Source organism: Lactuca sativa, chromosome 3 (assembly GCF_002870075.4).
Source record: "Lactuca sativa cultivar Salinas chromosome 3, Lsat_Salinas_v11, whole genome shotgun sequence".
Taxonomy (NCBI): Eukaryota; Viridiplantae; Streptophyta; class Magnoliopsida; order Asterales; family Asteraceae; genus Lactuca; species Lactuca sativa.
The window spans coordinates 70509567-70581655 of record NC_056625.2 but is presented as its reverse complement, the minus strand read 5'-3'; the positions used below and the strand labels follow the sequence as shown (position 1 = coordinate 70581655).

At 36.3% G+C, this 72089-nt stretch overlaps 1 long non-coding RNA gene and 1 pseudogene across 1 annotated transcript; one reads left to right on the top strand and one right to left on the bottom strand.

Moving 5' to 3' along the window:
- The first annotated feature begins 9437 nt into the window (after positions 1-9437).
- On the top strand, positions 9438-10030 carry LOC128133025 (uncharacterized). The gene is made up of 3 exons (XR_008231222.1): positions 9438-9535; positions 9628-9706; positions 9789-10030. It is a non-coding gene; the product is annotated as an uncharacterized LOC128133025 (long non-coding RNA).
- A 4706-nt stretch (positions 10031-14736) lies between these two features.
- Positions 14737-37655, bottom strand: LOC111891125 (ACT domain-containing protein ACR10-like; annotated as a pseudogene).
- Between the last annotated feature and the right edge of the window lie 34434 nt (positions 37656-72089).

The following is a 72089-nucleotide window of genomic DNA, read 5'->3' as shown; positions in this document are numbered from 1 at the left end:
CATTTTGTGTGGTGTGTCCAGCTATTATATACCCTGGATGCTTGTATTTATCCAAGTCATCCAACCCATGAATTTGCTCTCAAAATGCCTTAAAAAATCAACATGGTTAACCGAGTCTATTCTCCTTCATCTATTAAAGGAAAAAAAAAATGAAATTAAACTGTTTTTTATATATTCATCATTCTTACAGTCCATCAAATGTATAAAGATTTTGCTTAGTGCCCATATATTAAAGGTAAAAAGGTTGATGAGTTATCACTGCCATATGATACCAATCCACTGGCATAAGCTTTAGGGTGCCTTTTCCCCTTCATGATGGCCTTATTTTGCTTAGTGCCCATAAACTAATTTATCAACCATGATTCATCATCAGAGGAAGGTCTCAAGTCTCCCCTAGATTCAGCTTGAACCTATCAAGAAGTGTTGCATTAGTCTCATATATCAACAAGAACAATAATATGAAAGAGAAATCAAGAGAACCTCAATGTTAAACATAGTCAACTGTTGTCCTGCACCAATACTTGCAGGATCCCTAAAGCCTGATTGACTCAAAGGAGTCAGGTTTTTCCCTTCTGGACCTGATATCTATTTTGTTGTGATTGTGAAGTATTTGTAACACCCAAGATTTTGAAAGCCAAGAAAGTAAAGGAAACCCTAAATTTAGGAGGGACTCGGCGAGTCCAAGGAAGGACTCGGCGAGTCGGAGCGGGATCCGGGTCGAGGAGTAAGTGACCAACTTGGTGAGTCGGCCAAGTGGACTCGGAGAGTCTGGTCTGTGCGAGGAAAACCCTAAATCCGGGGCTTGGAGCCTATTTAAACGTCTCAATCTTCTTCCTAGGGCTCCTTTACTGCCCCTCACACCCAGAACGCCGCACCCTAAGCCTCCATTGTGATGATTCATGCTTTTGGCCATTTTTTTGAGTGATTTAGAAGAAGAAGAAGAAGTGGGAATCTTTGAAGCATCAAGGAGTGGCTTTGGATCTGAAGTTTGGGGAACATTTTAGAGCATTTGAAGGTATCAATTCGTTTCCCTCCTTTAGATCTTCTTTGGTTATGAGTTTTGGGGCTTTTAAGCCATGCCTAAGATCAATCTTGGGCTTGAGGTCCAGATCTGAGGTTGCTACCTCAGATCCATGCTTGTTTTGGTTTAGAATCCCGTAAAGTATCAACCATTGGGTGGATTTTGGAGCCTCTTGGTCTTAAACCCTAGTTATTAGTGCATTTTGCCTAGATCTCCCTCTCAACACATAAAGTTTGCAACTTTACGTGGGGAATAGGCTTGGGAAGGGTAGATCTACAGTTTGGAGTTCATGCATGACTCGGAAGTTCTCTGCATGTAAGTGGATCTTATTGGACTCGGCGAGTCCTTCGAGTGGACTCGGCGAGTAGCTTGAAGATGAGGAGGAACTCGACGAGTGGGATGAACAGCTCGTCGAGTCGGATGATGATAGGCATGAACTCGGCGAGTTGGATGAACAACTCGGCGAGTTGGATGAAGATTGCCGTGTGCTCGGCGAGTTTGTTCTTAGACTCGGCGAGTCAGGTCGCGTGGTCCCAAACCCTTCGAGTTAAGTCTCGAGTCAGAAAGTCGAGCCAGGACTCATTGAGTTGGACAGGACAGGAATCGGGAATCAGTAGACTCGGCGAGTCAGGGGCTGACTCGGCGAGTAGAGTCGCGAGTGGAAGGACTCTAGAATTATGAACTCGGCGAGTTAGTAGGGTGACTCGATGAGTAGGGTTGACCTGGAAGGTTGACTTTGACCAGGACGTTGACCTTGACTAGAGTTGATTTGGTTGTCTGTCAGGGGTCAGTTTGACTCAGTGTTGTATTGATATTGGTAGCTCGGGGAGCTAGTGGAGCATCAATTCGGAGTCAGTGGTCAGGTAGCGGTCAAAGGGATTAGTAGCAGCAGTTCAGCAGTATCAGGTGAGTTTCCCTTTGTATGAATGGGTCTACGGCCACAATGCCGGCCTATGTAGACATGAGTAGAAGACCCGGGGGTTAGCCCTAGGCATCGTATGCTAGTATGTTGTTCAGGACGAGGTCCAGTGTTAGCGGGCGGGTGCCCAAGGAATGGTTTATGTGATAGTTTATACTTGTTGTCTGTGTGATACTTGTATGTGCCTGGTAGGGAGGTGAGTGTGGGCGAGGTCCCGTATCTCACCAATAGCAGAGTGTCGATGGTGTTCCACATCTCAGTAGCAGCAGAGCAGGGGCGAGGCCCAAGTCAGGAAAGGAGTGAGTGTGGGCTGGGCCCGTATCTCACTACAAGTAGGAGCATGGACGGGGTTCCATGACTCATCAGTAGTAGGTCAGGGGCGGGGCCCAGAGATAGGCGAGGCCTTAGTGCAAGAGCTGTTAGTATATGTTTAGCTTATGTGATGTTCTGTGATATGTTTATGTGCTATTATATGTTAGTAGGGCGAGGCCTAAGTGAAATAGATCTGAATTCGAGCGGGGCTCGAAGCCAGGTGGGGCCTGGAGCGGCAGGGCCGTTGTAGCGGGCGAGGCCCGAGGTAGAGGGCGGAGCCTAGGATAGCGGGCGTGGCCCAGTATTTGCAGTATGTGTTAGTTGCAACTAGTTAGAGGGCGTGGCCCAGTATGTGCAGTGCGCAGTTATGCGCATGGTATGTGGTAGGGTGGGGAACTCACTAAGCTTCGTGCTTACGGTTTTCAGTTTTGTTTTCAGGTACTTCCGGTAGCGGAGGGAGGAGCTCGGGGTGATCGCATGGCACACACCATAAATTAGTCAGCCTGGGAATGTTTACTCTGATAATAAACATGTGTTTTGAAAACTTATACTCAGATTATGTTTTGGGATGATGTCTTTGGTTAAAGTAATGTTTTATTAAAAAGAAATTTTTGGTCTTGAATTTTGGGATGTTACAAGTTGGTATCAGAGCCTTGGTTTGAGGGATCCGGACATGCTCTCGGGTGTGTCTGAACTCAAACTAAGGAATTGGTATAAAAGTTTTCAAATGAAAAGTCAGTTTTGGTAAAAAGAATTTTGAGAATGAAAAACAGTTTTAGAAAAGCAAAAAGAATTCAGCAAGAAAAGAACTTTGAAAAGAGAAAAGAGGTGTGGTTCATGCAATCAACTGAGCTCAAGTAAGTACCCCAAATACCCATACAAGTTTATGTTATGATTATCAGTTGATAGAACAACATGCTAGAATAGGACTAAGGATCTAGGGATGATGCCTTATGTGCTTGTTATTTGTGCTTTTGAGCTGCATGATAGTGCTGATTAGACAGTAGTAGGATAGCATGTTTAGGTTATGCTTGAGTTTATGAGTTTGTGATGCATGATAGTTCAGATTCTTGCTATTTGGATATGATTGCTTGAGTATGTGGTGGTTAGATTTTCCCCATGTCCGAATGCTGCTTGCTTTGTGCATTGTGGGATTCTGAGTGATGGGAGTTAGCCATTAGGTGGATACGTCATGTCACATGTGATCAGGGCTGAATAATCTCAGAGTGCTGGATTTGGCCCTATTGCGCAGCTCTCGTCTGAGTCCAACCGTTGTAGGGACGAGTCTTTTACTTGAAGGATTATCTGAGCCTCGTCGCATGTGATGGTATCCAGGTGGTGGCTAATTGGCATCACAAGGATACCTTCAGCAGCTGAGGACTGGTTTGAGTTGAGTCAGAGGTTTCCCTAGGGTAAGCCTAGGATGAGATAGTGTTGGGAGCAGTAGTAGTAGATAAGGGACCTGGTGGAGTCAAAGCAATTCCTGAGGAAAGTACAGATAGATGTGGAAGGTAGTATGGGCCCATACTACTGAAAGCAGAGGATCCGTACTTGATTCGGGAAGGGCCAAGACAAGACCGGGAACCTAGTAAGGGGTGTGTTTGGTCTCGTATCAGTGATGAGTATTCTGATAGTGGTTGTGGTATATTTTCAACATGGTGACATTGCGAGAGAGACCAGCGGGCGGATCAGGCGCCGGAGAGGGATCAGGCTCGGGTTCAGGGACCGAGCAGCTCGAGGAGCGGATGAGAGAGTTGATATCAGCTGAGGTTACGCGCAGTATTCTAGCTCAGACTCCTGTGATCTTTGGCACGGTCAAGGAGTGTATACTGGAGATCTTGGAGGAGGGGCTGGGAGCCTTCCGTACTGAGATGATGGCATTGATGGGAGCGCGTACCTTGACGTTTCGAGAGTTCAGAGCCTACAGGGCACCAGATTATCATGGGGCTCGGGACCCCATTGCTAGCAGCAGATGGTTAGCGGATGTAGCCAACGCTTTTCGTACGAGCAGGTGTCCCGAGGGGGACAAGGTTAGACTCGCTTCCTGTCTTCTGAAGGACAGAGCGAGGGATTGGTGGGAGGAGATTGGTCATGCTTTGGGAGATGATGCCGCGTTGGACGCGATGACTTGGAGCGATTTATCGGCCAGGTTCAGGGCGGAGTTTTCGCCGATTATTGAGGTGTAGCAGCTGGCACGAGAGTTTCTGGATTTGACGCAGACTACTGAGACTGTGGCGGAGATCACCGCCAAGTTCAGGGAGAGGGCTCTTCTGGTACCGCAGTATGTCGCGGATGAGGAGATGAAGAAGGCTCGGTACCATGAGATGTTAAGAGCCGACATCAGGGAGTTCGTGAGCAGGTCCAGCTGTAAGACGCTGGAAGATATGATTTCTCGGGCTAGAGAGAGGGAAATTGATTTGGAGCAGATCCGGAAGAGGAAGCCGGATGAGGTTCAGGTAGCTATGGGTTCGGGCAAAAGGCCCAAGGGATCGGATTCGAGATCGAGGGATCATCAGGACCGCAGTCGGTGCAGAAAGTGTGGCAGGGCGCACGGGGGTGCGTGCAGGAGTGGTAACGGTGGTGAGTCTGGCTGCTTCAAGTGCGGTCAGACTGGTCATTTCAGCAGGGATTGTACTGTTACCGCCGTGCAGGGATTAGACATGATATGTTTTCATTGCAACCAGCGGGGCCACAAGAAGGCCCAGTGCCCCAGTTTGTCTTCGGCTGGACGGGTGATGGCACCCGCCCCTGCAACTTTGAGGATCGCAAATGGCCATCAGGGCCGGGTAGAGGCACCTGCAGCAGGGAGCAGGGCTTTTCAGATGACGACCTTGGAGACGCGAGCAACGCCGGACGTTGCAGGTATGCAATTTCCCATTTTTCAGTTCTTTTATTTGTGCATGATTTCATTGTTATGGTTCTGCATCATTAGCGGTAAAAGTATTTTATTTTGATTGGTTGATTGTGATCGAGTTATATGCCATCTGCATACCTTGGATATTTGTATGGTAGTTAGGGGATGTGCTCTATTGAAGAAGGTTTCGAAGGATGCAGTAACTGTAGCATGCTTGGGAGGGATTTGTATGTTTCGCTAGTTCGAAGTGGTGTAGTGATTGTGATGGATTGGCTAAATCCCTAGCTATGGCAGGCTTGGGTTCCTCAATAGATGGGTTATGGAATGGTAGCAAAGATCGGGATCTCTTTGAGTAATGAGCAGCAAGGGGTAAGTAGGATCGAAGTGGGGGAGAATCCTCCGGGTGTGCCCAGAGAGGAGCACGCAGACCCAGAATGAGTACGTGACTTCCGAGAGGGAAGAGAAGTAGTTCAGCGTTTGATAGATTGAGGATTTCTGGGTTGGGAGTTTGAGAAAATCCACACCAGCTAGTGCTTGAGATGGTAATGGTTAGTTATGGGTGAGAATTCAGGTTGTGGATCGCCCGAAGGACTCGCGGGAGTCGGAATAAGGATCTTGAGCAGCTGATGGCACGTGGGTGCCTTCGTATTAGCAGTCAGTAGTGGAAGTGTTGTAAGACTACAGGGCAGCTGTAGCATTCACTAGGGGTCAGCAATGGATGGTGATGTAAGCCTATGGATAAGCCGTAGCATTCCTTAGTAGCTCCATTAGTGGAGTTGGGGCGAGGCCCTTATCTCCTAGTGATCAGGTAGGGATCAAGATTGGGTAAGTGGATGAGAATGATAGGGAGTTGCCTGTATAACTCTAGAGAGGTGAGACCTTGGGAGAGGCCGCTCCAGGATATAGTTGGGTGAGACCCGTGGGCGAGGCCCGTATGAGATTAGCAGTGCAGGTGAGACCTGGGAGCAGGGTTGCTCAGTAGTATGGTTGGGTGAGACCCGTGGGCAAGGCCCGAGCGAGAGTGACTAGACTAGTGAGACTAGAAGGATAGAGGCGGGTGGGACCCGTGGGTGAGGCCCGTGAGTTCTAACAGCGCAGGTGGGACCTGGTAGGGACCTTAGTGTCAAGTTAGGGGATGGGGGATCCCCGGTTTGTAGTGTCGGAATGGCAGGATTGATTGAGCAGTTATAGGTGGTCGAGATTTCTTTGGAAGTCGCTGAGAGCGACCAGTGATGGTGTTGGGACTAGCTACCGGTGAGAGCCGGTAATCCAGTCATTGATAGGTTGGTAGGGACCAGGGTGGTCTCAGTTCATCAGGGAGTCAGACGAGGAATAGCAGAATTGCCAGTCGGTGGTAGTGCGAGTATGCAGCGGATGGTGGAATTCAGTTAGTTGAGTCGAGGGGTGCTCGACACCAAGTGTTGGCAGAAAGGAGTGTCAGTGAGTACTGACGGTGATGACCCGTTCTGGGAATAGCGGGGAGGTGATGGATTTAGTGAAGGATAGGACCTTCACAGTGTCAGAGGAAAAGTCGGTTATGAGGCTTTGCCTTGGGAAGGCAAGGAAATTGCGCAAGGAAAGTAGTGGAGAACCTCTGCGGGTTCAGTGCAGTACTCGGTGAGTACTAGAAGGATTATCGGTTGAGTAAGTTCTGTTTCTAAGTTGTTCAGGGTCAGGTTTGACCCGAGGTTTACCCGCGAGGTTGATGTTAGTCAAAATGACCAGGGGAAGACCAGCGCAGGTAGGCGGCTGGTGTTGGGTATTGGAGGCAGATCGCAGGCAGTGGGCCATGGTAAACTTCGAGGACGAAGTTCAGTTGAAGTGGGGGAGAGTTGTAACACCCAAGATTTTGAAAGCCAAGAAAGTAAAGGAAACCCTAAATTTAGGAGGGACTCGGCGAGTCCAAGGAAGGACTCGGCGAGTCGGAGCGGGATCCGGGTCGAGGAGTAAGTGACCAACTCGGCGAGTCGGCCAAGTGGACTCGGCTAGTCTGGTCTGTGCGAGGAAAACCCTAAATCTGGGGCTTGGAGCCTATTTAAACGTCTCAATCTTCTTCCTAGGGCTCCTTTACTGCCCCTCACACCCAGAACGCCGCACCCTAAGCCTCCATTGTGATGATTCATGCTTTTGGCCATTTTTTTGAGTGATTTAGAAGAAGAAGAAGAAGTGGGAATCATTGAAGCATCAAGGAGTGGCTTTGGATCTGAAGTTTGGGGAACATTTTAGAGCATTTGAAGGTATCAATTCGTTTCCCTCCTTTAGATCTTCTTTGGTTATGAGTTTTGGGGCTTTTAAGCCACGCCTAAGATCAATCTTGGGCTTGAGGTCCAGATCTGAGGTTGCTACCTCAGATCCATGCTTGTTTTGGTTTAGAATCCCGTAAAGTATCAGCCATTGGGTGGATTTTGGAGCCTCTTGGTCTTAAACCCTAGTTATTAGTGCATTTTGCCTAGATATCCCTCTCTACACATAAAGTTTGCAACTTTACGTGGGGAATAGGCTTGGGAAGGGTAGATCTACAGTTTGGAGTTCATGCATGACTCGGAAGTTCTCTGCATGTAAGTGGATCTTATTGGACTCGGCGAGTCCTTCGAGTGGACTCGGCGAGTAGCTTGAAGATGAGGAGGAACCCGACGAGTGGGATGAACAGCTCGTCGAGTCGGATGATGATAGGCATGAACTCGGCGAGTTGGATGAACAACTCGGCGAGTTGGATGAAGATTGCCGTGTGCTCGGCGAGTCTGTTCTTAGACTCGACGAGTCAGGTCGCGTGGTCCCAAACCCTTCGAGTTAAGTCTCGAGTCAGCAAGTCGAGCCAGGACTCAGTGAGTTGGACAGGACAGGAATCGGGAATCAGTAGACTCGGCGAGTCAGGGGCTGACTCGGCGAGTAGAGTCGCGAGTGGAAGGACTCTAGAATCATGAACTCGGCGAGTTAGTAGGGTGACTCGACGAGTAGGGTTGACTTGGAAGGTTGACTTTGACCAGGACGTTGACCTTGACCAGAGTTGATTTGGTTGTCTGTCAGGGGTCAGTTTGACTCAGTGTTGTATTGATATTGGTAGCTCGGGGAGCTAGTGGAGCAGCAGTTCGGAGTCAGTGGTCAGGTAGCGGTCAAAGGGATTAGTAGCAGCAGTTCAGCAGTATCAGGTGAGTTTCCCTTTGTATGAATGGGTCTACGACCACAATGTCGGCCCATGTAGACATGAGTAGAAGACCCCGGGGGTTAGCCCTAGGCATCGTATGCTAGTATGTTGTTCAGGATGAGGTCCAGTGTTAGCGGGCGGGTGCCCAAGGAATGGTTTATGTGATAGTTTATACTTGTTGTCTATGTGATACTTGTATGTGCCTGGTAGGGAGGTAAGTGTGGGCGAGGTCCCGTATCTCACCAATAGCAGAGTGTGGATGGTGTTCCACATCTCAGTAGCAGCAGAGCAGGGGCGAGGCCCAAGTCAAGAAAGGAGTGAGTGTGGGCTGGGCCCGTATCTCACTACAAGTAGGAGCATGGACGGGGTTCCGTGACTCATCAGTAGCAGGTCAGGGGCGGGGCCCAGAGATAGGCGAGGCCTTAGAGCAAGAGCTGTTAGTATGTGTTTAGCTTATGTGATGTTCTGTGATATGTTTATGTGCTATTATATGTTAGTAGGGCGAGGCCCTGTGACAGGCGAGGCCTAAGTGAAATAAATCTGTATCCGAGCGGGGCTCGAAGCCAGGCGGGGCCTGGAGCGGCGGGGCCGTTGTAGCGGGCGAGGCCCGAGGTAGAGGGTGGGGCCCAGGATAGCGGGCGTGGCCCAGTATTTGCAGTATGTGTTAGTTGCAGCTAGTTAGAGGGCGTGGCCCAGTATGTCCAGTGCGCAGTTATGCGCATGGTATGTGGTAGGGTGGGGAACTCACTAAGCTTCGTGCTTACGGTTTTCAGTTTTGTTTTCAGGTACTTCCGGTAGCGGAGGGAGGAGCTCGGGGTGATCGCATGGCACACACCATAGATTAGTCAGCCTAGGAATGTTTACTCTGATAATAAACATGTGTTTTGAAAACTTATACTCAGATTATGTTTTGGGATGATGTCTTTGGTTAAAGTAATGTTTTATTAAAAAGAAATTTTTGGTCTTGAATTTTGGGATGTTACAGTATTTTTCCCATGATCCAAATTGGTTTTGTTGTCATTACACATGTCAGCAGAAAACTCTTGTGAATCCATTAAAAAGACTTTATCCTTTGGTGATGAAGATTCTTCTGTTTATGCATTTGTAGTCTCACTAACAACATCTAACATGAAAGAGACAAAATAAGTACATTTAGATTGATCTACAAATCTTCATCTTCATCATCCATACAAACTTGTTCTTCATCATGATTTACTTGTTTTTGTTTATATTTTGTATGCAGTGGAAGTCGATTTACAAGCAGGAGCAAATCACAGATACAAGGTAAATGTTAATGCTAGGAAGTAGGAACACCAATTGCTATAGTATAGAGAAACGCCCTTCAGTTTGATCATTGAATGCTTTTATGTTTTCAGCTTCTTTGGGTGATTTTAATTGGGTTAATCTTTGCACTTGTGATTCAATCTCTTGCTGCAACTTTAGGAGTATGCACAGGTAAGTATAATAATTCATTCTATGAATTTATTTTCTTATTGAGATATTATATGTCAAGAAATTACTAAGATTTTTTCTTTAGGGAAGCATCTATCAGAAGTATGCAAGGCTGAATACCCAATATTTGTGAAGTATTGCCTATGGTTGCTTGCTGAGATTGCAGTCATTGCAGCGGATATTCCCGAAGGTAAAATTTAACTTATCTATGATGAGGTCAATCACATTGAAAGAAGTATAAAATAGGGGAAAGTAAAACAATGAGTTTAAAATTGTTGAAGCTTTAAAAAGATTTAATGGTTTGAAGTAGTAAAGCTACAGGAGATGTTAAAAAAGATTTAATGAAACACCTGTTCATTATGAATTCAGACAAATTACTTCAAGCATGTAAATAAATAATTTTTTTTTTATCGTTTGTCATGTGTCTTTAAGATAATATTTTAATTTTTAAGATAATATTTTAATTTTTTTGGATTAACTAATTTTCTTTTTAGGAATGTCTAGTGTTTATTTACATATGACCAATGTATAACATGCCTATTAACGTATCCTGTTAGCTCGCTTTAGGCCATTTAAGTCCTGAAAACGCATAAGTAGCATACTTAAACTCATGCAAGTCAAGAAACACATAAATAACATAGAAACTCAGTAAACATGTGGCTTTGACCTAGTGGTATTCATGGATTTTTTATTTTTATTTTTTGTGCGGTAAGTTCAAATGTCTTTAAAAGATAATTAGAGTCGGTTTTTAATAGTTTACAAAAAAAAAAAAAATACAAACGTGTTCAATTTCATCAGTGTTTTTTTATAACCTTGCATAATTATAATTATTGAAATGTTATATGATCTTAAATATTCGCTTAACAACACTATATCCATTCATTTATATTACTGTTTCATTTATATTTTATAATATCCATTGAATCATAACTATAACTATGTTCCATATTTCCATGCCAAGTAGGATTTCAAAATATGATGTTGTAATTTCTAAACAAAAGTTGGATGCTATCACAGTGACAACCAAAATCAAATATTAAAGAAGGAAAAAAAGGCATTTCTTACAAAATCTTACCCCTTTCCAGCCAAACATTTAAATAAAGGAAAAAAACTAAAATAAAAATAAATTACACCAAAAAGAAAATACAAGTCCCTTTATTTATTATTAATACATGAAAGTAGGTTGCTATTTCATACTAGAACAAGTCCCTTTATTTCTTACTGATACAAGAAAGTAGGTTGACATCTGGAGAGTTGACTGGGAGCCAACCTCAACACTGGGTCAATGAGAAGTCTTGGACCGTATTTGTAAGTTGTCTATATTCTTTTTAGATTTAAGATTTGATGTATTTAATTATTTTTTTAATTGTTTAGAGTAGTAACAATTTTTATGTTTTGGTAAATTGTAGAAAAATATGAGAAGGCAATGTGTGAGAAATCGTTGGGTGATGTTGAAATATGGGAGCATTGTGTTGGCGGGAGAAAGAAGGGGCGAGTTTACGGGGACACCTTACGAGTGTGGCTCATCATCCCATGATTATGCCTTATCTCAAAAGAAGGTATGTGTCTATATTATGATAAAAATAGTAAAGTATGTTGCTATTTCCTTCTCTTTTTTATACTAATTATATATTTGTTGGACCATATTTTAGATAAATGAATTAGAGCATGTTGGAACGAGAAGTGAAGAATCGGGAGGAAATAGAAGCCAATTTTGATAATCATGTGAAGTTATGAGAGGACATGGAAAGTCGTCTTCTTGGAAAAATGAATGATCTTTTGAAGCAATTCACCGGAAGATAAAAGGTAATATTTGAGGGCATTTATGGTATTTGGAAATATATAAATATCTCTCTAGCTAACAACTCTCAATTTGAGATAGGTGTGGAATCAACAAGCTAATCAAGAAAGAATTCTCTATTGGTTGTTGACAATATGGATTGAGATTTATGATATTTGACAATATGGATTGAAACTTATAGATTTAATGTATGTCAAATGATTGAAATTTATCGATTTACTTTTATATTTGTTGGTTTTAAAATATAAATTTAATATATGTTTAAAAAATTTGTGTAGAATATGTAATTATTTATAGTTTTTAATTTCTTCATTAATTTGTAAATTTTTTTATAATGCCAAAATCCGTTGCTAATCTGTTACAAAAAAAATTTGTAGTTATTTTGGGATTCCGTCGATAATCTGTTAGTAAGTTATTCCAAATTCCGCCGGTAATCCGTTAGTAAGTTATTTCAAATTCCGTTGGTAATCCGTTAGTAAATTTTTCCGTCGGTAATCCGTTGCAAAAAAATTCCGTCGGTAATCCGTTGCAAAGTATATTCTGTTGGTAATCCGTTACTATTTCCGACGGAAAAATCCGTTACTAAAAATTAGCCATTGCCGTCAGAAATCCGTTACAAACAATTAGCGACAAGAATATAGCGACGGATTTTGGTGTGTTACAATTCCGTCGGTAAAGAGCATTAGCGACGGATTACCGACGGTTTTGGCCGTCGGTAATGCTCTTTTTTGTAGTAGTGTGATGACATATATTACAAGTTCAAGTACAAATAACAGATTAGTGGATACTTCGAAGGTTATACTTAAGTGGTTAGATGAGCAATTAAGGTCATTGGAAGATTTGAGATTGTAACACCCTATAACACATAGTCATCGGTTAGAACTAAGTAGCTTCGTCGCCCATAAAGGTTTCAAGTTGTATTATATAATAGTAACTTAAATATAATCAATTTTTTAGTTTTGAATTGTTAGGTTCTCCGAAGGTTATGTTGTACTTATGTAGAGGTCATGCCAAAATTTGGTTGTATATTAAAAAAAAATTAGTCTGTTTTGTTGAAAATGAGGATGTTTGATGATTTTTTAAGCTTAGATTCCTAAGATGGGTATAATAGCCGCTTGATAAAAATAAAACAAAATTACATAAATGGTCCTTGTGGTTTAGCAAAAGTCGGAAACTCAGTCCTTGCTAATTTGTTTTGACGACATGGACCATGTGATTTCCAAAACTTGCGTGAATTCTCCTTTTTGCTCATATCGTTACTTTTTGTCCTTTAGTATTTGGGTAATTTGGTATTTTAGGTAAAAGAGACTAAGTTTGTGAGAAAGGTTTGTCCTTTAGTATTTGGGTAATTTGGTATTTTAGGTAAAAGAGACTAAGTTTGTGAGAAAGGGTAAACCATAGAGACCATTTATGTAATTTTGTCTATATTTAATGTTTATGAGCTTAAAATTTTTCCACCCTTTTACTTTTTAGAGGATGTCACTTTGATTTATTTATTTTGAACTTTATAAAATGTTATTTTCACCCCTCATTTTCTAAACTACCGTGCTTATATGTATAATTTGATTTTCTTTAATAACTTTCGTTCGTTAATCTAAAAATAACTAATATTTTACGTGTTTATATTTACGTATGTGTCTGTATAAGTTCAAAATGATCAATGTTTCGAAGTAAATTTAGAACTTTAATTATTTCGTTAATTTAAAAAAAAAAAAATCTTAATTGCTCTTTTATAAACGTATCGGTTTAAATTCGAGTTTGTCTACATTTCGATGTAATTTTTTTTACGTTTTTGTGGTTAACTTTTATGTATGTTTCCTATTAATGAGTTATGTCACATATAATAACTTTCTTCGTTAACTTAAAAAAACGAATTATATTCAAGTTTGTCTATGTTTCGACGTAACTAATTGTTTTTACGTTTTTATGCTTAATTTTATGTACGTTTCTTACGTATGAGTCGGGTCACATATAATAATTTTCGTTCGTTAACTTCAAAAAATGTTTTACGTGTTTATTTTTATGTATGTGTTGATATAAACTTAAGGCGGTCAAGGTTTCGACGTATTCGACGTAAATATATAACTTTTGTTCATTAAATAAAAAAAATTTACTTGTTTTTTTTTATGTATGTGTGGGTATAAATTCAAGTTTGTTTATGTTTCTATATATATATATATATATATATATATATATATATATATATATATATATATATATATATATATATATATATATATATATATATATATATATATATTTGTTTGTTTGTTTTCGAGCTTAGTTTTATGAAGGAAAATATTAAGTTTACATTGAATATGTTGAAGCGTTGACCACCATGAATTTATATCGATACATACATAAAAATAATTTTTTTTCTTTCAAGTTAATAACAAAAGTTATTATATGTGATCCGACTTATATATATATATATATATATATATATATATATATATATATATATATATATATATATAGAGAGAGAGAGAGAGAGAGAGAGAGAGGAAACGTACACATCCATATGGTTTCAATTTCTATCGTAATTGGTTCTTGGTCCATATAAAATGACTTATTTACCCTTTTTATTTTCTTTTTATTGCAACAATTAGAAAAATGAAAAATAAATACTACCCCTCCCATCTCTCTTAAAATATTTATCTTCAAGATACCACCACCGATCAATGCCGCCACCACCAGACCTCCATTGTTATCGGAGCACCATCAAAAATTACAACCACCGTTGGAAATTACAATCACCACTAATAGAAAAACTACCTTTCATGACATGCAATGTGTGTCATAAAAGGGTACAGATGACACACAAATGCATGTCATTGAAGCCCCTATCATAAAGGAAGACGACACACATTTGCGTGACATAAGCTTACGACCTGCATGTACGACATGCGTCTAAGACACACATTGCGTATCAATAAATCCCATGTTATAAAGAAAAAAGTTGAAACACATTTTTGCTTGTCATAATTTTAAGTGTTATAACAAAATATATATTTTTAATAGATTTACGAATTTTCAAATTAAATAAAACACTAAAACATTATAATATAAAATAAAATACCATACACAATAAAAGTAATTCATTGCACAAAATATAATGTTAAATACAAATGATCATTCCAGCAGTAAATAAATTTAATGAATTGCTAGTATTGCCTAAAATTTATTATAGAAAAACAAAACACAACATTAAAAGGAATATGTGAGTAAGTTCTCATTTCATAGTCTCCATGACAGCTTTAAGCCTTGCAACTTCACCACTTGAAGATGCATCCATCTCATGAAATTGCATATCCTTTTATAGTTATATGCACATCTTTTTTAGAAATAAGTTCATATTACATACATATAATATATAGATAGCTAATAACTTAAGATATATGTAAAGTGTTAACATTTACCTGCAAAAGCATGGTTAACTTGCTATCTCTGAAAGGTACATGAGAATCACCATTGAAAATAGACTCTACCACTCTCTTCAATGTTGTATTACATTGATTAGTCTTTGCTATTTGCAATGCAAGTAAGTTGAATCAAATTTTTAGTGGTTTTGTAGTTCAGACAAAATTACTTGCATTTTGGCTTCAAATCCAGTTTACACAGCTTGTTCTATATTTTTGGACCCAACCATGTCAAAATTTTTCTCAACAGCTCTTGGAGTAACTCCACCATCTTCATGAAACTCACCATTCTGTACACAAACAAGAAAACATCTAGTCCTTATGTTATGGTTTGATCATTCAAGATTTGATCTCAAAAATCAAAAGTTTTGACCTTGCATTTCCTCATTCACCTTCCATTGTGTTAATTTAACATAATGTTAATAAAATAATAATAAGCTACCTTGAATTGCACCATATACCATTTAAATGAATCATTAGAATGATAAGTGCACTATTCGGTGGCCCTGCCACTGCCACCGCATCACACATCTAAATCAAGTCATACCCATAATCTTTGTTTTTTCAACCCGACATTTGATTTTGGTAATTCTAGAATTGTAAAATATATAAGAAGTGATACAAAGATATGATTTAGAATCATACCTTTGTAATCACGACAAACAATTAGGATTAGTGTACGAGCAGGCCTTAGAGAGTTATCCATGTTTAATGAAACACATAGTGATTTTGGGGCCCACCATTTCTATATCACATCTCACCATCTTGTCCCCTACCACAACTTTTAAATGATCATATGTATCCTCTTTTCTCTTTGATGTATGCAGAACTCCCCTGATATCATAACAAAAAGGGGTAATTTATTTAATTTAACTTGCTTTAAAGTGGAAAAGATTAAAATGTTATGAACCTTGTATCATTGATGAAAAACAAGTCCATCACCATCCTATCTAGGGCGGTGGATACTGTAATTCTTTGAATGCTCAATTCATGATCACAAACAATGTGTGTTACATTTATTTCAAATATTTATTTCATATAACAACCAAAATTATCAACAAACATGTAACATCCATAAAAATCATGATAAATTTAAACTTTTTAAAACCAACCAATTTCGCAAATTGTTTACAATCAAAGTTTTCAAAACAAGTTCAACATCAGAGTCTCAAAAAATCATAAGTCAAAAAACATGAGGATGTGTACGGTCACGCCTTCGCCTTCCCAGGATCATCTGAAGTACCTGAAACATAACGCAAAATTGTAAGCCAACGCTTAGTGAGATCCCCCAAAGTACCAACACATAACATAAGCATAATAGAGACAACATGCATACAGAGCCTTCAACCTGACTGGAACGCCCCACCTGTCTACAGTTTATCTGGTACGCTCATGTCACACCCCAAAACCGGAACGACGGAAACGTTCTGGGGTGGATGACGTCATGTCAAGTATCACAACACATGCATATAGTAATCAAAGTACAACAAAACATTGCATTAATAGTAATAATTTTACATGGTTACATTACATAATATCAAAGTAATACAAGCAAAATATATAAAGTGTAGCAAGGTACTTAAGCCATCTTCATCAGCAGCTCCAGGGGATGTACCTGTCTAATTGCTGACCTGAGATTACAAGTTATTTGAAAAGCGAGTATCAGCATTTTTACAAATGCTGGTGAGTTCATAAGTATTTAGTGTCATTTAGTCAAATAACTTTAATAAGTAGTAGTTTAAATGTTTTCAGTGCATCAGTGTTCTTTCCAGAAAATCCTATATTTTCTTTAAATAAAGCAGCCTTCTACCAAGACTGTTCAGTGTAATGTGGTCCTCAAAGTTTATGTTTTTATGTGATCGCAGCATCAAAAAGAAAGTCTGAATTTTCCACGGAAGCCGGCTCGAAATATTTGATCTTAGGTGCATTTTCCTCAGGAATCTTATTGTTTGGGTACGACCGGACAACTACCGATATCTATTAATATCTTTTCTTAGAATGTTGTTGTTAAATATATATCTATCTATATCGTAAACTATTCTTTTCCTGTATTTGTTCGATGAGAAATGCGAGTCTGTTTTGTCCACTTTCTCCATCCCCCTCTATAAAAATGAAAAAAAAAGGTAATGGAATTACTTCTTATTCCCGTGTTTGATCTCTTCCATCACGGCCTCGCTCCTTGTCACCTATGTTGAAGAAAGGTTTGGAACCCTATAGAGAATGAAGAGGGGCCAAAGATCTTCCTCTCAACAGTGAAGTTTTCCCCCAATTGCTGTTATTATCAAAATATTGAATTTGATTATTAAAGAAAGCAAGAGACATCAGGGAATAACATATGCCTCAGCAGTAAGGACTGCTGACTAAGGCAAAGAATCATAGACTCTAGGAGGGTATCGAACTGACGACATGCCTGGTTCAGTCTAACAAAGGGGAGACATAGACCCCAGAAGGTACCAAATGAAAGATACAGTTGATAAGGTCTAAAACAGTGAATATAGATCGAAGACGATACCAAATGAAAAGTATCTCTCGCAAGGTCAAAACAAAGACTATAGACCCCAGACATTATCAAATGAAAGATACAGCTGGTAAGGTCGAAACAGATACTATAGACCCCAGACAGTATCAAATGAAAGATACAGCTAGCAAGGTCGAAACAGAGACTATAGACCCCAGACAGTATCAAATGAAAGATACAGCTAGCAAGGTCGAAATAGAGACTATAGACCCCAGACAGTATCAAATGAAAGATAAAACTAGCAAGGTCGAAACAGAGACTATAGACCCCAGACAATATCAAATGAAAGATACAGCTAGCAAGGTCAAAACAGTGTGACTCTGAAAAGTGACATCAGCATACAGTGTAAATTGCTGACGAAATACCGTTACCTTAAAGCCATGAATTATAAGGTAACCCAGGATACTCGTAACCATACTGACTAGAGTTCCAGACGCCCTACAAGCATCTATATAATGTGACATTTGTCACCCCTTGGCTTGGTGAGCCGTGGACTATAGCTAGCAGTCAGGGTGCGGGGGTGTCAATCTCGTATAGATCTATACACACAATGTCCGCTCTCCCTACAGGAGACTCTGGTTACCAACTAGACGACAGAGAAGGCCGTGTCCTGAAGATGCATCCCAAATAGTGGGTTTCTAATGAAAGTACCGAACTAGAGGTAGAGACTTCCCAGTAGTGGGTTTCTAATGAAAGTATAAAATAGAGGAAGAGACTCTTAACTGAATTGACCAAAATAACTCGTATGTCTAAGCTTGTATACATAGTATATAACTAATGAATCAAATGACCTTCGGATGGACATCCGATCCCACCAGACCACATCTCAACGAAGAAAAGGAAATAGGGCGGACAAACCTTCCTAAGTCCTTCAACCATTATTTATATGCATCTACACAAGCACAAACATACATCTAACTATGCTTGAGTGGGTATCAAGTAAAAGTGATTCTCGTGAAGTAGGAGTGTCTAACAAGTGAAGTAAGAGCGGTCGCAAGTGAAGTATAAGTGTCGGATAAGTATAAGCGCATCGCGAAGTGGAGATGACCACAAGTGAAGTAAGAGCGTATCAAGTATAAGTGAAGTAAAGTCGATCTCAAGTATAAGCGAAGTAGACTCATATTACTAAGTAAGAGTGTGAATAAGTATAAGCGTCATTAGGTATAAGTGACTTCAGGTATAAGCGAAAGCATTACAGAGTAGGAGTATAAAATAAGTATAAGCGAAGCAACAGTAATTAACAATTAAAAATATTCATGAAAACCTTTGAAAACTTTATTACTCAGGAAAATCGCATTTGTATTCTTTGATAAAATAGGTGTGAAAACCTTTAGAAATCTTTGGGAATCTTTTATAAATCAGTTTGAAAATGAATCTTTGATAAGCTATAAAAGTAAGAACTTGAACAATTTAAAAACCCTTTTTGAAAGCCATTTACAGTGTCCTACTCGGTAAAACAGTGTACAGTGGAAAAATCTTGTGCATGCGGGTTATCAATCACATGTGATTGATATGATAACTGGCATGTTTAACTTGTAATCCCCCCCTATAAAACATTTAAAAGCATTTAAAAGGTTCATTCAGGGGTATGAACTCACCTGGTGTAAGTAGGTCCGACGGAAGTGCCGTTTGGGCGTTCGGGGTCACGCAAGGACTTGAACACACACAAGGACCTATTTTAACATATGATAACATATGTTCACATACAATTAGCATATAATATACTAATCAAACAATTATACCCATTCAAAGGAGTGGAAAACACTTTTGGTTGAGTGTTTGGGGTCCCGGGTAGCGTTTAAGGGTGCTAAGGGTCTCTTATCAGTTGTGGAACTTTGCTAAACTCGAATATCAAGTGTGTAAATGGATTTAAAGCATTAACATGGACCAATATTGGAGTTTACGGCCCAACCTAAGGGAGTTTACGGCCGTAAACTCCCAAGGTCATAATCCTTGGTGTTTGATGCTTCTAGCTTGTTCCTTGATTTATTCTAAGCACTTTTCCCAAAAGGCATGAGTGGAATTGAGTCTCTAAGGGTACTTTATAGGAGTTTACGGCCTAGGAACTCTCTTAAGGGAGTTTACGGTCGTAAACTCTCAATCTTTGAGTTTAGTGAAGTTTTAAGCCCCTATTGCCTTCCTAGAATTTCCTTATGAAGTTTGATGCTATTTTGGGTGATTAAAACCAACATTTGAGGGGGTTTTGGGGAGTTTACGGCCTAGATAATGCTTAGGCCATAAACTCCAAGAAATCCCTCATTTTCCTTGTGTTTAAGCCCTTAAATCCTTCCTAGCATTTTATAGAAATAGCCTATGGTCATTTGGGGGGCAAAAACTAACTTTTGGGCATGATTTAGGGTGTTTACGGCCTTGACCATTGTCTGGGCCGTAAACTCCTTTCTTTAAATCATTTTGGAGAGTTCCAATGGTTTAAACTCAAGAGAATAAGTCCCTAAATTATGTGATGAGCCCTAAGATGAGTTTGGGAGTGTTTTTGGGACATTTTGACATGATTTTTGAGGAGTTTACGGCCTAAGCTTGTGCTTGGGCCGTAAACTCTTGTTTGTGTCCTAAATCCATGCATTTTAGTGTTTAAACACCCCTAGGCTATATCCCCTAATTATTTCCAAGCTTATGGACAAGTTTAGAGGCATGTTTGGCACCATTTTAGGGGTTTACGGCCCTAGAATGTTCCTGAGCCGTAAACTCCTGATACCATGCCTTCTTGGATGATTTTTGGGCTATAAACATAAATCAATACATTTAGAATACGCTAGGGTAAGTGGACTTACAATTTGGAAGCGTTTGGTTACGAATTCGGAGCGAAAACGGGTCTAGAGAGAGAGTTTAGAGAGAGAGTGTAAAAAGTCTCCAATGGACTCCACTCACCCTTATATAGGTTTCATAGTCGGGGCTCAGTGGAATTTTACCCGATACTGCCGTTAAACGGTGCTTTTGGTCGCACCCGATTTAGTGGTCGTAATAATAAAACTTGACATTTTCCCAATAAATGGAAATGTGTGTCCTGTGTTTTTATCTCCTTTCATCACGACTTAACGACATGCTAAAGGTAATCAAATGGAATGTTTATTAAATTGATGCCCTCTAATTAACGGAACTTTTATACAGTGGAATATTTCGTTAACGGTAACGGGGAAATGTAACGGAACAACTTGGGTTGTCACAACTCACATAACCTTTAGCATGACTGGTACGACTCACTGGGCCTTCAGCCTATCTGGAATGTTCTGTGGGCCTTCGACCTTCATAGTACTCCTCTCGGGCCTGCAGTCTATCCAGGACGTCCTGGGTCTCTTGGCCTTCAGTCTACACTGGTCCGCCTCAACCCAACCACACATAAACCATGTTGACATATACATAACATATAACCAGTCAACAGACAATTAGACAGATCTTATAGACAACTAAGCATAGCAACATACTATATACTAGGATACATACAGATCTAACACATCACTACATCATACCAACATGCAATAAACCAGGATAACAACCCAATAGGCCGACCTTGGCGTTTTCGACCCAAAAGTACAGTGAGGAAAACTCACCTCGCAAACTGAACAAAAGCTTGATGCTGTCTTGACTCCGAATCTCAGCTCTCTAACTGACACCTATTCCCAACAGATGACCAATTTCCATCAAAATCCCAAAATACCCAAAATACCCTCAAGGTCAAACTTGGACAAACCAATTAGGTCAACTGAGTTAGCCTAACAGAGTCAACCCAACCGATTCAACTCGATCGTGATAACTGAGGGTGTGTACGTGGGGCATACTCCAGAGGTACACTGGGCGTACATGAAGCCTCGCAGGTTGACCACCATCGGGGTGATTGACCTTGAATGCAAGGCGTACTCTGAGTATGCGGGTTGTGCCCTTGAAACTGCAAAAATTCCATTAAGAGCTTAATGGCTTAAGCTCGTATGTCTAAACTTCATATCCATGGCTAAAATACTCTTATGAGTCATAAAGTCTCAAACTTTATGACCTAGCATGTCCAATAAGTGCTTAACACAAGGTCTTATTCCATTAAGACATTCTACAAGATGCATGAAGCAAAACTTGATGGGTTTTGAGCATTCTAACACTCCTAAGTGTACATGCAACCCTAAATACCTTGGATCTATGTTTTATCTATTATACATGCAAAAAAGAACTTTCCAAGGTATTCATCCTAACTAGAATAATAACATTGATTCATATGAATATATCAGGTTAGAATTACATACCTCTTTGATGCAGAATGTCTTCATGAAGCTTGAGTGCCTAGTGCCCCAAGTGTGACACCTCAAATGGTTCACACAACACCAAATACACATGGAATGACTTGAGAGAAAATCACACTTCATGAAAATCGGTTAGCCCTTTCTATCACACATAGTGACCGATTTTGTCAACAATAAGATGCTTATATAGTTAGTGACAATTAGGGTAAACCCTAATTGTCATGGCTTTCCATTTCCTTGGATCTATGGGTTCAAATACACCATGGAGCATCCATGGAGCATCTTATGGGTTTTAGCCCAACTTGATAATCCATGGAGTCTTAGCCCACTATACAAGTATAGATGATTTACACAATCAACCCATATATTTAATTAGTCTTCTTTTGATCACTTAATTAATCCTAGATTAATTCTTGATCAATTCTAATTAAATAATCTTATTAATATATTAGAACTTATAATATATTAATAAACCTTAAGTGTTATTTCTCTCATTATAGTCTATCCAAATGCATGATGCCATGCAACCCAAATGGACCATGCCGGGTCGGGTCAAGTCTTACCAATTATAGTTTTGGACTTAGACATTAATCCAACAGTCTCCCACTTTGATAAGTCTAAAACTATTATTGCAAGTATGACTTCAAGAACCAACTGGCAATCCTAGCTCTCAAAAGTTTCTGTCGAACTCTGACCTTGCCGATGATCTCTGGCCTTTGTGAATGACTTGTCCATTAGATAAGGGATCATACATTCCTCCATTCTAGATATCATATAGACTGAGACTTGGATTATAATCATTCTCTCTGTCCATTTGTTGTTTCACGATTTCCGATTTATGACGACTGACTAATTGAACAAATCAAATCAGTCCAGGCCCGGCCGAGCACTTACAGTTGCCATAACCAAATCATCAATGGATAAACTTCGACTCATATGGCTTGTTCTACTACTTGTTGAATCATACACAAAGGCACGCTTTATAACATCGAGTTACCAATGTGTTTTCGTGCAATCAATGTATAACCAACTCATAGTAACAACTCATATCTCTAGGTTTGAAGAATATAAGATATTATCATCTCATGATCACTCGTGATAAAATCCATGAAGTGATTCCAATGAGCGCGGGTTGAATCCAATACTCATAACTTATGAGTAGTCATGAGTGTTGTAGCACCGCCTTGTTCAACATCTTAGACCTCTACAAGCCCAACCCATGACAATCTTGATTCATATCTACTTGCAACATATGACTGACTGTGGATGGTTTGAATAACTTAGTTATTCAGGAAGAACGGCCTAGTTATTCTGGAAGTCAAAACATGCAAAATGAAATACAAGAATAATTGAATCCAATATGTTCTCAGAACTTATGAATATAAATAAAACACCTTTTATTTATCACCATATGATTACACATTATTCATTGTATACTGTTTTAGCTATCAACTTTATTCTTGAATTAAAACAATAGTTATCCCATGCCCCAAGCATGTACACTATGTTTTCTAAACACTAGTCCTGCCATACACCAAGTATGCATACTATGTTTGTCTATGATCTTTACTTTGTGAACTAGATTGACTGAACATAACTTCAACGATTCTTTTTTCACACTCCCAAATCCTTATCGAAAATGTTAGAATTCCAAATCCTATCATTTACCGAAATCTGTTAGATTCTAAACTTATATATAAGACTCTCTTGTCAAATATTCAAGAGATAGTGTGGATTCTAATCAAGACAAACACTTCACACAATTGGCCTTAGTTGGTCTTTGTTTTATCCAAAACATCACAACTTACCAATTTCAAATGTACAAGAGTAGAAAACTTTTACTTTTACATTTGACAAGTGTTTTTAAACCTTCTTTAAGACATGTCAATCAAGTTACAATCTTGGAGTATGATTCTAAGAACTGTTTTGGAATGAAATATGACTCATCTTCTTGATTTAACCACTTCAACAATTCATAACTCCTCTTCTTAGCTACCAGAATGCACATAGAGGATGAATTGTGATAAGGTCTCTAAATCATTAAGATGATTATATAACATGATACTAAAGTACTCTCCCATCTTTTCAGATTTGAGAAACTTTTATCCTTCTGCCTAATTTGATTCTTCTCATTCGTTCTGCCATACACTGAAATTTTTTTCCAATGCTTCAGAATTATACTTAAGCCTGTAAGTATAACCATATTTACTAAACTTTAGTAAATCATGACATAGTCTTATCGATCTTTTGTGGTGGACTTAATCAGTGCACAAGAATGTGTACTCGATCCCTTAGTCCGTTACTAGAGTCACACATCCATATGAACAAGTAGTTAGTCTTAATTTTTCCAACGCTTGAAGGTTCTCATTCATCATGCTATACAAATTACATGATTCCAAGTTTCGGTCCAATTGAAACTTGTATGATGAGAATCTTTCCTTATTTGGTAAATTTAGACACTACCACAAATGAAAGAATCAAATTCATATTTCCACTCTTGCTCTTAATGGAATCTTATAAGCAACATAGTTTTTCACAAATGTCATTGTAAGGATATTTTAAAATAAATAAAATCAAAAGATTTACCTTTTATTTTAAAACTTTGAGGAAAAACTCATCCTTACAATCCATATGAAAACTTGGTGTTATCTATTCCTAAGCAAAATATCATAACTCCTAAGAAGTAGCTCAAGAATCCGATCTTCAAACTATGCACTAGAAATCCATCTACGCCATCAGATTCAACATATTCTTTCTTTAAGTTTCTTCACTTTTTATTTGATTCTTAAAACATCAACATTTGACCCAGTCACATCATATATCAAAAATCTCATAATAGAAACTTAGCGGAGTTAGATAGTGGACTTTACCTGAAGTAGAGTCAAACTTATTGACTTTAACATCCTTAGATAAATTTGGCAGCTTCACAACCAATGCCCCTTTCTTTGGCAATGGACCCTTGATAATGGGACTATCTCAGACTTAGCCTCTCTCTTTACCATTTGGTCAACCAAGTTGACTATGGCCGATCCCTTTCCATTGGGAATAGAGAGCTTTACTGGATATCCAATGTCAACATTGTCAATGTCCATAAAGTTATAGGAAGTTGATCTTAGCAAATAGATAAGATCATTAAGGGTCTTGTCATAGTTTGTTTCATAGGAGTCCCAAAGGAACTCACTACGTGACTTAGAAAGTAGTTGAGCCACCAACTTTCTCAAGACTTTGACACCCAACTCTCACGGCTTGTCAATACGTGACTACATCTCCAAGACGTGATCACACATAGACCTCTGTTTGCCAATAGGGGTTGAGTGACCTTAAACTTTTCAAGAACTTGTGGTTTAGGGAGAATAATTGGAGGAGGTGAAAGAAGTATGATTTCCATGGGACATCATCTTCATTTTAGGAAAACTTGTTTCAAGAGATTTGGGAAGATCATCTTTTGGGAGATATTCAATATAGTTGATTTAAAGTCCTTAATATAACACCCAATATGAAATATTAAGGCTAGGACCCAACACAATACTTTTATAACTTGGAACAGGGATGCCGTAATCCAAGCTATAAAATATTTGAAGGTAGGTGAATGACGATTCACCAATTTCCACCAAGATAAACGAAATGTATTATTAGGTTTTAATTGGTTTTGAAACTCTTAGATTCTTTTAAGATTCATTGAACTGTTCAATGGCATGTTTCAATCTCGAGTGTGCCCTTCAGGTTTTGTGACTGGGATGCCGAGGATCACAAAACAAGGTGTGAATAACCATGAAAATATACTTGGTACCCTTAAGTGTTTACCCCTCAATCGATGTGTCGGTTAACCACACATGCTCGATCGATACTATGATAAACATTAAGTTACCCTTTGCCTACCTTGTTAAGTCTAGGTTAGTGTGCCGGTTAACCACACACGCTCCACTAACGGCTTAAAAAAAGTACAAAGTGTAATTTCATGGATTAGTACCTTATTCACATTTTCATAAGTAACTAAGATTGGGTATTTATAAAAGGTTTAATTACTTAGTATTTATCATTAATAATTTTTATGAAGGGAGAATTCTAGTCCTTGTCATACCTGTTCGGCTAACGACCCTCCACCAGTCAAGGAAGCGGTGGGTGAGAGTGGACACCCATTAAACTACCATTTTATAGGCAGTAACCTTATACCCCCTTATAGACGGGCTTCGTGAATGAGGCCAACTAACGGTAAGACTGACTTTACTCTTATACATATATATAAATATTATTAACTTATAATATTATAAAGTATAAGGGTTGAATTTTAGCTTTTAAAATTCTAAGGGCTAACTTGGAATTAAAGTATTCATAAGTGAACACTTTTCAAATTCCAAAACTTGAGGGCAAGTTTTGAAACTCTTCAAAACTAATTAATTCCATAACTTATGTGTTTAAAGTAGTTTTAATTAAAAGACTCTTCAAGTTCCAAAACTTGAGGACAAGTTATGTAAGACTTTAAACTAATAAAAGAATGTAACTTTTCTTTATTTTGTAACTTATGGAATTAATTAAGGTTACACATTTTATTACCTAATGACGTGACTCTTGAACCTCCATAACTTGAGGTCAAGACTCTTCAATTTTTGTAACCATTTCCAACTTTTATGAGTTTTATGAAACTTAAATGTGACTTTTCATATAACTTGAGGACAAGTTACAAAAACACATTTTAGAATCAACACTTAGATTAAAATGGATTGAAAACACATAATCAATTAACTTTTCTATTAATCTATCCAACTCATAAGAACAAGATAATTCAAATCAAACTTTTTCATGTAATTAGTCTAAACCTTAAACTAATACAAAGCATGAATCTATTGACAATTATCTTTGAAATTGGATTAGCATGAACATTACCACATCAAAAACAAGTTTATAAGTCCAAAAACATCTTAAGGTAATGTTCCTAGTCCAATTCTAGCCAAAACAATCAAATATATGCTGTCTGGGGGTCCAACTCGTCGAGTGCACGAACCAACTCGGCGAGTTGGATGTTTTTTTCCTTGGACTCGATGAGTCCATCAGTGGACTCGGCGAGTCTGCTAAGCAGACAACATCAAAATTCGATTTTTAAGCCAATTTTGCAAGTATAATAAGAAAACAAGCCTAGGCTCTGATACCACTGATGGGTTTTGAGCATTCTAACCCTCCTAAGTGTACATGAAACCCTAAATACCTTGGATCTATGTTTTCTCTGTTATACATGCAAAAATGAACTTTCCAAGGTATTCATCCTAACTAGCATAATAACATTGATTCATATGAATATATCTAGTTAGAATAACATAGCTCTTTGATGTAGAATGTCTTCATGAAGCTTGAGTGCCTAGTGCTCCAATTGTGACACCTCAAATGGTTCACACAACACCAAATACACATGGAATGACTTGAGAGAAAATCACACTTCATGAAAATCGGCTAGCCCTTTCTATCACACATAGTGGTCGATTTTGTCAACAATAAGATGCTTATATAGTTAGTGATAATTAGGGTAAACCCTAATTTTCATGGCTTTCCATTTCCTTGGATCCATGAGTTCAAATACACCATGGAGCATCTTATGGGTTTTAGCCCAACTTGATAATCCATGGAGTCTTAGCCCACTATACAAGTATAGATGATTTACACAATCAACCCATATATTTAATTAGTCTTCTTTTGATGACTTAATTAATCCTAGATTAAGTCTTGATCAATACTAATTAAATAATCTTATTAATATATTAGAACTTATAATATATTAATAAACCTTAAGTGTTATTTCTCTCATTATAGTCTATCCAAATGCATGATGCCATGCAACCCAAATGGACCATGCCGGGTCGGGTCAAGTCTTATCAATTATAGTTTTGGACTTAGACATTAATCGAACAAAACTAACCACTTGGAACCCATTTTTATGACTTAAGAATCCTCCTAGGGTCTGAAAGGACAACTCAAAGATGAAGAACATGCCATATTCAAAATCTAACATTTTGGGACCAAAAAGCTCCATAAATACACCAAAAACTAGATCTATGAGCTGGAGGGATAAAGTTGCAAGCTTTTTACCTTAGAATGGTTGCAAATGAAGTAGAAATCCAAATCCAAGTGTTCCACTCCTTCAAGATGAGCTTGGCTTCCTTCCTTCTGTTGGATTAATGTCTAAGTCCATAACTATAATTGGTAAGACTTGACCCGACCCAGCTTGGTCCATTTGGGTTGCATGGCATCATGCACTTGGATAGACTATAATGAGAAAAATAAGACACTTATGGTTATTAATATATTATAAGTTCTAGTATATTAATAATAAGAATAATAAGATTATTTAATTAGTATTGATCAAGAATTAATCTAGGATTAATTAAGTGATCAAAAGTAGACTAATTAAATATATGGGTTGATTGTGTAAATCATCCATACTTGTATAGTGGGCTAATGCTCCATGGATAATCAAGTTGGGCTAAAATCCATAGCATGGTCCATGGATGCTCCATGGTGTATTTGAACCCATGGATCCAAGGAAATGGAAAGTCATGACAATTAGGGTTTACCCTAATTGTAACACTATATAAAAATCTTATTCTAGACAAAATCGACCACTAGTATCATCTAGAGAGGGCTAGCCGATTTTCATGAAGTGTAGAATTCTCTCAAGTTATTCCAAGTGTATTTGGTGTTGTGTGAACCATTTGAGGTGTCACACTTGGGGCACTTGGCACTCAAGCTTTATGAAGACTTTCTACATGAAAGAGGTATGTATTCTATCTTGTTATATCCCTTATTTTATATGCTAGATTAGGATAATACCTTGGATGTTCATATTTGTATGTATAATAGAGAAAACATAGATCCAAGGTATTTAGGGTTGCATGTACACTTAGGAGTGTTAGAATGCTCAAAACGCAACAGTGGTATCAGAGCCTAGGCTTGTTTTCTTGTTATACTTGCAAAAGAAGCTGGAAAATCGAGTTTTGATGCTTTCTGCCCAGCAGACTCGCCGAGTCCAAGGCAAAAAGCATCCAACTCGCCGAGCTGGTTCGTGCACTCGACGAGTTGGAACCCCAGACAGCATAAATTCGACTTTTTTGGCTGGAATTGGACTAGGAACATTACCCTTAAGATGTTTTTTGACTTATAAACTTATTTTTGATGTGGTAATGTTCATGCTAATACAATTTCAAAGATAATTGTCAATAGATTCATGTTTTGTATTAGTTTAAGGTTTAGACTAATTACATGAAAAAGTTTGATTTGAATTATCTTGTTCTTATGAGTTGCTTAGATTAATAGAAAGTTGAGTGAAATAGTTGTTTTCAATCCAAATTAATCTAAGAGTTGATTCTAAAATGTGTTTTTGTAACTTGTCCTCAAGTTATATGAAAAGTCACATTTAAGTTTCATAAAACTCATAATAGTTGGCAAAGGTTACAAAAATGAAGAGTCTAGTTCTAATTAAATGGTTTTATGACTCCATAACTTGTCCTCAAGTTATGGAGGACCAAGAGTCTCTTCATTAAATAATAATAAAAAAAAGAGTGTAACCTTAATTAATTCCATAAGTTATAAAATAAAGAAAAGTTAATTCTTTTATTAGTTTAAAGTTTTCCATAACTTGTCCTCAAGTTATGGAAATTGAAGAGTTTTTGGATTAAAACTACTTTAAACACATAAGTCATGGAATTAATTAGTTTTGAATAGTTTCAAAACTTGCCCTCAAGTTTTGGAATTTGAAAAGTTTTCACTTATGAATACTTTAATTCCAAGTTAGCCCTTAGAATTTTAAAGAGTTAAAATTCAACCCTTATACTTTATAATATTATAAGTTAATAATATATATATGTATAAGAGTAAAGTCAGTCTTACCGCTAGTACGCCTCATTCACGAAGCCGGTCTATAAGGTGGGTATAAGGTTGTTGCCTATAAAATGGCAACTTAATGGGTGTCCACTCTCACCCACCGCTTGGTTGACTGGTGGAGGGTCGTTAGCCGAATGGGTTTGACAGGACTAGAATTCTCCCTTCATTAAAAGTATTAATGATAAATACTAAGTAACTAAACTCTTAATAATACACAATCTTAGTTACTTAGGAAAATGTGAATAAGGCGCTAATCCATGAAATTACACTTTGCACTTTGTTTAAGTCGGTTAGTGGAGCGTGTGTGGTTAACTAGCACACTAACTCGTATTTAACAAGGTAGGTAAACGGTAACTTAATGTTTATCATAGTATCGATGGAGCGTGTGTGGTTAACCGACACATCGATTGAGGGGTAAACACTTAAGGGTACCAAGTAATTTTCATGGTTACTTCACACCTTGTTTTGTGATCCTCGGCATCCCAGTCACAAAACCTGAAGGGCACACTCGAGATTGAAACATGCCATTGAACAGTTCAATGAATCTCAAAAGATCTAGGAGTTTCAAAACCAACTAAAACCTAATAATACATTTTGTTTATCTTGGTGGAAATTGGTGAATCGTCATTCACCTACCTTCAAATATTTTATAGCTTGGATTACGACATCCCTCTTCTAAGTTATAAAATAGTTTGTTGGGTCCTAGCCTTAATATTTCATATTGGGTGTCATATTAAGGACTTTAAGATCAACTTTCTTGAATATCTCCCAAAAGATGTCTGGTTTAGACATTTATGATCTTCCCAAATCTCTTGAAACAAGATTTCCAAATGAAGATGATGTCCCATGGATAACATACTTCTTCACCTCTTCAAATTATTCTCCCTAACCCACAAGTTCTTGAAAAGTTTAAGGTCACTCAGGCCCCATTGGCAAGGCAAGGTCTAGGTGTGGTCACATCTTGGAGATGTAGTCACATATTGACAAGCCGGGAGAGTTGGGTGTCAAAGTCTTGAGAAAGTTGGTGGTTCAACTACTTTCTAAGTCACATAGTGAGTTCTTTTGGAACACCTATGAAACAGACTATGACAAGACCCTTATTGATCTTATCTATTTGATAAGATCAACTTCCTAAAACTTTATGGACATTGACAATGATGACATTGGATATCTAGTAAAGCTCTCTCTTCCCAGCGGAAAGGGATCGGCCATAGTCAATTGGGTTGACCAAATGGTAAAGAGGAAAGCTAGGTCTGTGATAGTCCCATGTTCCATTACCAAAGCGTCCATATGTTGAATTGCCAAAGGAAGGGGCATTGGTTGCGAAGCTGCCAATTTACCTAAGGGTGTTAAAGTCAATAAGTTTGACTCTACTCCAGGTGAAGTCCACTATCTAACTCTGCTAAGTTTCTATTCTGAGATTCTTATTACATGATGTGACTGGGTCACATGTTGATCTTTTAAGAATCAAAGAAAAAGTAAAGGAACTTAAAAAAAGAATATGCTGAATCTGATCGCGTAGATGGATTTCTATCGCGTAGTTTGAAGATCGGATTCTTGAGCTACTTCTTAGGAGTTATGAGATATTTATTAGGAATAGATAACAACAAGTTTTCATATGGATTGTAAGGATAAGTTTTTCCGTAAAGTTTTCAAATAAAAGAAAATTTTAGATTTTATTTATTTTAAAATATCCTTACAATGACATTTGAGGAAAAATTGTTGCTTATATGATTCCATTAATAGCAAGAGTGAAAGTATGAAATTGATTCTTTCATTTGTGGTAATGTCTAAATTTACCAAATAAGGAAAGATTCTCATCACCCAAGTTTCAATTGGACCGGAACTTGGAATCATGCAAGTTGTATAGCATGATGAATGAGAACTTTCAAGTATTGGAAAAATTAAGACTAATTACTCGGTCACATGGATGTGTGATTCAAGTAAAGGACTAAGGGATCAAATACACATTCTTGTGCACTGGTCAAGTCCACCACAAAAGATTGATAAAACTATTCGTCATAGTTTACAAAAGCTTAGTAAATATGATTATACTTACAAGCTTAAGTGTAACTCTAAGACATTGGAAAAAGGTTCCATTGTATGACAGAGCGAATAAGAAGAATCAAATTAGGCAGAAGGATAAAAGTTTCTCAAATCTGAAAAGATGGGAGAGTACTTTAGTATCAGTTTTGTGATCATCTTAATGATTAAGAAACCATAGCACAATTAGTTCTCTAAGGAAATCCTAGTGCATTCTTATGACTAAGAAGAGGAACTTGAATTGTTGAAGTGGTTAAATCAAGAAGATGAGTCATACTTCGTTCCAATACAAGTCTTAGAGTCATATTCCAAGATTGTAACTTGAGTGACATGTCTTAAAGAAGGTTTAAAACACTTGTCAAATGTAAGAGTAAAAGTTTTCTACTCTTGTACAGTTGAAATTGGTAAGTTGTGATGTTTTGGATAAAACAAAGATCAACTTAGGCTAATTGTGTGAAGTGTTTGTCTTGGTTAGAATCCACACTATCTCTTGGATGTTTGACAAGGGAGTCTTATAGGTCAAGAGGACAGTGGGAGTCTTAAAGGTCTTGAAAGTCTAAAGAACTAATCAAGAGTAAAACCTGAAGTTCTTCACTAGCACACGACTTGAGGTTTATAACCTTTCGTGTTGACATATTTTGTGCCCATTCCAGTTAAAGTTGGCTTTGCATATTAGTTCTTAGAGTTCTCAATTTTTTGCACAACAACTTGGAAGCAATGGCAGGCCCTTAAGCTGCCAGGTGTCAAGAAGTTAAGATTGAGTTAAGTCCATATGAGATTGGATTTGTCATTACCCTTGTCCTGTGAATAAGGTTTTGACAATTCACATGGATAAGAAGACATACACCATTAAATCTAAGTGTCATAAGGTTTATCTCTGATTCATGAAAATGATGGTGAGGAAACCCTTTCACTAAGTAGATTTTAGCTAGATAGCAATTGTGATGTTTGAATTCTCAAAGTCGTTAGTGGAGCGTGTGTGGTTTACCGGCACACTAACCTGGACTTGTGAGAATTGGCAAAAAGGTCTAACTATTATGATTACGGCATCCCTCTTCATAATTGTTTAGATACACAAGTGTGCTATCTAAGGGAAGGTGTATGATTTTGATAAAGTTTTATCAAAACAATCTAGCATCAGAAATCTAAACTTTGGTAAGAAAGTCAATGAAGTATTGATTTCTAGAAGTCCAGCTGATTTCTGAGTACATGTCAAAGCTAGTGGGAGCATAAGTGTTATGCTAATAATCATCATGTTAGTGGGAGCATGATAATTATGATAAGTATTGCAAGTTAGCAATGTTAATTATAGAAAACAAAAGGTTTCAATTGGGAAAAAGTTGTTTTGCTATAATTAAGGGAGAGGAAATTATACTTCATCTCAAATCTATAAGCTTAGATCGTGAGGTTTTAATCATTTAGTCAAGGATATATATATATATATATATATATATATATATATATATATATATATATATGAATTTTATGTTGGAATGGCTCAACATAAGGAAATTATGTCTATGGGTCCATTATTTGCGTTCTAAAATTCGATTATGATTACGGCATCCCTTTTCATAACCTGAATTATGAGAACTTTGCAAATAGAAGTGGAAATATTATAACAAAAGACTGGTTTAGTCTTTATGTGAGACATCATGAATCGTGTCCCAAATGCTTCGGATATAGGATCGATTACATGTGCTATATTCATCCTTTCTAAAATTTTCCAAATGCCTGGGGCATTAAGAAGGGAAAAGGTTTAGAACTGGATATGACTAAAAGGATTAAACAATTGTCGAGGACAATCTAAGGTTTACCAAAGATTGGTTGCTCAAGGACAGTTGGAAGTATAGTGATAATTCTGGAAGGACCATATTGACATAATCTGCAAGGAGGCAACTCTTGTTCAAAAGTGATAGTCAAAAATGGAATCTGGAAATGTTTCAAAGTTAGAATTTTCAATCTGTGTAAGATTAAGGAAACTTAATGCAAGAAGGATGATTCCAAGGAGCTGATCTCCTTTGGAATGCTCTGTAATGATGGTTGTCAAGTCTTTCTGACTCTGTACATAATCATTACAAGAAGATCAATGCATATAAGTTTAGAATCTAACAGATTTCAGTAAATGACATGAATTTGGAATTCTTGCATTTGCAGTAAGGATTTGGGACTGTGAAAAGAGGATCATTGGAGTGATGTTCAATTGATCTAGTTCACAAAGTGAAGATCATAGACAAACATAGTATGCATACTTGGTATATGGCATGACTAGTGTTTAGAAAACATAGTGTACATGCTTGGAGCATGGGACGACTATTGTTTTAAATTCAAGAATAAAGTTGATAGCTAAAACAGTATACAATGAAGAATGTGTAATCATATGGTGATAAATAAAAGGTGTTTTATTTATGTTCATAGGTTTTGATACCATATTGGATTCAATTATTATTGTGCTTCACTTTGCATGTTTTGACTTCCAGAATAAACTAGGTTATTCTTCCGGAATGACTAAGTTATTCAAACCATCCACAGTCGGTCATATGTTGGAAGTGGATATGAATTAAGACTGTCATGGGTTGGCTTGTAAAGGTCTAAGGTGTTGCACAAAGGGCTACAACACTCATGAGTGCTCATAAGTTCTGAGTATTGGATTCAACCCGCGATCATTGGAATCACTTCATGGATTTTATCACGAGTGATCATGAGACGATAATATCTTATATTCTTCAAACCTAGAGATATGAGTTGTTACTATGAGTTGATAGTACATTGATTGCATGAAAACGCATTTGGTAACTCGGTGCTATAAAACGTGTCTTTGTGTATGATTCAACAAGTAGTAGAACAAGCCATATGAGTCAAAGTTTATCCATTCCTTTTACCTTTGGGATAAAAGCGATATCTGTGGGCCCCTCGATGATTTGATGATGACAAATGGAAGTGCTCGGCCGGGGCAGGACTGATTTGATTTGTTCAATTAGTCAGTCATCATAAATCGAAAATCGGGAAACAACAAATGGACAGAGAGAATGATTATAATCCATGTCTCAGTTCATATGATATCTAGAATGGAGGAATATATGATGCCTTATCTAATGGACAAGTCATTGACAAAGGTCAGAGTTCATCGACAAGGTCAAAGTTCGACAGAAGCTTTTGAGAGCTATGATTGCCAGTCGGTTCCTGAAGTCATACGCAATATTATTTTTAGACTTATTCAAGTGGGAGACTGTTGGATTAATGTCTAAGTCTATAACTATAATTGGTAAGACTTGACCTGACCCGGCATGGTCCATTTGGGTTGCATGGCATCATGCACTTGGATAGACTATAATGAGAAAAATAAGACACTTATGGTTATTAATATATTATAAGTTCTAGTATATTAATAATAAGAATAATAAGATTATTTAGTTAGTATTGATCAAGAATTAATCTAGGATTAATTAAGTGATCAAAAGAAGACTAATTAAATAAATGGGTTGATTGTGTAAATCATCCATACTTGTATAGTGGGCTAATGCTCCATGGATAATCAAGTTGGGCTAAAACCCATAGGATGGTCCATGGATGCTCCATGGTGTATTTGAACCCATGGATCCAAGGAAATGGAAAGTCATGACAATTAGGGTTTACCCTAATTGTAACACTATATAAAGATCTTATTCTAGACAAAATCGGCCACTAGTATCATCTAGAGAGGGCTAGCCGATTTTCATGAAGTGTAGAATTCTCTCAAGTTATTCCAAATGTATTTGGTGTTGTGTGAACCATTTGAGGTGTCACACTTGGGGCACTTGGCACTCAAGCTTCATGAAGACTTTCTACATGAAAGAGGTATGTATTCTATCTTGTTATATTCATTATTTTATATGCTAGATTAGGATAATACCCTGGATGTTCATATTTGTATGTATAATAGAGAAAACATAGATCCAAGGTATTTAGGGTTGCATGTACACTTAGGAGTGTTAGAATGCTCAAAACCCAACACCTTCTTCTTCTATGGCCCCAAAAACACACTTCTAAGCTTAAAAAGGATTTTCAAGGTGGTTCTAGGGTTACAAACACGTATGAGAGGGACAGAGGCAGTTAAGGTGGGTAAAATAAGGCCATATGTGTGCTTAATTACGAGACACACCCTAAAATTTATGGTTTCCTTAACTGGCAGTACGCCTAACGTATATTGATGTACGCCCAACATACACCACGTACTCATGGTGTACTCCAAAGTCCATAATTATAGCAATGCCATTAGGGCTCCTTTGCACACTCTCTTGAACTTAGGGACTAAATTGCCACATAATAAAACTATAGGGTTGAAATTTTAAGTACCTTATCATCGAGATGTTACAAAACATGAAGGATCAACTCATGATAATTGAGTACCATGTAAGAGGCATTGACGATCATGCATTAAAACTTGAGGAGGAAGACATCTGGAGCCTTTGGTGGGAGCAATTCAGGTGGAGAATATATGAGAATGTTAGCTAAAGAAAAAGAGGGGCAATCTTCAACTAGTATCTTCTTCAATAAACTCCACCGTGTGCTTAGTTTTCCGGCCGCCCAAAACACTATGTAACACCATTTTCCATCAGTTGATACATTTTTTCATCACACCGAACATAATCAAACACATAAATCTAGAATTAGGATTTATTTTATTCAAAGTTATGTTTTAGAACCATTATAATGATATAATCTAATTGTGACATCCACTATTTTTCATAACTGAAAAAATTTCTTTACGCTTTAAAATTCATAATATCTTTATTTGTGGAAAATCCCAGTATATTAAAATCTTTTGAGTACAAATGATTGTCTCAAATGTTAAATCTTAAGTATGTTATAATTGATACACAATATGCATTACAACATAAAGACCTAACGACACTGAATACTATTACAAGTTTTCTCTTCAATCACTCTAGATCCTATTCAAGCCTTTAAAATTCTTAGCACTGCTACTTATGATAAATATAAACTGAGTGGATCAGGTTGAGAAAATTGGTGAGATAGATAGGGTTTTCAGTCTCCTAATGAGTTAATCATATTAAATCTTATATCTCAAACCTGCAAAACCAACTGTTATTAACAACATAAATATATCTCAAAACAATCTACCCCATCATGCCGATCCTCACATAATGATCCTATACAATGATCTTAAGATCTATCCTGATAGATCACTATAAACAAAAAGTTGACTATACTGCTTCGGAGATTCCCTGGTAGCTAATGAGGATCAAGAAAGACAACAAATACGAGGAATGAAGTACATCGATGAACTCACAATCGTAACTTCTTCATGCGAAGTAAGATTTGAGCATTATTTATACCCTCGGAATCATCATTGCATATACTACAACTTTCATCAAGATTATTTATCCTAAATAATCTTTTATAAAAATGCTATTTTTTATCGTTTGGTGATAAAAGGTCTATATAGTCTGTAACATGTACGGATAACTATGACTAAAACATCTAACCCTAACTTACGGGTGTTACACTAATCCTCATCGAATTGAAATGATGAAAATATTTAAATAATCTAATATATTTTAATATTGATCAAAAGAAATATTTAACTAAAGGAATAAAAAATGGAATCACAATAAAAGGTTGAAAACGAATCTAGAGTTCAAAAACTTTGCTAGTTATCATTTATTAAATAAGAAATCTAACAGTCTGGAGTCTTAGGGCATCGGCGACAACGAAATCAAGCTAGAAACTTGAAACCTGTGTGGCGGCGATGACTAATGGACTAAGAACTAAACAAAGGTAAGTAAAAAAACTCATCAATCAAGTTTGTTTAGTTTTGGGAACTTTCAGATGAAATCGAAAAACAATCAAAGCACCCAAAATATAAATACCAAAGAATTCAAGTAGCAGCAGAAAAAAGTTGAAATTTTTTTGAATATCGAACGATGCTCAAACTGAAAAAGAGGAGAATGTGACATAGATCACAATCAAGACTAGTAATTGTGATCATAGTAACTTCATCTTCCTTCTCTGTTTGCTTGATTATCACAACGTCTTCGTATAGTATGCCCATCTCTTGTGAAATTCGTCGGAGGAGCAAGCTCCGTGCAAGGAAGAAAAAAAGGAAAGGAAGTGGTGGTGATGGTGGCAGAAGAGGGAGATGATTATGTTTTTGAAAATTCGGTCGATATGTAACTGGTTATGATTATGATAACTCAACTAAGGTTTTGGTGAGTCTAACTCAATGTGTATTTGTGTATGTTTGTGTGTGTGTGAGAGGGAGAGTAGAATTCAAAGTATCGGTACGATGAGGGATTTTCCATGGGAGGGTTGAAAGTTGTGTCGTTTTTAGTCTTTGACTACCGAGTTCAAGGAAGCAACCACCTACCAACCTTAATATTTTTTTTGGAAGTTTATGCTAAGTCTCCGTTGCCATGGAGATGTAGGAAGGTAAGAGGCGAGAGCTAGGGTTCGAGCATGAGAAAAACTATTATGGAGTCACTGGTGATCAGATTTCATCAGTCATACTATGAACTCTCGGATCATAGGGTTCGATGTTGATGGCAGTGACTTAGGCTTTGTAGAGAGAAGGGAGGGAGAGAATGAATAGCAGGTGGATATCTAGAAGAGATAATGTGTAGTAGAGGAAGGAGTGGTCTTCAAATAATTTGGGGATTTAATTTCCCTCTTAGATATTAAGGTTGAGACGCTTACGTTCTTAAAAGATTTATAAAACAACCTCAATTTTAGGGCATGCAAGAATGTGCATCCTAAATCTTTTAAAATTTAGGATAGATGACATTATATTTACGTCACACACTTTTGTGTGTCATAAGCCAGTATGTGTCATAAATCGTGTGTCATTAAATTCTTATATTCTAGTAGTGCACCGTTGGAGATCGTATCCACCACCATAACCTTTATCACCACTAACCTTACAAAATCACCCTTATGCTCCATTCCAGCCACCACCAACACCATCTTCATCACCTTTCTTCAACTTCTTTGGACGCATCTTCAACCCACCACACAAACAACCAAACACCACCCTTATTCTATTTTTATCAACCACCTTCCTACCACCATCCTTACCAAAAAACAATTGATCACCCTTATCCATCCATTCCAACACTACCGCATCATAAAACCACCACTAAAAAACACATTCATCATTGACAAACTACCACCACAACATTTATCAAACACCACCAACAACCACCAATCTGACCCCTGTCGGCCACCTATTATACCACCACCACCCTAGCGTTGAACACTTGTCAACCCCCCATACATACACATGGAAATCGTACTTAACCAATCAACAAACACTGCAATTAGCCATTAACAATGATCTATCACCTCCTAAAAACAAGAAATCATCCACACTTCCATTAGCAACTATCGATATTAGGGTCACCACCATCCACCACAGTCTCGTGCTTGATTTCTCCAGTGACTTATGGATTTTGAATCAATTTCAAGAGGGGAGTAGTGTTGGTTCATCCGTTGGAGATAAGAGGCAATGTAGAAGACCACCACTATGTGATAAATTTAAATACAATGGAGATGTACGATACTCTGGAAGAATGTCAATGGCAGAGAACAATGGAGATGAGTGACAATGCCAAGAGGGAAGAATATAAGGGAGGGTAAAAACCAATAAAGATGGGGAAATTAAAGAGGGTTACAATCGGCGATGACAATATGTCTGATCTAGTTAAAGGAAACGACGATGGAGATTTGTTAGGGATGAGGAGGGAGGAAGTGGAGCTACTGCTCTAGTGTTGTTTATTTACTGAGAGAGAGAGAGAGGAGAGAGAGAGAGAGAGAGAGAGAGAGAGAGAGAAGATGTCCAGAAGGGGGGTGTTCTAAGGTTACGCAGTGGATGCTTGGGTTAAGCCCACTTTATTTTTAGGTGGGACATGGACCAACTACGATAGGAATTGAAACCACAAGGACCTTCCATGAAATTGAAAAAATTTAGGGACTAAACTTGCTATTTTGAAAAACCACAAGTAACATTTACGACGGTTTGTCTACAACAAATTAGACTTAATGGATCTTTTATCATTTTTAGAGTAAATTACATAAATGATCCATATGGTTTTCCATAGTATTCACATATAATCTAAATCTTGGAAAATTGATGTCAAGTATCTCCACGGTTTCCAAATTGAACACTTTTGGTCCATGCAAACATTACTATCCATTTCCTTCTATTAAGGGCGTGTAAAAAGACTAATATACACTTGTTTTAGGTTTTGTGTTTTTTGTCACTTTCTAAAGTACATGGACTATTTTTGTAAATAAAAAGAAATTGGAAATAAATACCTAGGGAACTTCTCATCCTTGATTGCATACTCGATCATTAGCATCTCCATAACCAATAGGCCAGTACGAAAGCAAACACTTCTCTTTCGGTCTCCATCGCCACCATATCTATACTGCTACCAAAGTGCCACTCCTACCATCATCAACAACATTACCATAGTCCCAAACATATAGGTACAGATGAGGTAGGTTGATCAGCAGCTCCCAACGTAGGGTTGAGAGCCTGCTTCCGTAGGAGACCTCCGAAAAAAAGAAATTAAAAATGCATAAATAAATATTCATATAAAGTAAAAATCATGCCCTACTTGACGTTATCCATACATATACATAGAAATCGTTAGTTTGTGATGATTATAAAGTTAAATAGGAGTGAAAGAAGCGACCATCAAACAGGATAAGATATTTGTACATATAAAGGTATAAAGGTCCACAAGTATAACATGTATAAATACACAAATAATGGAAACAAATAAAGGAAATAAGTTTTAAGCATATACTAGTTTCTCCTGCTGGAAGTAAATAGGTAAACAATCATAATAAAGTGTAAACTATCCCACAAGCACTAAGAATGAAAATGAAGGTAGACCCTAGACTACGAACCTTTCTCTTTTGAAGCCGAAATCAACCTTTAACGGTCCTACTTCCTCCACCTCAACCTTCATCTTAGGCAAAACATGACCTTACAAACATCTGGATACTCTGCTGGTCGAGCTACATTAAGAAGGTTTGAGGTTCTTGATCCATTTTGTTTGTCTATGATAATTCTAACTCGTCAGAATTTCGACTACACCATGATGCCACTTCCCCTAAATCACCTCCTTCCTTAGAGCTTTTGGCGGTGGGAGTTATTACATTAAACAAGAAATCGTGTCAATCTGTAAGTCAGTGATTGTATTCATTGTCACATCACAAGTTTTACTTGAAAAATCATTATTAGGATGGAAGAATACGAATTTGAGGTTGTGGTGTATTTGGTGGATAACATGGTTATTTTATGTTCTATTGAAAATATCCATCCAATGGGTGTCCATTTGTGGATTCAATCAAAATTTCCCGTATACTGACTTTGATAGATAAGGATTAAAAAGATTTTGTTTAGAGTAAATTACACGAATGGTCCATGTGGTTTGGGACAATTTGCACATTTGATCCCTAGCCTTTTCTTTAACTCGGAAGGTCCCTATTGTTTGTTTTTGTTGTGCGTTTGGTCCCTAACTGACCTGAAAAGACTATTGTGCCCTTACTATATTTTTTAATTTTATTTATTTATTATCATTTTTATCTAAAAGAAACAGAAAAATAAATTAAGCCCTAGCTAATGTAAACGGTAAATAATATATTATCTCTTTCTCTCTTTCTTTAACAAGAAAACCCTATACCACCTCTTCTCCCGTTTTACATCCTCCGCCACCCGCCACTCGCCGAAAATTCTTGCTACTTTTTGTTTTGTTTCAAGATCTCGCTATGGTTTGTTTGTTTTCGATGGTTGTCTCTCTGATGTCGGTTGCCATTGTCGAAGCTAGTTATTTTCTGTTTCATTTTCATTTCAAAACCCAAAAACAAAATATGTCCCTGGCGTTGATTTGTGAAAAGGTTAACCCCATCAGGGTTTGTAAATCTATCTAGATCTGAACCAGAGCCTTAGTGTTGCCCTGATCGTTTTTCTGACAGCACAGGAGCCGCCACCGGAGAAAACCAACTGGGTTTGTCAACCACTTGTTCATCGTCAAAATACACCACTAGAGAGAGTGAGAGAAAGAGGGGAAAAGCTATAACAATCGATGCAAGATCTAGGTTTCCTTTGTCAACTTGTTCGTTGACGTCTATTCCGTGTGCTAGCAAATGCTTTGAAGCAAGAAATCAAAGAATTTGGGGATGGATTTATGGTTAGGTCTTTTGATTTTGGTTTTGATTTTTGATTCTGGTTTGATGGTTTGTATGTTTCCTTTGAATGAATTGATTGTGGTTTCGATTTTATATATAATATCCTTTTTGGATTTGATTTCCACTTTTGATTTTGGTTTTGATTATATATTTGGTTTATGGTTTGAACTTTGAATGTATTTGATGTTGTTTTTATTTTTTGGTGTGGAGATGTTATTATTTGCTCAGTTGGCATAGGCAATGATTGATGGTGGTAGTTTATTTCAGTGGCATTTTACTCGGGCAGGAAAGGAACCTATGGGGAAGACGAGAAGGGATATGCATAATTTTTTAGATTAATCATAAATCTAAAATAATAAATTAAAAAATAAATACATAAATAATAAATTAATTAAAAAAAGAAATCAATAACGGCATGGTAGTCTTTTTAGGTGAGACATGACCAAACGCGCAATAAAAACAAATTACAGAGACCTTCCGAGTTAAAAAAAAATTAGGGAACAAACGTGCAATTTACCCCAAACCACAATGACCATTCGTGTAATTTACCCCAAACCGTAGGGACCATTCATGTAATTTACTCTTTTGTTCAAGTGAAATTGGTATTGAACTAGGATTTTACCCGTCGCACGTTGCGGCGATAGTAATTTATTTGAAAAGTAGTAGAAAAATAAGTTGCTACGTGTTAAATAGAACTTAGTAAGAGTTAAATTGGCAAACCATAAAAGTCAAGGGTCAAAGCCATACTAAACAAATATAATAAAAATTGTATTACATGCATGTACATAAAAATAAATAAGTAAAATTTTTAAGTTAACAAACAAAAGTTCAAATAATTAAAAACGTATTGTATCTGGCCGACACATACATAAAAAAACAAGTTTTTTTTTTTTTTTTTTTTTTTTTTTTTTTTTTTTTTTTTTTTAGTTAAATCAACAAACGAAAATTTTAAATTTATGTTGAAATATTGACCACCTCCAATTTATACCGACAAGCATAGACATCGGGATTTTGATGTGTAGTATAGAAATTAGTTACGTAGTTCTTTTAGTTTACAAAAGAATTCTACTGAAGTCACGCTAAAGTAACGTTTTAATATTGTGCTTTAACGTAGTAATAACTATTGACTAATACGACCAAATTACTAATATAATGTTATTAAAACTGTAAACACTAAATACAATTAACAGTTGAAATATATATATATATATATATATATATATATATATATATATATATATATATATATATATATATATATATATATATATATATCAATTGAATTGGTTGGTACGGTATTACCATGGTATTCCAATTTTTATACCATTACCGTACCAACATTGATCAATTGGTACGGTACTACCAACCAAATATGTTGGTTACCGAATATATTGGCTACCAAGTTTTTTGGTTCGGTTGGTAACATGTTGGTTGGTTTTTTATGGTACAATTTTGCCACCCTAGTATTTAGAATAGATATATTGTATTGGTTTTAATATACAATTTGTTGTGAACCCTGAATATGTTCTTCAAACTTCCCAATCAAGATTCTTTTTCGATATGATGTATGAAAACTTTTTGTATGTAAACAATTAAATTTACAAAGTATTATTTTACTTTATAGGTTTATTCCCTAACCATATATTTCTGATTTTATGCCATGTGACTTTGTTAAGAAACTCATTTGAGAACCACACAGAAACTGGTAATTTGCAAATGGAGATTGCTTTTCATTTTAAGTTAGATGCCTAAATTTATTGGTGGTACAAGATAGTTTTAGGTGGGGGTGATTATAACTTTCTCTTAATATGGTGATGGTGATGGTGTAGGTTAGTATTTGTGATGGATGGTGATTGGTAGTGTAGTGGAGGTCATATTATTTAATAATTTAAAAAATAAAAAACAATAAAATTAAAAAACAAGGGTAAACTCTATTTTTGATAGGTTTTTAACGGAGCATGTTAGTCGATCATTAGATAGGGATCAAATTTGCTTTATTTTGAAAGCATAAGGATATTTGACATTAATTTCCTAAAACTTAGACCATACCTACAAGGGGAAAACCACAAAGAAAATTTATGTAATTTTCTCTTATTTTTATATTTTAATGACAAAATTTCACAAAGGTCATAATTCTTTTCCATTTTCTCTAATATAGTCCTTTTGATTTTTTTTTTAAATTTTTATTTATTTATTTACTTTTGCAATGATAGTCCTTTTGGAGCAAACTTTACACACCTGAGGTCTCTTTCAACAAAACTTAGCACATCAATGATCTCTACATTGGATGTCCATTTGACTCTCTTGAAAAATAAGGGTTATGTTCATGTAAAACTACCAATATATCCATAATGAATTTTTTGTTTTTTAAATGATTTATAATTAAAAAAATAAAAATTAATTGTTAAACACATCAAATATACATACATACCCTTCTCTCTCCCTCCTCCCTCTCTAAAGTGTAGCAGGCCTCCCTCACAACAACACTCCGCTGTCAAAATACTGTTAGGTTTTAGTTCAAAAATAGTTTTATAAACTAGAAAAATATGACAACGGAAGACTTTAATTTTTTTGAAATAAAATAAACATTTTATACCCACCAATGATCTTCTTGCAAGTTATAGAAAGATTAAAACACCAGCCAAATAAGAGGTGAATAAATAACAACCTTTGTAGTTCTTTGGGTCCTCTCGGGAGACTTGGAAGGTGATGAAAAATGTGGAACCTTTGAGATACCAACAATGACTTAACTTGATGTAGATGCTAGTTCAAAACTCTTAAACTCTTAAGCTTTAAGTTTATAACCAGTATGAACTTAAAGAGGGCTTGAAGATGCAAGTGTTCTTCAAGTTTTTTTACCAAAACTAGAGAGAAAGGGAGAGAGAAGAGAGGATTCGGATTTTGCATCAAGGAATGAATGAGCCAATAATCCAAGTGCAAGCTCTCTTATTTATATGCATAAAATGAAGTTATTAACCATTAGTCCTTAGCACTTTAAGCAAACTTGTCCTCATTATCATAAGCATGTCTCCCATGCCTTTAAAACATGATTAGACAAGTCATACACTTTTTCTTTTTATGCATATCTCAAAAATTGCATAAAGAAGAAGAAAGAAAGTCAAACTTTTATAAACTCTTTTATAAAATATAAACCTTGTCTTTTAGGAAAAAGACAAAAGGATTCAACTAGTCCAAAAGTTTGTACATGACTTATAAATCATACCATATGATATATATTAAGTTACATGCTAATGAAATTTATTATTTCAATGAAATGAATAATTTCCAATTTAATTATAAGAGTTTTATTGAATATTTATTAAAATCAATTTCTAATAAATAATCAATTATATCAAGTTGTTGTTAGTGTGACCAATTAGTATCATATGTTATTTAGTAATATCACTTTAATATGAATCTTGAGCATACTAGGCCTTTCAATCTCCTACTTGCGCAAAACGCATATTAGACTGATATAGACAGTGGTGAACGTCTAGCAACATTTCACTGCCCCTAAGGCCATACGACTATTTGTGTCATTCTATCAACGCCCAATTCCCCAAAAGCTCAAAGCTACAATTGGTGTATAAGGTAATTTTATCAGTTATCCCTTTGCTACAGACATCATGTTGACCATGAGATTTAGATCACGATCAATCTCATTAGTTGTTCAACTTTTGGTAAGGCGCCATAGATGTCTAACTCTCAACACATAAGAGGAACAAATCACATCTTGACTACATAATCCTCTTGTATAGTTCACACCATACCTGAAAATGCCTTTTACAACTGCCCGGTTAAGGAACAACATTTGACCATTATCAAAGCATAGTACTCCCTATACTTAAGTCCCAATATGTATCTCAGGTATTAAGGAGACAAAGATAGTACCTTTTAATCAAGTATAATTCACGATAGTGATCCATGAGATGATCTTGATGCGAGTCAATTCAACACTAGTTCTCTGACAAGTACCTATAAAACTTGGTTACAACCACTTCCTTACTTTCATCTAGTGAGAGTCAACCAACCCAATTCATATTAGTCTTACTTCATAATTACTCCCACAATTATAACCGACTATGAACCTTTAGAATAATAATATTATTCATGGCTTAAACATGTTAATATAGAACACAACAAGTATTAATGTGATGACTATATCCCAATATATCATCACATTTTCTAATAGTTGTTGTTATAATGCTCAAATATCCAGATACTAAATCAAAATCAAAATCCCATTTCTAGAATAATAAAGTCTTATAGCTGAAGTGTGACCATTCATACTTAGCTCAAAAGAATGACTTTATCCATGGATATGACAAAATTTAATCTGTATGAATTTTGTGAATACTATCATCTCTATACTTAACTTTACTCTAAGTATAGTTAAATATCTTGGAGAATATGATTGGTGTTCTTTCATGACATAGTCACTTAGCTTGATTAAGTATACTCTCAAAGTCACAAAGATTTCTATGTGATCCTTGAATGGCAAAATCAACATAATTTTTCAATGATATCATTCATCCAATCATATTTGAATTCAATTTCTAATGTAGTGTATTTCTTATTTTGTAGTAAATTGTGTCATCATGTTTTGCTTGGACCTCATTCCAACAAAACTTATCCTTCATTCCATAATGGTGTCAAAGTCTTATTATAATTCATAGTTATTTATATATGTTTAGAAATTAACATCTTGTGTAGATCTTTCCGCAAAGATCCTTTCTAAACTGATTGTCTCATATACATTCTCTTAGTTTTTCTAAAGTACAATTAGAATGCTCTCTTAGTCATCCAGTGACTTAACCATATATTCAATTAGTATCCTATGACATGCTTACAGGATGATCAAATACCATGTCCTATGAATAATATGGCGTAAATCACGAATTCATTTTCCAAGCAAATAGAATATAAATCATTTCATCTAGTTCAAGCATATGAGCTATGTACTTTTGAGGCTAGCTCAAAATGGTGCCATATGACAATGCCAAGAATTCTCCAAAAGAATCTTGTGCCTTGATCCCTTTCAAGATATTGCCAATATATGTATAAGGACATGAAACTTTTAGCATTCATTTTATCTATCTCCTATAGATTTTACATTCCAAGAATGTATCTTCTCCTTCCTAAGTCTTGCATTTTAGAAACACTTTCCGATTCAAGGTGAAAACTACCTTGCTTAGTCAAAATCTAATTTCAAATGATTAAGTATGACTCATTCATACAAGATAAGGAATTTCACTATGCTCCCACTAGTTCTTAGTAAACACACATGTTCTGTTCATTTTGATATAAAACACACCTTGTGGTTTTACATAAAATGATGATTATAACATTTAGATGTTTGCTTTATATCTGCAAGTGGATCTCAAGCTCCAAATATTTTGTTATGATAACATGGATTAAGAAAATCTCGAGGCTAATCTATATAGATATCTTCTAGTAGATGTCTATTAAGAAAAAATGGTCTTTCTTGAAATCTATTTACTATATCTCATATTAGGAATATGAATTTATAGTAAATAATATCCTTGTTGATCTAATCATAGCTACTTGTGAAAAAGGTTTGATCACAGTCAATGACATGAGTATGTGAAAATCCTTTTACTACAAGTCTTGCTTTAAACATGTATGGTTATCCATGTAATTTATTCATTCTAGAAGAATTAGTTACTCCTTCTAGCCTTACTATAGGGATAAAATTTAATCAAGCCCATACTTGATTCTCATACATGGATTTCATCTCATGTTCACGACTCTAAGTCAATTATCAGATTCGAGATCTGACATAGCATCTTGGTATTTGATGGATTTTCCTGAAACCATCAATAAAATATCATCAATGAGAGATTCCACATTTCGCAAGTCATAGATGAATTCCACCGTTAATGCGAACAATTTGTGTTTGTGAATAGCTATTATTCAATTTTAACAATCCTTGTTAAAACTAGTGCCAACTATTACTACATAAGGTTATGGTTCTTGAGCTGCTTCAAGTTCCATGTACCTCCTACTTGCTTTGTCATTAGAAGCTTGCTTTCTACTAAATTAGCTTTCATAAGAATAAGATGAATTATTCTTGGCGGGTTTGCATATAATAAAGTAAGCCACATTTAGAGTTTTATACAAATATGTATTTAGTAGATTTTGTGTTTAGAAGCTTTAGTTCAACATCGGCCTCAAATCCATAAAACATTTAGTAAGATGAGGATGGAGCCTTTTTATACTAAATCTTATAAAGTGTCTAATCTACTTATTAGTTGGTATTTTTATTCAAGATACAATTAATAGTGATTGAAGTATTATCCCAAAAAGATTAAAGGAGGATATTTCTACCAATTAGAAAGTAAATCATACCAAGTAAGATTTAATTCATCATTTATTATCATCAAGGTCTCAGATGGTTCTTATCGGTTTGTATCTCAACTTTTGAAACCTTCAACCAAGATTTCATAATTATGTTTTACCACGTAAAATATAATTAAAACTATTATAGTTGTTAATAAAGTTGATTTGGTATCTTGTGCTTAATCTCAGACATTCACCATAAAGGAAGTCATACACCAATGTGTATAGTTCCTTAATTATTTTCTCTACACCTTAGTGAAAATATCATTAGGAATCATTTTCATATAAATAAGGTTCACATATGTCAAATAAACTATATTATTTTCCTTCAAAGACCCCTTCCTTGAAGTTGGAATATGTGAATGCCATTTATATAATAAAGATAAGAATGTCAAATATGAATTTAATTTAAAACAAGTTTAAGTCAAAAGTGCTTGCATATAGAACTTAATTTTATTTATGAAATGTTGATATTTACTTTACAACTCTATTAAGAGGTCCAGTCTCATAAATAGAAGTTAATCATTTACGAATATGAATATTATCGTTATCACAAACGATTAAGTAAATTATCAAGCATTTGAATAAAATAACCGAGACATAAATTTAGACATGCTAAATTAAAACATATTTTATTCCAAAACAAATATTGTTCTACATTACAAGTAATTTATGTTCAAAGCATAAATAATAAACTAAACTCCGAGGGTGTAGTTCCAACTTGATTGTGCTCAACTTGGTTACTCTTCAATAAATATTTGCAAACTATTTACAAATATTAGATTAACATTTAAGTACCAAGTACCTAATTTTTATATGAAAAATATGAGTTCTATCTAGTAGATAAAAGAAGTACTAGTCTCTTCCAGACATTCTTTCCAAATAAGAGGAGTAAATCCTCTTCTAGTGTCCAGTTTCTTCATAAATGAAACAAGATCCATCTATGTGGGCTTTAGTATATTTCTTACGCTTAAAGGTGTTCAGTCCATAAAACATGAGCCTCTTAGATCACACAAGGTGATTCTTTTAGCCTTGCATTATTCCAATGTTTTAAACTAGCTTTAAATAAAATATCACTATATTTATTGGAATATTGCTTCACCTGTTATATCATCAGATATATGTTTAAATTATCCAAGACTTCCTAGAAGTCATGAATAACTATTTCTAGTTTGATGTTAGAAGCATCTTTAGCATCACAGTGATGCATTTACTAGGTATCATGTTCATGTTTAATTGCTCAAAACAAATAGTTTAGGACTAGGACCTTTAAGTGTATACAATTTCATATCTCTTACGAGATTGTCTCTTAAGACATGAACTCATTCATTGAAGTTGTATCTATTGAATGTTATTGTTTCATTAAGTCATTAAAGAAAATAAGAATTCATGATAATGAGAATGAATTATATAACTACAATTTTTTTAACAAAATTCATTTAGCATTTTCAATATTTAATTTTCAATAATTAATACCCTTTTAGTTTCCAAAAATATTAATTATCAAAGTCTAGCATCCAAGTTGCAAAACAAATAAATGGTTAGGTATCATTTATCCCATCCATTTAAATTCAACTCGGTAGATATTGATTATCAATTATATCTTGATATATAATTCCTAGATTTATGGGATCTCTAATAACAATTTTAATTAGAGATGTTTGATCCCATCTATGCCTCATAACTCTCTTGCTTAGGTATCCTTTATCACAAAAGATTTCTGATCAAATCGTTCAATTTGAAAAAAACTTGTGTAATCGGTCTATAACTTGGTTATAGAAATCGCGAATACACCCCAACCATCAAAAGATAGCACTAAGCGGTTAGGTATCCTTGATCCCACTAGTGCATACAAGAGACCAGTGGGTGTTTTCCAACATGATTGCATAGATTTGAGGTTTGTAAAATAAGGGTCTTTTATATATGTTTTATAATTCTAGTTAAAAACATATGATATCATGGTTATTACATGCATATAATAAACCATGGTATCAATTTTCAAAACAAAGATCACTTTTAAAGGTTCTATATAAAAAGCTAGTTTTTATATAATTTGACGTAATTCAATTTTAATAATCGATATTAAGTTTGAATGCATTTGAAACTTTTATATCTTTAATAAAACTTCATTTTATTACTTATGTATTTGGAGTTTGTATAAGTTAAAAAATCATCATTTTAAACCTTATAATGGAGTATTTCAAAATTTGCCGTTATTAACGATTTTATAAAACCGGGTTTTATTTTTTTAAATATAATAATTGTTACATCTTATGTCCAATTTTGAAAAACCCAAACTCCATTTGATATTTATTTTGTCCAAAATTCTTTTAGCATGTGAAAAACTAATTTTATCAACCACACAAAATAATGCATAAAAAGATATGTGCATAAAAATAACCAACTAATGACATTTTGTGAGCCAACACAAATGTGCCGAGTCCGTTCGTAAAGGCACATATAAGGGGACCAAAAATTTCTTGTAATGTTATTGTAAAAGCTCCCACTTGAATAAACACTCATTGCTTACAAAAGATTTGAAAGGCTTCTTTAAAGGAAAAACTGCAGCTTTCATGACACTTTTCAGAAAGTGTCATCTTTCTGTTCAGCACCTTTTCAGCACATGTGTAACATTCATGACACTTTTCAGAAAGTGTCATGTTCTGCCCAGCACATGTTGATCTCGAAAATTTTCCTTTTGTCTTCAAAAAATGGTTCAAACTTCATTTCTTGTTACATATTTGTACAAATAAATTATTTCTAAAAACTAATCTATTACTTTACAAAAATAAACAAGAAAATATAATTATTACATACCATATGAATAAATAAATTATTACAACCATTTTTATAATAAAAACAACAAACACAATGGTCATTGGCTAGTTTATGCACATCATATACATCAACATACACATAAAACAACCTTTGTTTTTTCTAAGACAACTTTAAATGACAAAAGATGCATGAAACTTTTGTCACATAAAAAAAAAAAAAAAAACAATTGTCATAGAAAATATGTATGAACTTATTTTTATACAAAAACAAGTTATCCATATTCTCCAAAAACTAAGATTTCCAAAAATCAAGAATCTAACCAAACTTGCAAGATGGATCTGACACCAATTGTTGGGTTTTAGTTCAAAAATAGTTTCATAAACTAGAAAAATATGACAACGGAAGACTTTAATTTTATTTTTTAAATAACATAAACATTTTATACCTACCAAGGATCTTCTTGCAAGTTATAGAAAGATTAAAACACCAACCAAAGAATACGTGAAGAAATAACAACCTTTGTAGTTTTTTGGGTCCTCTCGGGAGGCTTGGAAGGTGATGCAGAATATGGAACCTTTGAGACACCAACAATGACTCAACTTGATGTAGATGCTAGTCCAAAACTCTTAAACCCTTAAGCTTTAAGTTCATACCAAATATGAACATAAAGAGGGCTTGAAGATGCAAGTGTTCTTCAAGTTTTCGATCCAAAACTAGAGAGAAAGGGAGAGGGAAGAGAGGATTCAGATTTTGCATCAAGGAATGAATGAGCTAATAATCCAAGTGCAAACTCTCTTATTTATATGCAGAAAGTGAAGTTATTAACCATTAGTCCTTAGCACTTTAAGCAAACTTGTCCCCATTGTCATAAGCATGTCTTCCATGCCTTTAAAGCATGAATAGACAACTCATACACTTTTTCTTTTTATGCATATCTCGAAAATTACATAAAGAAGAAGAAAGTCAAACTTTTATTAACTCTTTTATAAAATATAAACCTTGTCTTTTAGGAAAAAGACAAAAGGATTCAACTAGTCAAAACGTTTATACATGACTTATAAATCATACCATATGATATATATTAAGTTACTTGCTAATGGAATTTATTATTTCCATGAAATAAATAATTTCCAATTTAATTATAAGAGTTTTATTGAATATTTATTAAAATCAATTTCTAATAAATAATCAATTGTATCAAGTTGTTGTTAGTGTGACCCATTAGTATCATATGTTATTTAGTAATATCACTTTAATATGATTCTTGAGCATATTATGCCTTTCACATACCCCTTCATCTCCGCCATGTATCTCAAAAACAACACCATCATCTGTGTCGGTGTGGACTCGATTAGAGTGAGAGATCGATTTGGGGATTCAATTTCTGGAGGGGAACCACCACTATAATCACTGAATTCCTTTGTAATCTACTCCTAATTAGGTGTTTCCATGGTCGGTCTTGTTGGCATTTTCCATAGCTTTCGGTTTCATTTCCTAGTCTTTGGGTTTAAAGTTGCCCCATTGATAAATCGCCATCGTCGAAACCTGCATCTAGGTGTCAATCGCCATCGTTGAAACCTGCATCTGGGTGTAAATCGTTGTTGTCGAAAACCTAAATCTAGGTCTAAATGGGCTTATGTTACCTTTGCAAAGCTCAATTGAAAATGCATAACAACCCTTATTCTTAGTTGCGTGTGAAATGTGGATCCTCAACAACCACCGTTAAAGATCTTTAAAAACAATGATGATCTACTTTTTAAAGATTTTTGTCAAATCCTTATGTGCAAGATTCAAAACTCCACTTCAACATATAATTTATTCGTAGAAGTATCCCGTTTTTTATATACAACCCAAAACCAATGACAATTTAATCGAAGCAAGGAGAAGCTATATTTTCCTTTGTTACCTGGATTTCTAAAGACGTCTTATAAAATCCAACACTAAGATTGATGTAATATATAACTATAGGTAGTTGTTGTTGGAGTTATTTTTTATTCGAGAATATCTAGTAAACCCATGCTTGAATCGTGTGTGTGTGTATGTTTAATGATTTTTAGGTAAAAAAATTGATGGGAGTGGTGGAAGTTAAATGATGGAGATGGTGGATTAGTTGGTGGTAGCTGCAGGTGGATAATGGTGTTGTAGCTGGTGGTGGCAATAGGTGAACGATAGTGATGGACAGTAGTGACAGTAGGTGGTGTGTTCTTGAGAGAGTGATAAAGAGATGGAGAGAAAATGTATGAGATAGAGGACCACCAGTATTACTGAAATAAGGAAAAATAGTCTTTTCATGTTATATTTAACATGAAACTAACGATGTTAGTCATAAAGACTGATGGTGTGAAAGGTTTGCTCAAAATGGACCATCCATGCAAAAAAGGTTTCATAAGGACTATGTTAGGGAAAAACTAAAAAGAATTAGGACTATTTGTGAATTTTTTTCTATTTTAGTTAATGTATTCTTAGTTTCATAATTTATATATTGTTATATATTTATTTATGTAATTCTAAAGTTTTTATTTTTAATAATTATAATATTTGAATTATATACAACCTTACCTATTTATTAAATTATTAACAAATAAATAGTATGCGATATATAATATAAATATGATGTTGATATGCAAATTCATTGAACTTTATATAATTGTATGCATTGAAGAGGTTTAAAGGGAAAGTTGTATAGAATTTAAATGTTGACGTGACAATCCATTACACTCTTATAAAATTGTATGCAATGGAGATGTTCCGATGAATTTTCATCTTTATCAACATAATTCACATGGGAGAATGATATAATGAAATCTCATATTTATTAAATGTAAGGTTTTTCCATTTATTCATTTCTCATGGTCATTCATTAATGAATTTCAAAATGGAGCCATTGAAAAAAGGATTTATATGGTTTAACTAGAAAACTTTGTATCAAGAAATCCGAAGTCTATTGTTTAAAACTTAAAATCCATATATGCTCTCCAATATGCTTCCTTGTTGGGTGATAACAAAACAAGTTAAGCACTTCAGACAAATATCAAAAAACAAACTTCGATGAACTCACAAAACTTTTGAAAAAACATGAATCAAAAGAACACAATGTTTAACATGGTTCGGTCAAGGTTACGTAAGTCCATGGGTGAACGAGAGAGAAAGCATTTTATTAACTTTTTGGAACTATTACAAGCACTCAAAATTGTATCTCACTTTGAGCTCTCACATTAATCTTACACTTTACAATGATGGGGGTATGAACATATTTATACTTGAGGGATCAGACTTAAAACCCTAATGGGTTAAGCCTATTTGCCTATACTCCCATGAATGGTGACAACCAGTCATATTCGACCATGCAACATCTTCTAGAATATTCTTCAACGTCATTCAACCCATGAGCATGATCAACACACATGATGGACCACCTTGACCATACTGGAGCAACATGATGCACAGGTAGATGATCATGATCACTAATGTCCCGACATCCATAATGGTGGCACAACATGGTGTATTTATTGAGCATGATCATCTTCTAAGCATACGTTGATTAACGTAGTACAACAAATAAATTGAGATGGCATATTATGTACCAAGATGGTCGATGATGGTGCAACATCTCCTACATGGCGCAACTTCCCTTCTTGATTGAGAAACATCATCTTCGTGGCTCAACATCTCCTTGGCTTAACATCATCTAGGCTCAACATCACCTTGGTGCAACTTCATACATGATGGTGCATCTTGTTATCACTTGGCGCAACATCCTCAAGGATGGCGCAACTTCCTTCTACATTGCGCAACATAATGTTCCATGTTGCTCCAAGTTGCTCCCATATCCTCCAAGTTGCTCCGAGCCACCTTTTGGAAGATCTGTTCCTTTGTCATTTGATCCATTCTGTTTTCTGATTATCCATTCCTTTCTTTTAAGATCTGTTCCTTTGTCACATGCTCCATGACCCTCAAGTGATCCATTGTGATATAAGTGCTCCATGTTGGACAAGACTTCATACCCTAACCATCTCCCACTTGAAGGATTGAACAACTTCATCTCCCATTCAAATTTCACCATTCCTCAAAGTAATCTCTCTCTCCCAAGCCCTTTTCTTCAAACATCTACAAGGACAATTGAAGCCATGTAAGGGGTCAATGTCTTCTTTGGACTTTTCCAATTATATTTCTTTTTTCATCAATCGGGGCGAGAGGGAGCTGCTTCGAGGAGCAACACCCACTAGTTTTGTCCGGATCAAACTCTCCCCAAAGTAGGTAGGTGATATTCCTTTCTTAGAAGATTCGTTCCTTTGTCACATGCTCCATGACCCTCAAGTGCTCCATTATGAACTAAGTGCTCCATGTTGGACAAGACTTCATCCCCCAACCATCTCCCACTTGAAGTCTAGAACAACTTCATCTTCCATTCAAATTTCACCATTCCTCAAAGTAATCTCTCTCTCTCTCTCTCTCTCTCTCTTTGTCTTTCTCTCTCTGCCAAACCCTTCTCTTCAAACTTCTTAAAAGCTAGTTAAATCCATGCTAATCTTCAACTTCTCAGTGGTAACCACCTTGGTGAACATATTAGTTGGATTCTTTGTTCCAATGATTTTCTTCAAGTTTAGAGTTCCTTCATTGATTAACTCTCGAATGAAATGGTACCTCATCTGAATGTGTTTCATTCTCTGTGAAACATTAGATTCCTTTCTAAGTGAACTGCACTTTGGTTGTCTCAATGTAGTATACAATCCTCTTGCTGCATTCCAAGTTCTGATAAGAAACTCTTCAACCATATGATCTCTTTGGCAGCTTCTGCAAGTTCCATGTAATTCTGCTTCTATGGTTGAAAGAGAAACACTCTTTTGTAACCTTGTCATCCTGATGATTTCTGTACCTCCAATTATGAACACATAACTAGTTGTGCTCTTGCCTAAATATGCACATCCACCTAAGTCTGAATCATCGAATCCTTCTAAAACTACTCCTTTTCTTATGAAACATAAGGAACACTTAACTGTTCCTTTTAAGTAGCATAGCAACCATTTCAATCCTTCCGAATGTTGTCTTCCTGGATTTAACTTCCCGGATTTAACATAAATCTACTCACAATACCACTACATGAGCAATATTTGGTCTGGTCATACAATTGCATACATTAAACTTCCAACTGCTGATGCGTAGGGAACTTTAGCCATGTATTCTCTGTATTCTTCCGTTTTTGGGGATTGCTTCATTGTGAGTCTCAAATGACTGATGACTCCCCAACGGTGTACTTTTAGCTTTCGCATTTGTCATGCTAAACTTTTCTAAAACTTTCTTGATGTAGTTAGCTTGTGAAAGTTTTAGTATACTGGTAACTCTGCCCCTTGCTATGCTCATGCCTAATACTTGTTTAGCAGCCCCTAAGTCCTTCATCGCGAACTCACTGGCCAACTTCTTCTTTATCTTGTTGATCTCCTGCATGTCGGAGCCGAAAATCAACATGTGATCAACATATAACAATAGGATGATATAAGGGTACTTGAATATCTTCAAATAATAGTAGCGACCCATCTCAAATCCACTGTATCCACTCATCTGCATGAAACTATCAAACTTCAACTACCATTGCCTTGGAGCCTGCTTCAAACCATACAAACTTTTCTTTATTTGCACACCAGATTTTCCTTACCATCGGAAAACCTTCTGGTTGTGCCATGTAGATGTCATCTTCAAGGTCTCCATGGATAAAAACTATTTTCACATATAGTTGCTCTAGATGTCGGTCTTCAGAGGCCACAATTCCCAAAACCATTCTGATTGTAGTCATATTCAAATCTGAAGAAAAGATCTAATTATAATGAAGCCCTCTCTTCTGTTGGAACCCCTTGACTACCAAACTTTCCTTATATCTCTTAGTGCCATAAATCTCATCCTTAACCCAAAACACCCACTTGTTTTGCAGTGCTTTCTTCCCTACTAGGAGCTTGACCAAGGACCAAGTGTGATTATTATCAAGCGAGCTCAATTCTTCATCCATAGCCTTCTTCCACTGTATGGATTTTGTCATCCTTAAGGCTTCTAGATAAGACTCGGGTTCGCCATTCTCTATCAACAACAAGAAGTTTATTGAAGGAGAATTCCTGACTGGATGCCTTCGTACCCTAGTAGATATACAGACGACACGAGTTTCAATGTCTACACCTTCATTATTTGAACTGTTGGGGTTTGAGCATAACAACAATCCTATGGTGCACATGCAAACCCTAAAGCTTTGGATCTAGTTTTTCTAATTGTACATGCAATAATCATCCAAAGCTTATAAACCCTAATCTAGCATACAAAAAATCGAAAATCATAACTAAAAAAAAGTTAGGATGTCACCTTTCAATTGTAGCTTGATCTTTAACCTTTGAGAGCTTTAGTATCACAAGTGTAATACTTCTAATCGATCACAAACACCAAGAAGCAAGTTGGAGAATATGAGAGAGAGAGAGAGAGGAGGATGAGGCTCAAAATCGGCTCTAAGATCCTTCTAGGGTTTCTGGTAGCCGAAAATATGATGCCACGGGGTCCCTTATATAGCTGAAGAATTAGGGTTTCAGTCAAAGACCTAATCTGGTTGCTTAGGCTCTAAGCAACCCATAAAATCCTTCCAGAATCCTTATCATGGATGAAATCCTTATGGGCTATCCATAAGATTTCGTCCACCCCTATCCATGGGGATCTTCAGCCCATTTTACAATTATCACATAATTACAATATTAGTCCCCTTGATTTAATTAATCTCTTTTGACCACAAAATTTAATTCTAAATTAATTCTTGACCAATATTAATTAAACAATATGATTTCTCTTTTAATATATTATTCACATAATATATTAATAAATCATAATTAACCTCTTTCTCCAAAATTCATCCAGTCAAGTTGCTTTAGTGAAGGCAACCCAAAAGGACCATGCTACTATTGGGTCAAGTACATACCAAATATAGTTATGGGCTTAGACACCTAATCCAACATGAACTACTATCATCCATGCTCCAATTCTCTCCAGTTTCATCAGAGCTCCGACTCGCTCTTGAACTTTCACCTATATCTGGAGTACTGACAAGTTTTATAATGTCGTCTTCTGAAGTTTCTTCTAACTCAATATGTTATTCATTTTCTGATTGTTTGTTACTGATTGAGCCCTTAGCAAGTTCCACCATGTATAGCACATTCTCATTGAACACCACATCCCAACTTCTTGTTGGATTAATGTCTAAGTCCATAACTATAATTGGTAAGACTTGACCCGACCCAGTATGGTCCATTTGGGTTGCATGGCATCATGCACTTGGATAGACTAAAATGAGAGAAATAACACTTAAGGTTTATTAATATATTATAAGTTCTAATATATTAATAAGGTTATTTAATTAGTATTGATCAAGAATTAATTTGGAATTAATTAAGTGATCAAAAGGAGACTAATTAAATATATGGGTTGATTGTGTAAATCATTCATTCTTATATATTTGGGCTTGTGATCCAAGATTCCTTATGTTGGACTAAGTCCATGGGGTGACCCATGGATGCTCCATGGAGGTTAAAATCCATGGAGCATAAGGAATGGGAAAAGTCATGAGTTACATGGTGTAACCCTAATAGCCACCATATAAAAGAATCCCATGGCTCAAGAAATCGTGGACTATGTGTGAGTGTGAGGGCTAAACGATTTCATGGAGTGTTCAAGTTTCTCTCAAGTTATTTCAAGTGTATTTGGTGTTGTATGAATCATTTAAGGTGTCACACTTTATGACATCCCCAAAATCACGGCCAGAAAAGACCGATTTCATTTATGCTTTTTAAATAATTTCAGAGTAAATCTTTTTGATTTAAAAGAGTTGCGGAATTTGTTCCCAAAACAAAACATGATAAAATAATATTTATCAAAGCATTTCATCAAGAGATGCATTTTCATTATATAATCAAAACTCGGGATGTCATGTTCCGATACAGACCATAAAGCATAAACGATAACATTACAAGTCATTCAACAAATATATACATATACAGACTTGTAAACAAAACAACTCGAAGATTCATCCATCTTATGCCCTTGCACCACTTCCTGTAATACAAATAAAACTGAGTGGGTCAGGCTTGGGAGCCTGGTGAGCATATAGGGTTTTCAACCCATAATAAATAAATTATATTTAATTTCACAAACCAATCACTATCCCGATTACCCATTCCCGTTATCCTCACTTTACGTCCCTAAAATAACATCTATCTCAAGGGACCTAATCTAGGATTTTCATCAGGACGGACATTAATGCTAAGGGGTTTCCTCAACAATAGATATCCTAAAGGCAACCATGAGGGGGATAGAGTACACCGGTGAACACATCGTTCACAATACCTACAGGTTATGAACCTGCTAGCGTTCCACTGAACTGTCTAGAAAGAGTCTGTGGTCGTTATCCATACTCCGCTGAATAACTAGATCAACAACAACAACAACATCGAGGCCTCTCATCTGTTTATTACACACCATCTATCTACCCATGTTCTACCCAACATATTAGTAGATAAAAAAATATATTTTTATACATAGTTTAAAACCTATATATCATTTTCATTCAATACATATTCCACATAACAGATGAGGCACACCCACATAACACGTATTTCATAGAAAATAAATCAGATCTATGAGATAGAAGAGAATGAATATACATTCACACATATAACAACAAAATTATACACATAACACGTATTTCGTATAAAATACTTCCTAATTATGCGTTAGAAGAAAGTAACTACACACTCACACGTATAAACCACAATATACTTAATACACTCAAACCATACTTGTATTATTATCGTGTTTATGAAAGGTAGTATACACTCACTTGATCAGAAGACGATCAGACAACACTACGGCTTGTATAAGTAGTATCTCTACGCAGATTTGGAAGATCTTCACAAAAATCGAACTTCTCGCGGGCAGAGCTTTGGCTCGGGAATCACGCTCTTCGGGATTCTCAGGGCTTCGGATCTTTCTTCGGGACTCGGGAATGATACCGGGGCTTCGGGGTACTTCTGGCACGCAAATCGAGGTAAAACAGGATAGAGAAGAGAGAAAAATAGCAATTGAGTCGGCTGCCTTCGGATCCTATTTATAGGAGGCTGGAGCCTCGGAGTACGCGGGGCGTACTGCGTTACGCAGGGGGTACTGCCTCAGAATCGTCATTGCTTACGTATCCGAAGAACTCGAGTGCGAGGCGTGTCATGCTTCGCTGTACGCGGGGCGTACTTCGGATGAGTCCGATGACTCCTCTTCGGATAATGCCGAATTTTCCAATTAAATTTAAATACAAAATATTTAATAAACTTCAGAAATTCATATCTTCTTCATACGAACTCTGTTTTCGACGTTCTTTATATCCACGCGAAGGTGAGACTACGCTCTACAACTTTCGTTTAGACTCCGCCGGCTAATTTTAAATTTATTTTTATTATTTATTTTTAATAGGCCGGGACAGAAAAACTTCGTCATAAATTCATAACTTCTTCGTTTGACGTCCGTTCTCGCCTAACTTTTCATCGCTTCGATACCAACAACGAGATCTTCGATTCTCGTTTAGATTGTTTCGGCTAAAAACTGCTCGATCTCAAATCGAGTATTTCAGGCTGCATACCGCTAAGTCGAAACTTCAATAAATCATAACTTCCTCATACGAAGTCGGATTTCGGCGTTCTTTATATATATTCGGAAACCTCGTTTCAACTACTACAACATTATCCAAAGATATCAAGTTTAGTTTACACTTAAATTTTGACGCTTATTTTTATTCTTAATTAATCAAACCACATAATTAAGCAATTAAGCACAAAACACATAATACTCAAATAATACACTCTTATTATTTCAAAACGGGTTACAAAGGTTAACCTAGACTATTACATTGCTAAAAATGGTAAGCCCGAAAACACAGGCATTACAATTCTCTCCACCTTAGAATGATTCCGTCCCCGGAATCACACATCAACGAACAAATGCGGATAGCGATTCAACATGTCACTCTCCGTCTCCCAGGTGAGATTCGGCCCATTCGTGTGTTTCCATCGGACAAGCACTAACCCAACCATCTTGCGTCTCAACTTCTTAGTCTTTCGGTCAACAATTGCCTCTGGTTCTTCAATCAACCTTTTGTTCTCATCAATTCTCAATTCAGAAATTGGAATTATGTCGGGAACTTCTCCTGTGAACTTCCTCAAATAACACACATGAAAAGTGTTATGAATTCCATTCAGTTCTTCTGGTAGTTCGAGCTTGTAAGCTTGGTTCCCAATCCTCTGAAGAACTTTAAACGGTCCAATAAACCTTGGACTCAACTTTCCCCTTTTACCAAATCTTATAAGTCCCTTCCACGGCGAGACTTTAAGCAAAACCGAATCTCCAATTTCAAAATTCATCGGTCTTCGCTTTTTGTCAGCATAACTCTTTTGACGATCTTAAGCTGCTAACATTCTTTCCCTAATTATTTTCAACTTTTCAGCAGTTTGATGAACCATCTCCGGTCCCATAAACTGCTTTTCCCCAGCCTCAAGCCAACAAGACGGCGTACGACACTTCTATCCATACAAAGCTTGGTAAGGTGCCATCTTAATGCTTGAGTGGAAACTATTATTGTAGGAAAATTCTACCAAAGGTAAATGTTCATCCCAATTACCTAGGAATTCCAAGGTACATGCTCTCAACATATCTTCAAGTGTTTGTATTGTTCTTTCACTCTGACCATCAGTCTGCGGATGGTAAGCTGTACTTAAACACAACTTGGTACCCAATTCCTCTTGTAGACTTTTCCAAAACCTTGAGGTGAAACGACTATCACGATCCGACACAATCATTAATGGAACACCGTGAAGCCTCACAATCTCCTTCACGTAAGAATTTGCAAGCTTTTCCATAGACCATTTCTCCTTGGCCGCTATGAAATGCGCACTCTTAGTGAATCGATCAACGACCACCCAAATCATGTCGTTACCATTCTTTGTTCTAGGCAGTTTAGTGACAAAATCCATAGCAATGTCTTCCCACTTACCCATAGGCACAGGCAATGGTTCTAAACTCCCATACGGTTTCTGATGTTGTGTCATTACCCTCGCACAAGTCACACACTCAGCCACATACTTTGCAACATCAAGCTTCATCGTCGGCCACCAGTAGTAGGGTTTCAGGTCCCTATACATTTTAGTGCTACCGGGATGAATCGACTACATGGTTTTGTGAGCTTCTTCCATCAGAAGATCTCTGACTCCTCCTGTCTTAGGTATCGAAATCCGATCTTGGAACACCTTCAGTCCATGACTGTTTACACCGAATACCAACGTTTTGCCCAAACGTTCCTCCTTTCGGTCATTCTTTTCAGAAGCTTCCTCTTGAGCTTTCTTTATTCTTTCCACAATGGTCGAGACAACTTCAATTCTCAATCCTCTTGGCCTTTTCCTTTCAAGATTGACTTTCCGACTGAGAGCATCAACAACAACATTAGCTTTACCGGGGTGGTAAAGTATCTCACAGTCGTAGTCCTTGAGTAACTCCAGCCAGCGCCGTTGCCTCATATTCAATTCTTTCTGATTAAAGAGATATTGGAGACTCTTATGATCAGTAAAAAGTTTGCACTTCGTGCCATAGAGGTAATGCCTCCATATTTTCAAAGCGAAAACTACCGCTGCTAACTCCAAATCATGAGTCAGGTAATTCTTTTCATGCTCCTTCAGCTGTCGAGACACATATGCTATCACCTTTTCTATTTGGGTCAAAACACAACCCAATCCAACCCCAGACGCATCTCTATAGACAGCGAAGTCTTCAACTCCATCGGGTAGAGAAAGTATCGGTGCCTCGCATAGCTTCTTCTTTAGCTTCTCGAATGCTTCTTTATGCTTATCACTCCAAGCATAAGTAGCTCCATTGTGGGTCAAAGCTGTTAATGGAGTAGCGATCGAAGAAAGCCTTAGATAAACCTTCGGTAATATCCGGCTAATCCCAAAAAGCTTCGGATCTCCGTGGGACTTTTCGGTTGTTCCCATTTCATTACAGCTTCAATCTTTGCTGGATCAACCATTATCCCTTCTTGGTTGACCACGTGACCCAAGAATTGGACTTCACGAATCCAAAAATCACATTTGGAGAACTAAGCATACTGCTTCTCCTTCTTCAAGAATTCTAACACTTCTTGCAAGTGTCTGCCATGCTCCTCTTAGCTTTTTGAATAAATCAGAATGCCATCTATGAACACTGTCACAGATTTATCAAGGAAAGGATTACAAACCCTGTTCATTAAATCCATGAATACTGCTGGAGCATTGGTTAGTCCAAACGACATAACCAAAAACTCGTAGTGTCCATATCGTGTTCTGAATGCAGTCTTCTCTATATCCTGCTTTCTTACTTTCAGCTGATGATATCCTGACCTAAGATCGATCTTCGAGAAATAGCTCGAACCTTGCAATTGATCAAACAGGTCATCAATCCTTGGCAACAGATATCTATTCTTTATTGTTGCCTTGTTCAGCTCTCTGTAATCAATGCACATCCTCATGCTCTCGTCTTTCTTCTTTATGAATAACACCGGAGCTCCCCAAGGCGATGAACTAGGTCTAATGAAACCTTTGTCCAATAACTCCTGAAGTTGCATCATTAGCTCCTTCATCTCCGTCGGTGCTAATCGATAAGGTGCTTTTGCGATTGGCGTTGTTCCAGGCAACAAGTCAATACGAAATTCTACTTGTCGATCGGGGGGTAATCCAGGAAGATCTTCGGGAAATACTTACGGATAATCACACACAACATGAATATTTTGCATCACCTTCTTTCCCTTCTTAGCGTCGATCACGAATGCTAAGTATGATGTACACCCCTTGGTCAAACATTTTCTGGCTTTCATTAGGGAAATGATTCCAGAATTCACTCTGCGTTTGTCCCCATACACCATAAACGAATCTTTCCCAGGCGGGTTTACTTTAACTATCTTCTTCTTGCATAAAATTTCGGCATCATTGGCGCTAAGCCAATCCATTCCCAACACGATGTCGAAACCATTAAGCTCGATAGGCAATAATTCCTTGTGGAACTTATTCCCATTCAGATCAATTAAGATGTTTTTCATACGATGGCTAACAGGTACAAACTTGCCACTAGCAACTTCGACTAATAAGGCATTATCTAGTCTAACAGCAGGCAAAGCTAGTTTTCTACCAAATTCATGCGATATAAAGGAGTAGTTGGCTCCAGAATCAAATAAAATTTGGGCAGGCAATGTGTTTACGAGAAAGGTACCTGAAGCGACATCAGCTTCATCTTTAGTAGCTTCCAGTGTCATCTGGAATGCTCTCGCCTTTGGCTTTCGCAGAATGTTGGGTCTAGCTGCCTCCTTCTTCTTCGGGCAGTCCCTCGACATGTGTCCCTCCTCACCACAACCATAGCAAACCTTCTTAGAGAGGGTACACTCATTGGCATAGTGCCCTGGCTTTCCACACTTGTAGCACGTTGTCGCTACCTCACATTTTCCACGATGCTTCTTCTTACATTTGTCGCACCATTTCGATTCGCCTCCACTTCCCCTCGAACCAGACTTCGAGAACTTGTTTTTCTTATTGGACCCTGAAGTTCCATCGAACTTCCTCTTTTCACCAACTTCTATCATTTCCAGACCCTTTTCCTTTTGTTGAGCCTCCACATTCTTAGCTGCACGAATAGCCGTTTTCAGAGTAGTTGCCATCTTGACTGTCCGACCAAAGTCGGCAGGCAGTCCATTAGCAAACCTCTCAATCTTGGAGAGTTCCGTTGGCACTAGGTACGGAAATAACTTCATTTTCTCAGTGAATGCAGTAGCATAGTCATCTATGCTCATCCTCCCCTTCTTCAAGTTTTGGAACTCATTGTTCAGATCAATCAGATCTATCTCTGAACAATACTGCACCCTTAGTTGTTCCAAGAACTCCTCCCATGACATTTTCAGGGCTTCCCCTCGTGGCATATTATCTGCCAACAACTTCCACCAACTCAAGACTCCAGTCTTTAGTTGTCTAACTGCAAAGACAGTCTTCTGTTTGTTGCTACAGTCGCAACTTTCAAATACCATCTCCATTTCGGAGATCCAATCCATTATCTCAACAGGCTTTGGGCTCCCAGAAATACTTGGCGGCTTGGCGCCCAAGAAGTTCTTGTACATTCGCCCATCCTTGTTGTTTCTCCTTTCCGGATCGTTCCTTCGTTCTCCTTGAGTCCCAACATAACTCATAATGCGCCTATTGTTCCCTTCCTCAGATTGCTCGGGAATCAATTTGGGTTCCTCAATAGGTATAGGTTCGTCCCTATTATCATGCAACATTTGTCGCATCTCATCCCTTTGTTCGGCTAACATAGCCCGAATCATGGCTTGCACCCCAGCCATTGTTATTGGTTCTGGTGCTGCTGCTACAACAGGTATTTGCTCAATCACTGGCGGTAGATTCCTGTTTTCATCCGCGTTTCCAACACCACTCCTCGTTCTCACCATTTTTGATCTACACACCGAATAAGGTGAAATTTAGATCTTCATTCACGATAGATTTCAAATCATCCTTATCACTCCGAAATGATTACATGCTAGTTCTAATATCGTAAACATACGCTTAGAATCCTAAACACATAAACCTTCAGATCCGGTTGGCAACAAACCGTAGATCCGAACAATTAATATCATATATGGCAACATATAACATTTAGCACATAAAAGCATTTTAGGCAACTTTCCTAAAATAAACTAGTGCTCGTGTCTATAATATATCAGACACACTTCTCACAATCTCCACTTAGCATTCTAAGTTTAAGTCTAGAAATCCTACAAATTCCTAGTTCGCTTAAACTAATGCTCTGATACCAACTATGACATCCCCAAAATCACGGCCAAAAAAGACCGATTTCATTTATGCTTTTTAAATAATTTCAGAGTAAATCCTTTTGATTTAAAAGAGTTGCGGAATTTGTTCCCAAAACAAAACGTGATAAAATAATATTTATCAAAGCATTTCATCAAGAGATGCATTTTCATTATATAATCAAAACTCGGGATGTCATGTTCCGATACAGACCATAAAGCATAAACGATAACATTACAAGTCATTCAACAAATATATACATATACAGACTTGTAAAAAAACAACTCGATCATTCATCCATCTTACGCCCTTACGCCACTTCCTGTAATACAAATAAAACTGAGTGGGTCAGGCTTGGGAGCCTGGTGAGCATATAGGGTTTTCAACCCATAATAAATAAATTATATTTAATTTCACAAACCAATCACTATCCCGATTACCCATTCCCGTTATCCTCACTTTACGTCCCTAAAATAACATCTATCTCAAGGGACCTAATCTAGGATTTTCATCGGGACGGACATTAATGCTAAGGGGTTTCCTCAACAATAGATATCCTAAAGGCAACCATGAGGGGGATAGAGTACACCGGTGAACACATCGTTTACAACACCTACAGGTAATGAACCTGCTAGCGTTCCACTAGATTGTCTAGAAAGAGTCCGTGGTTGTTATCCATACTCCGCTAAATAACTAGATCAACAACAACAACAACATCGAGGCCTCTCATCTGTTTATTACACACCATCTATCTACCCATGTTCTACCCAACATATTAGTAGATAAAAATATATATTTTTATACATAGTTTAAAACCTGTATATCATTTTCATTCAATACGTATTCCACATAACAGATGAGGCACACCCACATAACACGTATTTCATAGAAAATAAATCAGATCTATGAGATAGAAGAGAATGAATATACATTCACACATATAACAACAAAATTATACACATAACACATATTTCGTATAAAATACTTCCGAATTATGCATTAGAAGAAAGTAACTACACACTCACACATATAAACCACAATATACTTAATGCACTCAAACCATACTTGTATTATTATCGTGTTTATGAAAGGTAGTATACACTCACTTGATCAGAAGACGATCAGACAACACTACGCACTACTAGAAAAACAGCCTTTTACGACGCTCATTGCGCGTCGTAAAAGGCTCAGACGACGCGCAAATGCGCGTCAAGGAAGGCCCTGTCATAAAGAGAGATGACGTGCTTTTGTGCGTCGTCTATAGACGACACGCATTTACGACGCTCATTTACGATGCGCAATGCGTATCAAGGAAGGCCCTGTCATAAAGGAAGACGACACGCATTCGTGTGTCATAACCTTACGACGCGCGTGTTAATGACACGCAATGCGTATCAAGAAAGCCCCTGTCAAGAAAGGCAATGTCATAAATGAAGATGACACACATTTTTGCGTATCATAATCTTAAATGTTTAAAAAAATATTATTTATAGATTTACTAATTTTCAATTTAAATAATGCATTAAAAATCTCATAATACAAAATAAAATACCATAAATAAGAAAGATAATTCATTTCACTAATATGTCAAATACAAATAATTATTCCAATAGTGAGTAAATGTTATAAAAAAAATGAACTCATTTATATACAATTGCATTATCTAGCTTACTATGTGCCAACAACTCTCTGTGTGTTTACTTTTGCTTGAGTCTCGTTTCCTCCAAAGCTTCTAAATCACAAACCTTTTTAAACATACTAGAGACAGGATCCAATCCATGGGGTATTTTTGGAAAATAGTCTGAACATTCTTGACAAATCATCAACCTGCAAGTGAAGGGTAGAAAGGGAAGAAACAAATGTTCACAACCAGTAAGAAATCTAAAAACTAGAAGTTTCATAGTGATTGTTGATTCCTATAAACTCAAATGTGAGATGAGAGGCTTGTTCACAACCAGTAAGAAATACTAAGTAGAAAGAAACAAGTCAGCACCATTTTCTGCTTCTGCTGCAAGCAGTAATATGGAGCGTGACCCACGACAGATGAGGCAGTCATCTCCTTGAAAGCTAAATACATATGTTCTCGCAACACTAACATAAAAAAAACAAACAATAATGAGAATAATTTGTGGCATTCATCACCTTTAGTATCCAGCCACAAATCAGGACCAATTAATCCATCAAACACACAATCAACACTCAGCAAGCCCACTCCACTACCCTCTCCAACAGCAAGTCAAAGTAAGCATCATCCAAGTGTTAGTGCCAAAAAAAAATCAAAACATTCATTAATTTTAACGTGTTGGGAGGAGAGCAATTAGGTAAAAGGATTGAGAAATTCATACCCATGCTTATCTTAGCAAACTTGGTTTGGAACACCTGCACAATAAAATATAAATTATCAAAAGACTAAATGAATATCTTACTCTTACATTGAAAAGTCAAAGTGCCGATTTAATATGAAACATGGGTATGATTGTATAAAAAACGGACCTTGAAGCCAGTGTCACCTGGATTGAAGTAGAATCTCTCCTGTTATCCTGAAAAAAAATGAAAAAAAAACAAGAAATATAAATGTAAGATACCATGTTTTTTTTATTAAAGATTGTGCCTTTACAAATGAAAGAATATGTTGAATTGCAAGTTGTGGGGAAAGAATACGACAAAATTGGGTGACTTTTTCAGCAGTTGCAATACGTACTTCAGCTTCATTATCACAAAGTAGCCTCAGCGTATGCTGGAACTAACTCACCCCTGTTATAATTTAGATGGAAAATGTTAAAAAATGAAAATAGAAAAAGAAAATAGAAAAATAAAAAATAAAAGAAATTTTTTTGGATTTGAAAATTGAACATACTTAGATGGAAAATGTTAAGAAATGAAAATAGAAAAAGAAAATAGAAAAATAAAAAAGAAAAGAAAGTTTTTTGGATTTGAAAATTGAACATACTTGGTGGGTTCAGGGCCCACACCTTCACATAGTTCATACAATTGATTAGCAACTATATAACGAACACGCAAAGACTTGTCCTGCTTTTAAGAGAAAACATTCAAAATTTGTTTTCATTTCAAAAAACAAAAAAAAAATCAAAAAAAATTTACTTGTTTTCAATAATGTAGCACATCCAATAATGACGTGTCATTGTCCTTGGCTTTTGATGTTTGGCAACCTAGGACAAACCAATATCATTTATATATATATATATATATATATATATATATATATATATATATATATATATATATATATATATATATATATATATATATATATATATATATATATATATAAAATAAAGGTAGGTACCTTACAAGCCTAATCATTAGATACAACATAAAGTGTAAAACTCTTTTTAATGTATTAGTATCGGTATCGGTTTATTAAAACCTGGAGCCATTGGCCGTGACACCAAAAGATAGCATTTTCAAATGCTTAAATGAGTGATGATTATCATTGATTGTTTTTTTTTCTAATCCTCATGAACAAAATGCTCAGATTGTCTTTTTGCAACTTATAGCATTTCTACATGTTGTACTAAAAATGTTTTAAAGGTTGTACTAAAAATTGTATACGCTAAAGTGTTGGTAAATGTCAATTATTCAACCTCCAAATAAGCAGAATGTTTTCTAAAGCAAAGCTATAAATGGAAAATGTCATGGGTTTCAATCTTTTCTCCCAATAATTTCCTGTTGAAGAACATGGCCAAAAGGTATAAACCTTTTAGGAATTCGTGAAACCCATAGGAATATGGCATCACATACATAAGACAAAGCACACAAAAAATAGTGTATGCTTGGTTTATTCTAAAGAATAAACTATGTCCATAGCCATACAATCGAGTTTGAATTATCATAGTAAGGGTTTTTAAATTTAAAATGATAGTATTTATAAGTGGGGAAAGGGGAAAGATCTTACCAAGAGTGATAAGTAGACATCCAGCTTGTTTAGATTCAAATAAATCAAGTTGATGGCATCTCTGATCTCATAATCAGTCCACTGAGAACTTTATTGGTTTACATCTGGCAGTGTCTCAAACATCAAAGGAAACGAGTAACCCCCGTCAACAAAAAATCCAATCTGCAAAATGAAAATTTAATTGAAAGTTAGCAAATTTTTGTCCCATCCAAAAAAGTAGAGAAAACATAGCCTTAACATCCAATCAACTTGAACTAAGGTTGTGTTTGGTAGCCAGCCTAGTTGAATAAATAAGGGTAGATTTGCAAAAAGGCCCATGAGCTTATCAAGAAACTATCTCAGCTAGCTTAGAAGCTACTTTAGTTGTCTCAAAAAACACTACATTACAATTACCTCAAAAATTAAGTTAGCTTAAACGCGCCAAACACAACCTAAGTTATCGATTGTCTACATTTTTAAGTAGCATATGAAATGGAGGGTACTTGCCTGATGTGTGGCACTAAAATGGCTAATTGCTGCTTCTAAAATTTAAAATAAGCCATTTACAGTGCCTAGTAATGCAGCCAATGACTTCCCAGGCTCCTTAAGTATCTGCTCCCTCGATTTCTCAACCTCCACATAGACCTGATGTGTAATAAAAGATAAAAATACGATTCAACATTGAAATATCAAAAGGAAGGTTTCAACTCACAGGACCTGTGCTAAAAATGTAGCTAGTGAGTATCTTAAGCTACTTAAGACACTTATCCTCTCAGAGATATATACAGATGCTGAGGATGAAACTTGTTGCATGCCGGTACCATGGAAAACATAGCCATGTAACAATTGGGCTGAACCATCAAGAAATGCTAAAGGCCCTCTCTCAAAAACCATCAAGTATATATTATTAGAAGTTGATCCCTGATACAATAACACTATTGGAGCTGTAGGAATTTAATGCGCTCCTATGGATTCTCTATTGAATTTATGGAATTCATATAAGTTTGCCTTGAGAAGTTCATAAACGATTAATAAATGCTCCTAAAAGTATTTATTATAAACAAGTTAATAATACAAAAAGGGAAAATTAAATTAATAAAAAAAGTTATGAATTTGACTTACTCGGTAGTAAAAGTAATCATAAAGTATGAGAAGGTGATATTTGTCACTGGGATCATTTTTGTTGATATATTTTCGAAGCTTTATCTCATTAAGACTCTGGTTAAAAGAGTTTGTTGTTTTTTTATTATTTTCACACACACATCCATTCCAGTGTGAAGATCATGTGCTTGAATAGCTTTGTTGAATGCAGCAGAACCAAGATACTCTGTAACATGATACTTACCAGCTATCACATAATTTAAAACTACATGGAAATTCTTGTCCTCCTCAAATCCAGTTCTGAGAAAAAACAAAAATCAAGGGTAAAATGGTAATTTTAGATGCAAGAGAAGACAATAAAGATTAATAAGACAATAAGATACTTTGTAACATGATACCTACCAGCTATCTCATGTGCACGGGTTTCTGGGACATTTTCTGTTGTTGTTTCTGTGACATCTTCAATTCATGGATCATGTCCGGAATGATTTGATTATGTACTTGGCCCATCCACGACCTCAACTGGAATATGTCTTAGTTCTCTTGGATGAGACAAAAATGGTTCACTACCCCTGAACCTTGGCCTATTATCAAACATACTTCTTGTGAAATTTGGATCAAGAAGAGAGAATAGGTTCATGTTGATATCTCTAGCAGAAGGAAAGAGGGAGAGAGGAGGTCTCTGAGGTGGAATAGTTGGATCATCTATGTCCATGAAATCCTCATGTGGGGCAGCAATGGAGGTTGTCTGTCTTCTATAACAACACAAGTGAAATATATGTAAGAAAGTAAGATGTTTCTATCTCCTTCTGTGAAATGTGCATTAACAGCTACATTAAGATCTCCACCATGCTCCTGACAGAAATATATATAGAAAATATCTTAGTAAACTTTGAAATTTACAAAATTAAATCCAAGAAAACATGAAGCAAAAATACTCAAAGCAACAAATCATCACGAAAACAAATTCAAAATTAGACCATTTTGAAATAATCTCACTTGTTGACCTTTTTGATGCCAAACAAGTTACTTACAAACATGTACCAACAAAAAATCGCTACCTTGATTGAACTTCATAACAAGTAATGTTCGGAGATTTGATATGACAGAAAACCCTACCACTTTTGTGTATATAAGTACTAATTTTGAAATCAAGCCCTAGCTCTTTCTACGATAACATAGTAAATCAAAATTACATCTGTATGGAATTAGTTTATTCGAATCAAACAAAAAATTATGGAATAGTTAAAAACTAACCCCTATATTCTATTATAATATC